Below are 71,558 nucleotides of genomic sequence, written 5' to 3' on the forward strand. Positions count from 1 at the left end.
AATTCTTCAAACCTAATTTCTAAAAGTCACACGTATCCCTTGAAGATATGAGAAGAACATGTTATTTTTACTAATCCTATTAAAAAATAACGTGAGAAGAGTAATGATTACATGTCACTTTTAGAAAACTAGTTGGAGAAAAATTCCTCCAACCCAGATTCTAAAAAATTTCCATCCTTTTCTCGATCGTGTGCTCGACAACTTTGCATATTAATAAAAGAAAAATGAATAAATAAATAAAAATCATCCTCGAGGATCGAGCTGCACTGCACTAGTTTGTAAAAGAATTGAAAAAGCTTAAGATCCAAATTCTTTGTTTTATGTACTCAAAAATATTTCTAGGAAGCCTAGCATTGAAGTATTTTAATCCCTATTAATTAAGACAGTAGTGCCAACAGCATATGTTGTCCTCTTTGTAGCAAACCCACAAATTAGTATCAAAACCTTTTTCTAATCCTCATTGATTCTTCTTTAGTAGGCTGTGGGGTAAGGGAAGGAGTTGACAAACAAAAAGCTACCCGACCCCTGGCCTCCAATCTCTTCTCTAAAGAGGGAAGTGCCATAATTTTGACCTAGGAAGGAAATCCGATGCCGCCATTTATTGCCATGCCATAACCAATCGTTATATGCCATGCACGTAAGTAGAATTTTCCAAGTCTTTTTAGTCAACCAGTTAAATATAGTAGAGTTTGCTTTTGCTGCATTGACGTTTGTCGTCTGATTTGTATATAAAACCTAAAATATATTAGTAACGTACAAAGTTTATTACAACATGTTAGTGAATCACTGATGCAGGATTAAAATGTTATAATATTAAAGTTATAACGACCATAGGAAAAGCGGTAGCCACATCTGTACTACCCTCCCAAAAGAACTAATCAATTTGGAACTTTCTTAGAATTTTTTATAAAGCCCAGTTTTACTTAGTAACTAAGCAATATGAGACTTAACGCCTATGAATATCTTTATAAATCATTCACTATATGTAAGCTATTCATCTCTTCCTAATATGGGACTGAGGTACGGTATTACAAAAGTAATAAATACTCTGTTATTAAAAGTTCTCATATAGTGATGAAGGTCGGTCTAGCACTTGAAAAGGAAGGATAGTTTGTTTTTAAACAAAATCATAAAAAGCGTAACGTTTGGAAGTGCGTTTTAAAAAAATGTTAGTTTGAAAACACGAAAAAATCAAAGTTTTCGACACAGATCGAGGTGGGTTTTAAAAAACGCACCAGTTTAACTATGAAACCAAACGAACATTATGTACTGTAAAAGCATATCCTCTTTCTTTCTTCACACTTAAAATAAAATAAAAAATAACAAATTTTTTTTAAAAAAAAAAATGGAATAATTAGTAGACGTCTCTTCTCACAAATTCCAAGTGCATGAGAGCTCCATATAATAGGTGTGAACAAAATATGGTATGCATCTCAAAAATTGTATTGTTGAGGACAGCAGAATATATGCCGATGGCACTTTTAGCTAATTTAAATGTTTAGTGATGAGAGTATCTCAATTTCAAATGCAGACAAGGCTACAAGCCATAGGCAATTGATGTTATGTTCCACTGGAAAGTTTAAATATATAATTCGAGAATTTGGAAATCAGGTCACCAACTTTCTATGCTTTTCATCATTATAACTTTTAACACTTTAGTTTTCAATTTGATAGATTTAAGACATGAGTTTAAATCTATTTTAAATTTGCGACCATTAATTGTCAACATTTTTGTCAAAAACGGATGTAAAAATACAATTATGTTCCTCAAATAAAAAGTCTAAAATAGCTATTCTTTACATTCATTTGATATTTATCACACATATGTCACACCGACTGGCAATTGACGTGACATATTTTAAGTAACCTTTTTTTTGAATATTTTTTTTATTATTATTTTTTTAAGTGGTTGACATGGGAAGTCACTTGAAATCGTTATATCAACCTTTGTGAAATGAGTGTAAAATAAAAATAAGAAGGTAATTGGACTGATCAGTGACCCAACCCAACCATGGTGATGGTCGTGGGGTGCAACTCAACCATGATTGTGTTGTGCTCTAACCTGCCAGAGTGGCTCGCGGCCACCCCTTCTATTAGGGGTGACTTTTGACCATCTAGTTTAGAAGGGGTGAGCCACCTCCTAAGGGAGGGGCTCTTAGGGGCAAAACTCGAGCTTTAGGTTAGAGGACAAAAACTATGCAGAAAAAAAAAAATCAAAAAAAAAAAAAAACTCTTTTTTTGGGGGTTAAAAACTAATTTTGGATGGTCTATATATATCAAATTTTAGAGGAAAAAAGAAATTAAAAAGGTTATATGTGGTTTCGTTCCTAAGGCCTATCCCTTATGAACAGAAACGGAGGGAGGGGCCTCCCCCCATTTCCTTAAAAAAAAAAAATCTAAGATTAAAAAAAAAAAAAAAATCTCAAAAAAAAAAAATATAAGTTAAAAAACTAAAAATTTAGTCTATTAGCCCTTACCAATAATTTTTTTTTGCTACTGGCTCTGCCCATAAAAATTTCTAGCTCCGTCCCTACTTATGAACGGAGTCATGAGCCACCCCTCAAATAGAGGTAGTTGCGAGCCATGCACCTCTATAGGTGATAGTTCGCAACTAGCCCAATCTAAAGGGTGGCTCTACTCCTAGTATCGGAGTAGCTTCAAGCCACTATAGGTAGCTAGGAGCACAATCCCTTTTTTCTTTTTCTTTTTTCCTTTTTTTTTTTTAATCGGAGAGTATAATTTGTGTACTTACAGAGTTATTGACAAACGTCTCAAACTTAGAATCGGAGTAAATGAAGTCTTAACTCTCTCGCAATGAAAACTGACATATTAATTTGGATACCATCATCATATTAGTCTAATTAAGGGATATCATTCCAAATTTAAAACATTCTGCTTTACTTTTGAGTAACAGAATACAGAGCACTCCTTGTAGATAGCAAGAGATTTCGAAAATAAATTGTGTGGCATAGTAAAGAAATCAACTTTAATCAACAATTACGTTGAAAAAATAATGCTTCTTCAAGATTTCTCTGCTGGGGATTTCGGCTGATTTCACAATTAGTATGAAGAACCACAGAAGACTATAAGCAGAATTTTGGTGTTACCAATATCTTCAAGAAAATCTCATGTCATGGACTTACTACTATGTGCTTGTGGTGTCCCGTTAGAGCATTTACAATGAATTCTCTATTTTTATTTATTTTTTATAAAATTTTAACAAAATTCATAAAATATAACATTTAACAAACTCTCTACTCAATTTTAAATTTAATTTTTACAGGTCTCTAAAAATAAAGAGTCCAAAAGTAAAAGTAAAAGAGTTTTTTTTTTTTTTTTTTTAATTTTGTTTCTCTTTTATACTGCTTCCTCTTTCCCCTTAACTAAAGTAAACTTTTAATGCAAAGAGTTTAAAAGTTACTTAAATCAATACAAAAAAATATTTAGTTAAAATAAAAAAAATATTTAAAGAGTTGAATGTTTAATAATTTTGAAAAGTGATTAGTTAAATCAGTTAAAGTAAATTTTTAAAATTAAATTTAGAGAAATTTTAAAGAGCTTATTGCTTGTACTCTTAGTATAAACAAACAAAAACTACTATTGTGGGGCTTCACTCTTTGAACAACCAAGGAAAATAGTGGCGACCAAGAAAAGCAGGAATGCAACAATAGAGGGAAGGAGAGAAAAAGCTCACATTCTTTTTCTTGCGTCTATTCCACAAGGTTGGTGTACTTAATTTATAATATAAATTAACTATTTATAGTATATAAAAAATTAAATATAGAAAAAGTTTTGGAAAATGGAAATATACCCAAACCCCAATTTTCATTTTCTCCTTGAATTATTATTCAGATTTTTTTTTTTTTTGAGGGATTTTGTCTCATAGATAAATAGGGCACTGGAAACTTTGCTTTCAGCTTAATGGGTATCCATCAATCATAAAAAATGAATAAACAAATGATTGTAAAGAGATATTTTCTTTTACAAACCTGGATTATTCTCTCTTGTTTTCAGTAATATTCTTTCAGTTGTTGTTGGGATTTGCTTTATTTTCTGGCCGCTGCCCACAAGCATAGATTCTCTCTATGTTGCAAACCAGAGCCCTCTCTCCTAGCTGGGTGGCTTAGGGATGGATGAATGTGCTCTGCCTCTGCTTGGATTCTCTCTGTTCGCAAAAGATTTGCTGCTTTTGTCCTGCCTTTTTACCTTTCCTTTTCATGGATGCCTCGAGTTTCTAGGCGGTTTTAGGGGCAAGGTGCAGCTGGTGTATACAATACGCATACACAGTGATGCATACGTGCACGTTTTATTCCATCCATATGGGTATAAATACACATTACCATTCTGTGTTTATTTCCATAGCAGTACCTATTCTTAGTCACTGCAATAGATTGCGGAACTGTGAAGATGAGCTATAATACACATCACAATATTGGTTCTGGTTTGTTTCTTTTCAACCTTTCATTGCCTTTTCATCTCAAATTGCATTTAGTGTGGAGTACTGCTATTACCTGGAGAAATTCTTTCTATATATTCTTTTCAGTTTTCTTTGGTTTGATGCATGGTACTATTATAAATGAATGCTGAATTCTTCATGCACTTGAGAGAATATTTTTCTTCTTCTTTATTTGATGTGAACTTGAATGGCTTTTCGAGTTATGACATTTTGATGACATAAATTCAGGTAGTCGAACAGCTAGAACACTTGAGTTCGGACGGACACATGTAGTGAGGCCTAAAGGAAAACACCAGGCCACTATAGTTTGGCTTCATGGCCTCGGTGATAATGGCCCAAGGTGATGTATTGTTGCCATTTTTCCCTGCTGTTGTCTTCCTTTCTTACCTCAATATTCTTGCTTTATGCATTGTTGTGATTGTCTCTCACAACAACCATTGTCACAGATTTTAAAACTCCTCAAGGATGGAAGCAAAGTCTATTCTTTTAAAACTCTCCTCACTATATGAGGAGAGCTGATAATTGTGGGGGAGAGGGAGGTTTAATACTGAGATGTTGGTAATTATAGCTTTAACAGCAAGTTCAACATGGAATGTTAAGCATTTAAGCTTGCACATGAATGATACAACCTAGCTTTGGATCATTGTTTCCATTGACTCATTTAATTAATAGTGTGAGGCAGCTAGGTTAAACTCAAAAAATGTAATAATAGTCTTCTTCTTCTTTTTTTAATGCCCTGTCTTTTCCATCAAGGGTTGGTGCTATTCTTTCCTTTTGTATTTAAGTACATAGCCGGTATTGGAAAGATGGACTTTTTGGTTCCAAAAGGCGCCAAAAAAGAAGAGTTCAAGGATGTCAACATCCTGACATGGTCTATAATGTCAAATTATTTGATGTGGAGTTCCCATGGTTTTTGGGGGGAGAGATTCTCATGAATAAATTTGATGGGAGAGAGCAGTGCAACCGTGAATGAGTATAATTAGTTTATTTGTCCTTTTCATCTCTTATTTGATTTTGCAAGCTTAAGTTGAGAAGCCTTAATTTGGAAAAGAATATATGCCAAGTTCATGAATGGGACCAGTAGTTCACCCTAAACAACTAGAGATGACCTTTAACAAAGGATATTCATATGTATATAAAGAAGTATTCACAGAGATTTTTCTAGGGCACTAGGTAAATTCAAAAGGGTGGTGTGATCAAGGGAAAATCCAAATTCAAGGTAGAACTCTTTCAATTTTGAGTACTTTGTGGACAATATACATATATAACTACTTAGTGTGTGAAATATCTCCTTATTACCCTAATGAAATAAAAATAATTATAAGTTGAAGAATGATATGGTTTCTCATTCCATTCTCTATTTGGTTGCAGCTCTTCCCAGCTCTTAGAATCCCTTCCTCTTCCAAATGTAAGGATATATGTCTTTCATTATTTATGAACTTATTCAGCTTGTACATGCTATTTTCCGTGCACATACTACTGCCTCCTTTATCCTAATTAATTATTCTTCTCCACAAGTATCTTAGGCTTCTGCTAAAATTCTGTGATGCAGATTAAATGGATCTGCCCAACTGCACCAACACGCCCTGTTACATTACTTGGTGGTTTTCCTTGCACTGCATGTAAGGATCGATCACCTTTTGGTCTCTCTTCTAAAATGATAAAATTAGTATCATATGTATAATATCACACATCTCAGGTATAAATAGCACCATTTATCTTTTCATGCTTTGATCATCAGGGTTTGATGTGGGAGAGCTTTCAGAAGATGGTTCAAATGATTGGGAGGCTTTAGATGCTTCAGCAGCACATATTGCAAACTTGTTGTCAACAGAGCCAGCTGATGGTACTTTGAAGGCTAAATATTTGCAAAATAACTACCTCCCCATAATAATTGTTTTATTATTATTATTTATTTATCATGGTTATAAACCATATACTCTTTGAAATTATTCAACAACCAAGAAGACCAATTTTCCAGCTCAGAATTGAAGTTCAAAACCCTGTACACCCTTTTAGTTCACCTCCTAACGTACTTCAGTTTAACCTGATGTCAAAAGTGATAACATCTTTTTTCTTTTTCTGGTTTTTCTCTCTTTTTTCTTATTGTTTTCAGACTGTATAAATTGATGTCTTGCAAATTCAATTGTTGGAAATTTCATTATCATACTATTTGTTTGACAGTAAAACTTGGTATTGGAGGCTTCAGTATGGGTGCTGCAATGGCGCTTTACTCTGCAACTTGTTATGCTCTGGGAAGATATGGAAATGGTAACCCATACCCTGTCAACCTAAAGGCAATTGTTGGACTAAGTGGATGGCTTCCAGGGGCAAGGTATGACCAATTCAGACCATATTCCTTTGCAAACAAACCCAGATATGCACCCTCTCTTCTTTCGGGATTGTTCTATGTGAGAAATTATAACGATCCGAAAGCATCTGGTATTCAAGTCCTTCCAGCAGTTTCTATATGATTCCCACCTGAATCACAAGCTTTTTTTTTTCTTTTCTTTTTTTTCTCTCTTTAATGAATGAGTAACAATGCTCTCTAGCTGTTTTTAGCTAGAAACGCCAGGAAACAAGAAGTCTCCTAAACTCTAAACTAAGAAATATCCAAACTATACACCACCTATAAAAGCCACTTCTCAACAAAACCAGAAGCCATAGAATCTGTACAAAAACTCCACCCTGCTGAAACAAAACAGTTACTAACAGCCTCTATACCTACAGCCAACATTTGGTACCCAATACACAAAAAGAACAATAAACCTGAATTACAAGCTTATTGGATCTCATCTAATGATCCTAATTTTTCATTCAAAATATTCCCATGTTTGACAGTTAAATGGTGTTTTATCATGCAGGAGCTTAAAAAGCAAAGTACAAAGTTCACATGAGGCCGGAAGGCGTGCTGCTTCGTTACCCATTTTGCTTTGTCATGGAATTAGTACGTATCTGTATTTCTATATGCTATCAAATAAGCTTTGGATGGCATTTCCTGATATCACTGTTAGAAATTCTATTTGATATCTGTTCTGCACACAAAAATTAGCAAGTGAAGTGGAGTATTCTGATTGTCTTATCTTGTTGTAGGCGATGACGTTGTCCTTTATAAATATGGTGAAAAATCAGCCCACTCCTTAACTTCAGCAGGATTTCGCTACCTTACATTCAAATCCTATGATGGGTAACTATCCTTTTTCTTCCTTTTTTCTTTTTTGTGCATTAGCTAGAAATAAGTCAGAGTTACTTGATGGAAACTGAAAAGAAAAGGCTCTTTGTGTTTGGTTTGACTTTGCAGGATTGGTCACTACACAGTACCTGCAGAGATGGACGAAATCTGCCATTGGCTGACCCCAAAACTGGGGCTTGAGGGATATCGCTCATAAGAAGTATCTAGTTGGAGGAACTATTCACAACAATAATTTTGAGAGAGGCGAGCAGGTTTTGAATGCATATGTATAAGTAGGTAGTATATAGAATGGAGCATGGGGTATATGGTATAGCTATAGCCTATAATAACCTTCCTAATTCCTTATGTCTTCTTCTGCCCTAAATAAAAGACTTTAGATATACTTGTCTTTGTGTTAAACTTTCTTGTGCTTTCCATATCAAGCAACTTTATTTTTTATACCCGTATGAAGAATTTTTTTTTTTTTTTTTTTTTTTCTTTTTGTTGTAATAAAAAGAAGATAAAATGAATCATTCATGCCATGGAGAACAAGAAGTCAAGAAGATAATAGTAATATCCCACTTTAGTGGCACAGAAAACAGCACTCCCTTATTCTCATCAATTTGATTGAAGCAACCTCCCAATAAGGCAATAATCTTTTTCCTTTTTAAATTCCATGTTGGTGGAGTAACAGCTAGCGTGATGCCGACTTCGAAGTGCCAAGAATAACAAGGTTATTTGATGGTTTTAATTCACCAAAAGTACTATCCTAAGTAGTTAGCCGATGCTAATTGACCAAACATAATACCATATTCTTATGCCGCACATCTCTATAATAAGTAATTAACAACTCTTTCTACTTCTTAGAGTGGAAATCTAATAAAATAAAGGGTTAAATTCTTCTAACCCCATGCCATAAGGCCTAATATCTGACAATCACCTCGGTTTCAAAAAATATTATAGATAGCATCTGTCTTGAGCCTAAATGCCGGGATGGCTCAACCACTCTCATTTGCCTTTAGGGTGCTTTCGACTACCCTTTATGGTCAATCTGGGAGTGGCCAAACAACCCACATGGCCATTGCGACATTGCCACACCCATATGACCAAATGGGTGTGGCCAAAGGCAATTTGAAGATGGTTCGTGTTGGGGATCATGCATGTACAGAGTAATTGTAGCAAAAATCGATACCAGGAATTTTTTGCTTCAAGATAAACAAGGCTGGATAAATCAAATACACAAGTTCGGGGTACATACAATCGAATTCGGCCTCTCCTAGGCATGTAGGGCTATTTAAATTTGGCTGAGATTCTCCTTGCATGTTGAATGATCAAGAACAAGTTCTTGATGTTCTTCGTGTTCTCGATTAAACCTTCAGATCTTCTCTTTTGATGACTAAATATGACCGTAAGTGTGAATTACCAAACTATTGATATAGTGAATTGGTTAATTATGCTCCACTATGGTCTTCTATTTATAAACTTGTATTTACAATCATGATAGAGTTAGGACATAAACTGAAGTTGTAGTAGAGGTAAGATTAGAGTCATAGTAGAATTAGAACTCCAAGTCGTTCTTTAAAGGGTGCAGGCCAAGGGGAATGAAACTCTCTCATTGGCCTTGCACCACACAGGCATGGGGAGTTTTCTCCCCATGCCTTTAAAGCTAGGGTTTTAACCCTACCCCACTACTACTAACTCTTAAGCATGGGCTTGGGTTTTATCCTTTAGGGCCAATGCTCATTTAACTCCACTTAAGCCTCTTGGAATTAATTACAAGAATCCAAAGTTTTTTAATTGCTTAAGCCCTTAGGAAATAGATTCATAAACCCAACCATCTCTAAGTAATGAGCCACTTAAGAATCATATTCTTTTAGCCTATGTTTTATCAAATAAAACAATTCAAGCAAATAAATGCGTAACAAGGCCCAAATCAAATAGTCAATTTACATCAGCTCAAAGAGTGACTTAAAGGGAAAAAATTCAATTAGCTTCAATAGGTCTATGACAATATCACACGCCACTATTAATCACAATTAATTCTACTAAACAAATGTGACTGCACTCTAATATGTATTTTCAAATTAATAAATTAATCTCAATAAAGCACTTATTTTTATTACATATTACTCCTACATGGAATCATTTCGTAGTTAAACCAAAGTCAATACACTATAACTTTGTTCACTATCTATTTTCTTTGATAACCTAATTTAATTACATGATATATCATTTTTGTACACTGTGAGATTTTATCTCACCTTGCACAAAACAAAGATTTAGTAAATACCATTGAAACATTCTGGCCCAAGTTTTAGGATAATCATTCCCATTAAATCTACATTAAGGGAAATATTCCTTGTCGTTTTGTTCCATGACAAAGGATTTTGATTCCTTCTTGAAGAAAATCTTCCCACAATGCTACATATGATCACCCAACGTACAGATATATTGGCGGCATTGGCCATAGATTTGATCTCACTCTTATACATCAAAGTGACCTATACTTTACATTTCAGTTCACAATTTTCTCAAGATTTAGAGTAACTGTTATAAGTCATCGTGCACGTACATCATTCTTGTGTTGAAAGAATGATGACTCACATAACTCGTTCGGTGCATGGCACTACCTTGCTCTTATACCAACATATCAGTTCGAAGCCCTTTCTGCTTCTCTTCATCAAGATAGATCATTAAAGTTGACATGTTATAGTCTAGATAGATCTCTCTGTTCCATTTACGACCATGAAAAATTGTTTATAAGTTACAAGGACCTATGACTATGATCTTTTGAGTGATAATTTTATTACTCACACTATAGTCAAATAAAATATAACTCAGGGACTATACACATATATAATATGAAAATATTCAAACATATTTATACATGTAAAACAATAATGTATATGTCAAATGTTCAGTATTATACAATTATAGAAAAGCATCATCAATGCAATTGGAGTTTTGGACATTAGTGTCAACAGCTTGACCACCCCAATTTAGCAATGGGGTGTGTATGACCACCCCTATTTGCCGAAACCACCCCTATAGCCGGTCTAGGGGTGGCTGAACCACCCCTATGGCCATAAAGATGGTTTGGCCGCCACCAAATGGCCAAGTGGGGTGGCCGAAACATTTGTGTGTGGCTCGGCCACCCCCATTTGGCCATTTAGGGGTGACCGAACCACCCAAGCTGGTTTGGCCATCCTTTGGCTAGCCATAGGGTGTGGTTCATGTTGGGGATTATGCCCAAAATCCCAATGTTTTATGAATAACATTCTAGTTTGTAATGAATAAAGTTATTATTCACCAATCTATTTAATTAAGCATATAACATATGATCATTTTACATTTTTATTATGTTATTTATATTGTGCATGTGAATAGTTCTTAGATTACATTGAATATGGTTTATGGTGTGAGTAACGAGGTTATCACACAAGGTCTTAGGTCATAAACTTTGTAATCTTAAATTTTTTTATTTTTCACAGTTGGTAATTAAATTGAGCATTCTATTTGCGAAGACTGTTACACGTCAATCATGTGTATGTGTAATGCACTGAACATACCATGTGAGTTATTTTTCCTTAAAAATACTGTCAATACGAGTGATTGTAACTCCCAAGACATCTTATGATATTGATTCTAAATCCTGATTGGAAACTCATATGTTAAATGGATGTGACTTTGATGCATTTAGGAGTGAGACATTTACAGCAATCGAATTTTTCAGTGTGTTGGGTGATCACATGTAGAATTGTAAGAACACATTTTCTCAAGAAGGAATCAAAGATTTTTATTCAAATGATAAGAAATTTCCCTTTGAGATAGGTTTTAACGATTGAATTATTCTCAATCATTGGCCAGTGCATTTTGGTAAGGGATACCAAAATATTGGTGTACATAGTGAAAAGGTTTTCACAAGTACGAGAATAATAAATAAAATCAGTTACTCAAGGATAAAGAGGTAGAGAATTAAAGTAATAGTGTCATGGGCTTTAATTCTGTTACAACAGATTTCATGGAGGAATCAAATGTCAATATTAAGAAAAGTATAAGGGATTAATTGATTTAATGAAAAATACAAACTAGAGTGCAATTGTAATTGTTTAGTGAAATTAATTGTAAGTACATAGCGACTTGTGAGCATCAAGCCTATTTGGAGCTAGTTTTTATTTTTTTTCTTTGGGTCCTTCACCAACTTATTTAAACTAACCAGGTCAGGCTTTTTATTTATTGGAATGCTTATTTTTATTTATTAAAACATGAGATAGAGAGAAATAATACATGAGGTACGTGTATGAGAGACTGGGCTTGGGATAAAACCCAAGCCCATGGCCACTGCAGGAGGCGTGGGCTAGGGATCCAATCCCCACCTTTGGCCGTGTCTTTTATGTTTAGTGGAGGCTAGGGTTTTCTCAACCTAGCCGTCCATTATGTAGTGGAACTGCAATCCCACATTACTAAAATTTGTCTCCTCTTTATCTTTTTTAAGCCTATAAATAGAGAAGCTTGAATCTCTCAAAAAAAAAAAATACTATCGCTACAGTTCTTTAGTATTTATTGAGAAGTGTATATTCTTGAGTATTCTCAAGAACAAGTCAAAAGATTTGAAGAGTAAGATAATAACCCACTCTTGGTTATTCTGAGTCATTGGTGAGAAGACATGAAGGTTTTTGAAATCCCTGAGACTACACGTGTTTTCCATTGGAGGAGCAAGAAGAAAAGTTTTGTCAATAGCCAAGGAGTGGCCGTACAATCAAGTAGGTATTCTTACCTTTGTAGTTTAAATTAAAATAGCATTGTTCTTCACATTTTCTTCATAAAGTTTGATCTTGGCTTGGAATTTTTTTTTTTTCACTGAGCAAATTTGTTTTTGCATTCCTATTCTCAACAAGTGGTATAAGAGTGGGCTTTATAGAAAACATAGCGAAGATAGTAGCATCGTAGAAATTCTGTTTTACTATTTTTCTATTGCTGAAATTCAAAATTTTCCCGAGCACCTTCAAAGACGGATCGAAAAATTGGATTAAGACCAAGAACATGTTAGGATCTTAACTGAAAAATTTCAAGTCATTTGGATGCCATTTGCTATTTTAATTGAATTTTGCTTTCCAAAATAGTGTTGCATTAATTTTACAGCAAGAGCCGCTTGGAATCTGGTTTCTTGTGACGCTTTAAACAAGTCTTGAAATTATTTGGACACTTGTTTTTACATGTAAAAATCGTGGTTGAGGCAATGGTCAGCTTGGAACAGTTTTTCATGGCATTTCTCGTAATAAATTTGGTAGTGTTTCCGGGCTTATAGGATATGGATAAATGAATCTTATATAGAAACATTTTTCTATGGAGACATTGTGGAGCTTATGTCTTCAGATGCTGTTTATCTGGAATTAAATAATAATAATAATAAAAATAGATGCATTTATAACAAAACCTCTTCTATTTACAGCAATACTAAAACGCGCGCGCGAAAATCTCGTTACATATGGTAATTATTTACGCTGCCTTCTTACTACAGAAGGCCTAAGAAAAGAGTAGCCAAAAAATGGCCAAGAGTCAGCCCCGCCATTAGCAACTGCTCTTACTAGATTTCTTAGCAATATAAAGGCTGTCTTAAGCTGCCATAAAAAAATTAAATAAATATTAAAACTTGGAAGCTGTTTACTGATTGATGCCTGCAAAAAAAGGGTAGGCAGCTCTCGTATTAGAATGTGTTGTTGCCCATATTTCATTATTTTGTAATCAATTGCATTACCAATTCAACAAATCATTGGACAGACTTACCCAAATCCAGGCATTCATTCAAATCAATGATTGCCAATATTGTCTGTCTGATCATTTCTAAAAAGACTGACGCCGTCTTTAGAATTACTGAATGGGGTAAGAGAAGGGAAAGAAGGCACAGCCTGCAAACTGAGTTTCCTGCCACATCTCAAGCCCGGCGGAGAGCTTGACCTTTGTCTCTCTGATCGAAATCGTGGGGGAAACACCTGTTTCTGGTTTGGGGAAATAGCTTTCACTGCCATGAGAGTGGTAGAAGTGGTGTCCTTCAGCATAGCAGGTATATCATCGTCCTCCACTATGTCATGAAGTGAACTGTTGCGCTCAGCAAGTCCTTCCCATGTTGGTGAGAATTGCTCCATACTCCTATTATCCTTTCCACCCTCTGTAACATCCAGCTTCTCATAAGAGGGTTTATCACATCTCTCAGCTCCCCTGTATGCTGTTCTCATAATTCCGATTTATTCAGTTATTAGTAACCGTATAAAAGAGATCGATAAAAAACTCTAATATCCATTTTGATGCAAACTTTTAGTGTTTAGTTTGTGTGTATACTTGCTAATGTGAAGACAGCCAAATGTATCCGACTTGTTTGTCAATGAAAATGTATTCTCACTCTTTTAGTCGCCTATTCTTGAACAGCCCAACATAACATATGATGATTTTTTTCTCCAGTATATAATGAGAGAGAGATATATAGTATACTAGTACTGATAACTCAGATAATGATCACTCTTCCCCAATATGAACTGTACGAAATTTCTGAGTAAGATCTGCACCTATCACAAAAGAGTGTATATATAGGATGTCAAATAGTAAACTAAATCAACCAACTTATTAGCTGCTCACTGATATCAAGAGACTATCGGCAACTTGCTAGCATCATTCAGACCTTAGAATGCTCAAATACATTTGTTCCTTTTGTCAAAGCTTACTAAAAAAAAAAAAAAAACAACTATCCCATTTGTTAAAATCACCAATCACCCTCAACTGTTACTGTCAGCACAAAAGCATCCATCTTTTTGTCCAATGTGACAGTTTTTTTTTTAGTTCAATACCACCGCATTTCTGATGGCAAAACATGCTAAATATACAAAAGAAACTAAAGACTAGAGATATGAAAAAATAATCTGACCTGTCTTCTTTCCAAAAGAATTTTGGCAACCCTCGCATCGACATCCATCGGAGCATCCAACTTTAGCCTTAAATAGAGCAAAAGCTGTATCCGATTAGAAAAAAGTCAAAGAGCGAAAAATGCATACATACTTCCAATCCCAACTCCCTTATCTTGTTTGAACTCGATGCTTTTAAATTTCATTTCAAACAAAAAAGCAGTGACAATCAGTATGACATGAACTTGGAGAATGTCATGCCACATTTGTTGGGAAGGAGAGTCAGGATAATGCAGTTGGAAGGAACAGCATTTCCTGATATTTTTTGCTAAAACAAACTTCAAGCCATCACTGTTGAATGAACCTGATAACATTCACAATATCTTTTAAGACACTTTGACTTCTTGCAATTGCATCCTCTTTTGTGCCTGGATGAAGATGGAGTATTCCAGTTCCCTTCTTCCTGCAGAGTTCTTTTGCTTATACATTTAATTCAATCACAATAAAGAGCAACATAGATACTCTGAGAAGTGATTACCATAACATTTTCAAGAGAGTCAGTGGCATGTGTAATGATCTTTGGAGTAAATGCAAGAGGATCACGAGATTCAATTTGCTGCCGTGTATCAAGAACTAAGTCATCATATTCAGGTTTGTTAAAACAGTTTTCACATGCACAAGAATCCACGCAATAAACTCCAGCTGCAAAGCACTCGCAATAACTGTCAATGACAGAGAAAAATTGAATCAAACTACAACAGCAAAGGTGGCTTAAATGTTCCATGTTTTCAAAACAAGTTACAGATTTCATTCACAAAATTGCTTCCATTAAAAAGGAGAATTTTACACCAAGAACCATTGCTGAGCGTCCCCCCCCCCCCCCCCCCCCCCCGGGAAAAAAAAAGGTTTAACAAGATGAAGGTTCTTAGACACTAAGGATTCAATAGAAGGGCTGTATGTTTTCTCATTTTCCTTAAAGAATGCTCTCTAGAAAGAGAAAATAAACATTTAAAAAACCAACACCCAGTTGAAAATCCCCAAGCCTTTGTGATTGATTAAATACATTTCAACATTCTGCCAAAAGCCCACTTAAGAAGATACAAGTTTTAAATTGTGCTCAACACATGCCTCCTGTGCACTTACAGTTTCAAGCATTTGGACCTCTTGCAATTACATAGTTTGCAGCCATCACTCTCACTTTTGTTTGCTGTCCTCTTCCTGGATGCATCCCAAAAACTCAAGTTGGCTTACTGTGAAAAACTAAAGGAAGCATGAGTAAAACAATAAAAGCATACTTGCCTTCTCCTCGTGGGGCTCACTTGTTTCAACTCCTCAACACTGTCAGAAATTTGTGAAGTGGACATTCTCCCCTCACCGGAAGCCACCTGTTGCTCAATTTGTGTCAAAGAAAAAGAATCACAAGGGAGATTCAGACTATTAATGGCAGAAGTGGCTGCCACACCAGCTTGACCTTCCTGCTGATCTACATCTGCATGAGAAAACATTGTCCTAGCTACAGCTGAAATTGAGATACTATTTGGGTCCTTCGTTACAACATTGCTCCTCTCAGGCACTAGCTTATCTTGTGAACTCAGCTCCCCAGTCGAGTTCTTACTTGCAAACATATCCGAGTCCAAGCACACTGATCTGCCAATGCTATTTACATGCAAACCAATACCAGAAGGAAGGGGAGACAAGATTGCAGAATTTCCACTAGTTTGAGTGGATCTAACCACTTCAAAGGGGCAGAAAGAGGACTGGGAAGTTATGGACTGAGCATAGCTGACTGACTCCCAACTGCTGGAGATTGTTCTTCTCTCACCATGAGACAAAACCACATTCTTCAAGTTTGTAAGGCTATCCCTTGATATGGCCGTATTTCCAGTAGCTACACTCTTGCAGGCTATATCAGCTTCAAAATGAAGATGTCTACGTGTACCATGTTGGTGATAATTGGCCTCCTACATATTAATACTCAAATTACTCTACTGCACGAAATCTTAAAAGAAATGACTAGGATAGATTACCACTTGCTGTAGTAAACTTTTCTCATGATACGTATGAAAGATCCTTATCAGTCAATTCAAGTCCAATTTCATGGTTGTTAAGGATGATCATCCCAAAAGAGATAAAAAGTGAAACAAATATGATGCAAATTGTGTTCCAAAACATTTCTCCAAAATTAATTTCTATCATTCCATATGGTGAACTTTAGACATAGTAGATATAACTTAGTACAACTAAGAGCACTATGTAGCGCACACAAAAGTTTCCTATCAATGCAGGGTTCCAACATTCAAATCTATTTTCCATACAGTGATCACCGAGATTTTAAGTCATGCTCTCCAAATGAAAGGATATACATGTATAGTGGGGCCAAAAGGAGATAACAATTTTGTACTAAATTCCAACAAGTGTAACAAACAAAGGAAACTGTAATTGTGCAAAAAATTATCAATACACAGATGCTAAAGCAAAATAGTTATTTACAACATATTCTGTCAAAGGAAGACATCCTGCCAAGTATTCTTTACTGTTCAGAATTTTAAAACTTATTCGTATTTAGAAGTAAGTGACATATAAAAAATAGATACCATCCCTACCACAATTATGGATTAAATTAGTATTCTCATCATAAATATTTTTAAGGGCAAATTTAAAAAAAAGTCATACTCGTTTCCATTTTTTTAAGATTACAGAAACTGTGTGCCAACATTTACCTGAGCTGCATATCTTTCATAATGTTGCACTCCTGAAACAGGGTCTGGATTCATATCAGAAGCAACAATGTCATTGATTTTTTCAGAGGAAAACTTTAAGAACTCATCAAACCTTTCATCATTCTTCAGATTGACTGCAGCTTCAACCATTTTAAGTGAATTTAAAGGCAGATCGTTTTCGTCTTGATCCAATGATGTAAGACCTCCAGCCTCTCTTGTGCTATCAAAAGCATCATCAACCTTTTTGATGGTGTCTTTGGAGCCAGTATAACCACTCTGTAACAACTGACACACTTCCTTAGTCGACTGCAAGCATGGATTAGCTGAATTTATACCGTCCACCTCCACAGGTTTTGCCAGACATTCACCATCCCACCCTGAAGAATGGCAAGACTGGACTTCCCTCTCAAGGCTAGAAATTTGCACAGCATTCAATTGGGTATTACACTGTTCATGAAAATTTGAATCTGCTGCAACTATATTGTCTCTATAAGCATGAAAAAAAGAAGAAGAAAGAAATACTTCAATTGATGGAAAGTGGTCAGAGTATTGAACAAGGAATGAAGTTTGAGAATGTGCCTATAACCCACAAATACTTGTCAAAAAGCATTGTATGTATTGTAGAGTTAGAAAATCTCACACCTTTCCAGAAAACTGGTCTCTCGCTGCAGATCTATACGAGGTGATGTAAATACAAGCGGTGGGATCGGCAGATTGGTTTCCAAAAGTCTTTGTGTATAATGTATTGACTTGAGTGAATTTATAGGGGATAGATTGCTAATGAAATTGGAGAAAGGCGACTCCTACAGTTGAATAAGCAAAGATGAACAAGTGAACACACAATGCAATATGCCAGAGTCTATGAAACAAGAGATTACACAGGTACAGTTGAGAGCTCCAAAATCAATTCCAAAAAATATTTTAGGAATAAGATACATTACCCTAACAATTGATTTGAATCTGAGAAAAATGAGTACAAAGGAGAAAAAATAAATAAATAAATAAAATAAAATTCTGGATATCACATTTGAAGTCATGCTCATTTCCAATAAACGGAAGCCCTGTTGTGTAAACTTCGGACCCATGCAAAGCGCCCCCTCCACTCCGACCCATACTAAAGTTGACTAAGCCAAACAGATGCATTGAATAAAGTTGGCGGACTCTTTGTTTCCTAGGTCCCAAATGATGAAACATACAAGATAATAATCTTTTAGTTACTTTTCCTTTACTAGATTTTCTCAATAACCACAAAACCTTGACTCATTTTTGGCTTAATTAAGTCAAGACAATGCATAAACTAAACTAGCATAGAAAAAATAAAATAAAAAATTGATTACTTAATTAAAGAAATGTTGTAGTGCTAAAATGAATTGAAACCCTTGACCAATTACCATAATCAAATTCCCCCAAAAAACCAAAATTCTTTCTTTGATTGTTTAGAAAATGTTAAAGGAAAGAATTATAAAAAAAAACTAACTGTCCACAAAACCTATCATCATTCATCCTTCATAAATTCGCCTACCCATAAATAATAATAATAATAATAATAAATTGAAAAATAGAGAGAAATCAAACCTATTATTTATTATTTTTTTTAAAAAAAAAGACCTATTTCTTTTTCTGATGTGAAAACAACCAAGCATGACCAGAGCTTACTTGCGCTACCGGAGGCCTCGCTGAACTCGGAGATGACGTGGGAGAATCCATGTCACCAAAATCCATATCCTTCTCTTCGAATCGCATTTCGTTTCACGAACAAAAAAGTCTAAAAATGGAAAAAATTTCTCTCTAGTTTTCTCGTCAAAGTGACAGGAAATAGCTTCCATCGATTTTTTTGAACCTTAATGGAGCGGGAAAGCGACCAACTAAATTGTAACATTCTAATCCGCACCGTGGGCCGCAATAGTGTCCGCTTTTATTTCGGGTGGTTCCCAAGTCCATATTAGACTTTGCCCTCCTACTTTTCCTTCTACGTATGTGAAGGAAAGAGACAAAAAGAGGTAGGAATTGGATCGATGAGAAAGTGATTGCTCTGTCGCCGAAAAGATTGAAAGCGCTATGTATGGAGGACTGAGGAGGGGTTTAACCTAAAAATCCCCCTACTCTGTGTTTGGGCTAAAGTATATATAGATATATTATTCCCCTAACAAAGAAACACAGCCCAAGTTTTGGGCCTGGCCCGTATGTGGAACCGGGTCGGGTTTTATTTCGGATAAATCATCCGGTTCCTGACCAGCCCACCGGACAAACCCTAGATAAACCCTAGCTTTTCAAGTTTCAAGAAAAAGAGCTTCATGGTTATTGCTAATCGTCTGTTTGATTGCTTGAGAAAATTGAAGGTTTAGTGTACAATTTAAAACAGCTTTGCCTTTGAGTCCTTCATTTTCTCGGCAACCAAACGGGAACCTTTTGATTCAAGCGATGAACTACCGGTTCCAAAACCTGCTGGGAGCCCCGTACCGAGGAGGCAACGTGGTCATCACCAAAAACTCCCTGCTAATCTCACCGGTGGGTAACCGCGTGACCGTCACCGACCTCGTCAAGTCCCAAACGCTAACCCTCCCGGTGCAGTCCTCCTCTGACATCTGCCGCTTGGCGGCCTCCCCGGACGGCGTGTTCCTCCTAATCGTCGACGCCAATAGGCGGTGCCTCCTCGTGAACCTCCACCGGCACGTGGTCCTCCACAGGATCACCTTCAAGAATGCCGTGAAAGCCGTGGCCTTCAGCCCTTGCGGGTCCCGCATCGCCGTCGCCACCGGCAAGCTCCTCCAGATATGGCGCTCGCCGGGCTTCAAGAAAGAGTTCTTCCCCTTCGAGCTCATCCGGACGTTCGCCGACTTCGACGACAAGGTCACGGCGCTCAAGTGGAGCCCCGACTCCAAATACATACTCGCTGGGTCGAAGGACTTGACGGCGAGGCTGTTTTCGGTGAACAAAACTGGCGTTGTCAAAACGAAGCCGTTTTTGTTTCTAGGCCATAGGGATACAGTAGTGGGTGTGTTTCTGGGAGTCGACAAGAAGACGAATAGAGTTTGTAGGGCTTACACAGTCACGCGGGATTGCTATATGTTTAGCTGGGAGTTGAGTGGCAGTGACGGTAAACTCGATGAAACGGAAGGGGTGAATTCGGAGCCAGACTCGCCGGGGACGCCGGAGAGGGAAGTCGAGACCGAGAGTGGGAATGGAGTGAGTGTGAAGAATGAGAAGAAGAGGAAGGGTTTGGATGGAAATTTGGAGGAGAACGGAGGGAAATGGAGGTTAATGAGGAAGGATGGTTTTAGCCAGGCCCCAGCGAAGCTGACGGCGTGCGACTATCACGCGGGGCTCGATATGCTGGTGGTGGGGTTCTCGAATGGGGTTTTTGGGTTGTACCAGTTGCCGGATTTTGTTTGTATTCACCGCTTGTCAATAGCGAGGGAGAAGATCACCACGGCCGTGTTTAATGAGGCCGGAAATTGGTTGACTTTCGGGTGTGCGAAACTTGGGCAGTTGCTGGTGTGGGAGTGGCGCTCGGAGAGTTATGTGTTGAAGCAGCAGGGGCATTACTTTGATGTCAATTGTGTGGCTTATTCACCAGATTCGCAGCTCTTGGCTACTGGAGCAGATGATAACAAAGTCAAGGTAAATTTAATGTGTGAAACATTGGTTCTGTCATTTTTCCAAGCCAATGGTTATGTTGTTTATATCAAAATTCTAGCTCAAATGCACTAGCCATATGTTTTATGATCAAAATAATAGCAGTTAGTAATCTATGCTTTTTCAGTTTGTCTGTAAAAATTCGGAGAGAAAATTTATAATACATGTAAACTAATAACAAGATAATTAATGTTGTGCATCTGTTTGTCCATGTTGCAGAGCAAGTTTTTGCTTGAAGATTTGAGCCATTTGATTTTATTGGTGCAATGTTGTATGCACTGAAGTGATGTGGCAGATTTAAATTTACGAATTAGTAAGCTACTCAAAGATTTTTCTAGAAACGCTTATGTGTTCCACAGTTGAAAGAAGTCCTCATATGTCACCCTTTGAATCTCCATTACCTCAATCATAGTCTTGTTTACCCTGAACAATTTAGAACCAAAATTCATGTTCCCTCTGCAAAATATGCAAGTTAGCATTCTCTTGTGATGCAATTATGCATAATTTATTGTGGGTGATGGGTAACAAGCCTGTATATGAGGTGTATAAGCTTATTCTTGGCATGTGTGTTTTGCCCTCAGCAGTGATTGGGTCATTCGCAATTGTTATGTAGTCATTTTATCAAACTCATTTATTTCTTCTTTTACAAAAACTAATTTCCTTAAAGTTATTTTTCTGATTGTTATGATATGGTTATGTTCTGAATGTTCGGCCTTTTGTCTCCTTCTATTGTATGAAGTTTGTACTTGAACTCATGTGTAACTTTTAGTGTTTGCTTCATACAGGTGTGGACTGTTTCATCAGGCTTTTGCTTCGTAACATTCTCAGAGCACACTAATGCAGTCACTGCTCTCCATTTCCTTGCTATTAGCCATTGTCTCTTAAGCGCATCTCTGGATGGGACTGTTCGTGCGTGGGATTTGCTCCGTTATCGAAATTTTAGGACGTTTACAACCCCTTCATCTAGGCAATTTGTTTCCTTGGCAGCTGATCAAAGTGGTGAAGTGATTTGTGCGGGAACTCTAGATTCATTTGAGGTATTTTTGTGTCAATTTCTGATGGATGTTAACAATCAACACTTACCTCATTTTCCCTGACATTTTCTTTTCAATTTTATGCTTAGATATTTGTTTGGTCAATGAAGACGGGTCGTTTGTTGGATGTTCTTAGTGGTCATGAAGGACCTGTTCATGGGCTGATGTTTTCTCCTACAAACGTGAGTTAACCTATCTGATGATGTCTGCACTGATGATGTGTGCCTTATGTTCATTTTGGAGAATGTATCTAACCACAGCGTATTAGAACTATTTGAGATCTTTAGTCTCCCCTGAACTCAACAGGGTGCTTTATGAGGTTTCCTGTTTTCACATGTAGGCAATCTTAGCTTCTTCATCATGGGACAGAACTGTTCGATTGTGGGATGTTTTTGATGGGAAAGGTGCTGTCGAGACATTTCCTCACACACATGACGTTCTTACGTTGGTTTATCGTCCAGATGGAAGGCAATTGGCTTGCAGCACATTAGATGGGCAGATTCATTTCTGGGACCCAATTGATGGCTTGTTAATGTACACCATTGAGGGCCGTAGGGATATTGCTAGTGGTCGTCTCATGACTGATCGTAGATCTGCTGCCAACTCAACTTCAGGGAAGTTCTTCACAACCTTGTGCTATTCTGCTGATGGGAGTTACATATTAGCTGCAGGGAATAGCAAATTCATCTGTATGTATGATGTTGCTGATCAGGTTAGTTTGCACACAGATAACTTATCGTCTTTGTGGGGAAACTCTGTTTTTTTTTTTTTTTACAGTTTTCAATGCATTTTGTCTGGTCATCATTTCTGGACTGTTTTCATGATTCCAGTGCTTATTTTCATCTGAAGATTGCCTTTGTTCTGCATATGAAAAAGGAGCTCCCACAATCTATAATCACTTGTTTGGGTGGGTAATTGTTTTTCTAGCTAGATGTTTTCTCTTGAATACTTGTGTCCTTGGGGCGCCTTACGGTTTTAATGATATCTCGATTACTTATAAAAATAAATAAATAAATAAAAAATCGGGTGGGTAATTGCAAAAACTAGAAATTCACTTTTAATTATATTTCGATTACTAATAAAAAAATAAATATGAAAATTAGACAGAGGCATGGGAAAGAATTTTCTTTTTCTTTAAAAACGTCAAAAATGGGTGTGGAAGAAATGATACTATTAAGTGCTAAATTCAATTTTTCAAAAAATTAAATTATTTTGTAAGCATACCATTTTCCCCCTTTCAAAAGCTTTTGAAGACGATGAAATCATATGAACTTTGTTCTGAACATTTTAATTTATGCAATATATGTAAGATGAAGTACATGTTCTGGCTCATTGCTTAAATTATAGAATTGATTTGAAGTAGTTTTTTGTCAAACTCTCAACATGTATAACCTAATTTTTTGATAAATAACATTTATAACATAATTTCTAAGCATATTGTGCATTATTCGCAATAATTTATTCCTGTGCCACTTTATCAAGTTCCTAAAATTTTTGGTTAAAGTGAACCTCACTGTCACCTAAAATTTCAACAAGATTAGCAAATATTAGTTGTTATATGCTCAGTAATATATTTATGTTAATGCTACCTTTCAATAGAAATCTTCTTTTATCTTTACATTTTCTTACTGAATTGGTGGTTGGCGAAATAATTTTTGTGTTTTGTTAGTTTTGGAATATGGAATTGAATGCGGGTATATATTTGCATCTACACTGCACAGGTGTTGCTGCGTCGATTTCAAGTAACCCATAATCTCTCTCTAGATGGAGTTCTTGACATCTTAAACTCAAAGAATATGACGAGAGATGGCCCTCTGGATCTAATTGATGACGACAACAGTGACACAGAAGAAGGTGTTGACAAACAAATCCGAGCAAACTTAGGTTCTGGTTTACCAGGATCTGTACAAAACGCCGGAAGGCCTTCTATTCGTACAAAATGTCTGAGAATTGCACCCACCGGGCGGAGCTTTACAGCTGCAACAACAGAGGGGGTGTTAGTTTATTCAATTGACGAATCCTATATCTTTGATCCCACAGACCTTGACATAGATGTTACACCAGAGGTATTTCCATTTTTTATTTTTATTTTTTCTATTTTTCAAATGTAGTTTGGAAAAGAATTTGAATCACATTAAGGTAGTCAAACAATTGACATGTACGATATTATTATTATTATTATTATTATTGTTTGGATAGCAGCATTTCCCTTTTCTCTTTAGTAGCAGCTTTTCTTTTCTGTTCAACAGCACAATTTTTTCCATTTCTGTTAGTAGCAGTATTTTTCCTTTTGGCTGATTTTTATTTCTTTTTAATTTTTTCTATTTTTCTGGTTATGCTGTTATACAGGCAGTTGATGCAGCACTAAATGAAGATCAACCAAACAAAGCTTTAATTCTTAGCCTTCGATTGAATGAGGATACTCTAATTAAAAAAAGCATTTTTGCCGTCAGTTCGGTGGATATACCAGCTGTCGCCTCATCAATCCCTTACAGGTATTTGCAGAGGTTAATAGAAGCATTTGCAGATCTTCTAGAAAGCTGCCCGCACTTGGAGTTCATACTTAGATGGAGTCAGGTATATTTTCCTCATAACTTCAACTTTTCTAACTAATTCTATTCATATTAGATGCAGATAACATCTGCACTGTGCTGCTTTCTCGATCTCACTCATGAAATGTGATTTGGTTTGCATGGCAGGAACTCTGCAAGGCCCATGGCAACTCTATTCAACAGAATTCCAGAAATCTGCTTCCTGCTTTAAGATCCTTGATGAAAGAAATTACCAGAATACATCAGGATTTGGCAGATACATGCTCTTCTAATGAATATATGCTTCAATATTTATGCTCCCCCAGAACCACGAAATGAATGGGTGTAGAATAACTTGTAGGCGCTTGGGCAAGATTTTTTTGAAACATTATCCACATCTGGTTGTTCTATTGCAAGGTGGACCAGATTAACTTTCTTCAGCAGAAACATTCCTACTATGCATGGAATCCATGCTGCAGCCCTCGAGAAGCTGGAGAATACTCGATTATGCGTGCCTTCCGCAAGTGGTTCGGTGTGTTCATTACAAAATCATCCATGTATCAAATTCTGCTGTTCATTACAGAAGTATACTATTCATGGCATCAATTCATGCTGTTTCTGATTATTTATATCAATTTTGCCATTAGAACATTGGACTGTTAAGATATACATTGCAATACAGTGTAGTATCAGAGCTGATATATTGTAGTTTTGTTGTATGCTCAACAGGAGAGATTTGATGGAATCGAAAGGTACTTATTGTGTGCACTTCTCTTGAGTTTCTTATAGCGTTCAATTTATTGATAACTGTTGATACTCGAAAAAAAAAAAAAAAAAAAGAAGAAGAAGAAGACGAAAAAAGAAAGGCAGGGAAAAGTGCCAAAAGAACAAGGGAAGCAAACACAAAAGAAAACATCAAAATGCCAAAAGAAAAGCACAAGACTAGCGGGAAAAGTGCCAAAAGAAAATATAAACTGTTGAAAATTGGTTGAACCAGGTCCAATAAATCTTGACTCAAATACCCCAACAAGTAGTTACCATCAAAACCGGTTTTCGAAAGCACAAAAATCCCAAAAGCCAAGTTTTAAAAAATATGGTATATTATTCCTTTCATGCTCATATATCCATTTTAATATATTAGAAATCATATAAATACATTCACAAGGGCGAAAACAAGCATATCCCGACTCTGATACCAATTTTAAACAAGAATTATTTGATATGCCTCACTCCAAGCAAATCTTTCACAAGTTGGATTCGTTGCTTGTCTTACATCTCACATCTAACGCACGATCTCACGAACTAGAGCTCTTTTTCGTCACCTAGGAGGCTACTAGAGTCCCTTAGAATTTTCATCAAATTTTAGAGCTAGTGATGATTACTCTAGAGATTATGGATATAAAAAGATGATCTATATATACATTTTTTAATTTTCTAAGTACTCTTTTGAAACATATGTTCAATCTTTTTTTTTAAAACCATAGAATTCCTCTACTAGTGTACTTTTTTTTTTTTTTGAAACATTTCGAATCTTATTGATAAGAGACCAAAAGGTCAACATTGATGGACAATACATTCTCTATGAACAATGTCATAGATAATGGGTAGAGTTTCCTCCAATTATATTGAGTCTAGGACATGAGTTACAGCCGCTCGAGATAGATAATGAGCTAGTGAATTTGCCTCTCTCTGCACATAAATAACATGAGAGAACCGCAAAGAACATAACGTCGATCGTATGCCGGCCCTCGATAAAATGCCCAAATCTATTTAGAGGTGGGTTTTTCGGAATTGATCTCGTTGACAACTTGCATAGCATCACCTTCAAGAATAATAAAACATCCCGATTTCTTTAATAAATATAACCACATGAAGAGCTGCCCACACTTAGGCCATTGTGGGATCAATGCAAGTAGAATTGTAGAAATAGTAGTACCGCGAGCAGCCAAAACATGCCCCTCACTATCCCAAGCAACAGTCCTAAAACCCACACGACCCAATTGTCTACTAGTGTACTAAGAATGGAGAAGTTTTATTAGTGAGAAATTTAGCAACTCAAAATAGTGGAGTCATATTATAATCCAAATTAATGGACGGTTATCAAATAACCACCTTACCCACTATTTGATATTTCTTTTTTTTTTAAGAAAAAAAAAAATGATCTGGCTTTGAATTATAACATCACTAACCCAAATGGACGCTCCATAGGTCAATCTAATTTCCAAAACAACAAAACCCAAAGGAACCAAAATCGAGTACATGCACCTATAATCAAGAAACCTTAAAATGTGGAAAATAAAACCATCGGAGACACTACAAAAATCGCATCAAATAGCCACGTGCAATTTGACACGTGTACAGTGTCGTACACGTGTCAAACATTTAGACACGTGTAGTTTGACACGCGTATTACGCGTGTCAAATGTGCATGTTACAAACTGCACAATTTGACACGTGTATCGGAATACACGTGTCAAATTTGACACGTGTATTCCAATACGCGTGTCAAATTTTTTTTGACACGTGTATTCCGATACACGTGTCAAACTGTTTTTAATTGAAAAAAAAACCAAATTCAGTTTTTTATTTAATTAAAATTTTTATTTAATTTTTTAATTGTATTTTTAATTAAATAAAAAACTGAATTTGGGTTTTTTTTTTTAAAAAAATAATTTTTTTATTGTTTTTTAAAATTTATTTGGGTTAATTAAAATTTTTTTTGAATTTTTCAAATTTTGTAATTTTCGACCACAAATAACGCAACATTTATTTTACCCAAAACCAACACGAAATCATACTACACAAACAAATAATTAATAACATATTCGTTAACAAGCAAATATTTACGAACAAAAAATAATTACACAAAATATCTACAAATCTGAAAGGCGTCTCTGCGAATCACGAGGTACCGTCGCGATTGCTGAGCAATGAATGGTGTAGCGGGCGAAGGTGTAGCGACAGTGGAGTGCTGGCTCAGCTGTCGTCCAACAGGCGACAACGTACCAACCGTTGTCGAATTACCTGCAAATAATATAGACAATTAAAGTATATAATATTACTTGCAAAATTAAAGGGGTAATGAAAACAAATTGAAATTAATTGTCCTATACACAATATAAATCATACCTGCAGATGCACTACCAACGGACGACGTACTACCTACGTGTGCAGGAGAAGACTGATTACCAACACATGGTGCTGGTACTCCCATGGAGGACATGAAGACCTCCATCTCTCGCAAGCGCTGCTCTATGCCGTCGAACTGTTGCACGCGCTGCTCCAACCGGTCATTCCTCGCTCGCTCAGCATGTAGCTCCGCTTGCATCTCTTCCATCTTCCGAGACTGTTCGGCCCAATCCCGGCACAAAGTGATACAGACGTCACCCTGCAGTCGGTCCATATCTTCTTGTGATAGCTTTGTTGAGCATATGCCTCTAAAAAATGCCGAAATCTCCACAAGAGGTCTAACAACTTTATCAGGCAATGACTTACGCAGTGCAATTGGAAGAAGCTGTTGCATCAGTATGTGGCTATCGTGGCTCTTCAACCCGAAAATTGTACGGTCCTTCAGCCGAACACATCGTGAAATGTTCGAGGCGTATCCGTCCGTGGCTCTTTTGAAAGTGTAGGATTATTTTATGTAGGGTTTTAGTTTTTTTTTAGACTGTGTAAGTGTTTTTATTTTTTTTATTCTTTTAAAGGGTTTAGGGTTAGGGTTTGTTAGGGTTTAGGGTTAGGTTTTATTTGTTTCTTTAAAAGTGTAGGATTTTGTTTTTTTATTTTTAAGGGTTTAGTGTTAGGGTTTAAGGTTTAGGGTTAGGGTTTTTTTCCTAGAAAGTGTAGGAATTTTTTTTTTTTCGGTTTAGGGTTAGGGTATTTTTTTAGAAAGTGTAGGTTATTTTTTTTTTTAAGGTTTAGGGTTTAGGAGTTAGGGTTTAAGGTTTAGGGTTAGGGTTTTTTTCCTAGAAAGTGTAGGATTTTTTTTTAGGGTTTAGGGTTAGGGTATTTTTTTTAGAAAGTGTAGGTTTTTTTTTTTTTAGGGTTTAGGGTTTAGGGTTTAGGGTTTACGGTTAGGGTTTGTTAGGGTCTAGGGTCTAGGGTTAGGGTTTAGGGTTTTAGGTTTTTTTTTTTTTAAGCGATTAGGGTTTAGGGTTTTAGGTAAAAATTTTTTTTTCAAGGGTTTAGGGTTTTTTTTTTTTTAAGCGATTAGGGTTTAGGGTTTAGGGTTTTAGGTTTTATGGTTTAGGGTTTAGGGTTTGTTAGGGTCTAGGGTTTAGGGTTTTAGGTTTTTTTTTTTTTTAGGGTTTAGGGTTTGTTAGGGTCTAGGGTTTAGGGTTTTAGGGTTTATGGTTTAGGGTTTAGGGTTTGTTAGGGTCTAGGGTTTAGGGTTTTAGGTAATTTTTTTTTTTTTAAGGGTTTAGGGTTTAGGATTTAGGGTTTTTTTTTTTTTAAGCGATTAGGGTTTAGGGTTTAGGGTTTTAGGGTTTATGGTTTAGGGTTTAGAGTTTACGGTTAGGGTTTGTTAGGGTCTAGGGTCTAGGGTTAGGGTTTAGGGTTTTAGGTTTTTATTTTTTAAGGGTTTAGGGTTTAGGGTTTTAGGTAAATTTTTTTTTTTTTAAGTGTTTAGGGTTTACGATTTAGGGTTTTATTTTGTTTTAAAGCGATTAGGGTTTAGGGTTTAGGGTTTAGGGTTTGTTACGGTTTAGGGTTTAGGGTTAAGAGTTTTTTTTAAGAAAGTGTAGGAATCTTTTTTTGTAAGGATTTAGGATTAGGGTTTAGGGTTTTCGTTTTTTTTTCCGAAAGTGTAGTAAGTTTTTTTTTTTTTTTTTAAGGGGTTAGGGTTTTATTTTATTCTTTTTATAAGAGTTTAGGGTTTGTTAGGGTTTAGGGTTTAGCAGTTTAGGTTTTTTTTAGAAAGTGTAGGATTTTTTTTTAGGGCTTAGGGTTTAGGGTTTAAGGTAAGGGTTTTTTTTTAGAACGTATAGGATTCAAAGTTTATTTAAGGGTTTATTATTGTGTTGGTTTTATGGTTATGATTTTAGGATATAAAGTTTATATATGCATATGAGAGAAATTTTAGTTTTTTTTTTTTGAGTTTTTTTATCCGAAGATACCAAATTCTTCTTATAAATTTGTAGTCTCTTCACATGAATAGTTAACGTTAAAAATGGAAGATAAAAAACAAATTCGTCGCAATTGATGATTTATGACGTTTGTTTTAAGGTTTTTTTTACGAATATGATTGTAAATGGTGGACAGTGGAATATTTGTTTTTTTGTTTTTTTTTTGCCGAAAATACCACAATTTATATATATTAGTAGCACAATTTATTTTCCCCACAATTTATATATATTCATAGCACAATATGTTGATTATAATTTTGTATTTTAATTTTACTTTGCCATTATTGCTCACGATCATATTTTTATAAAATTAAAATGATAGCGGATATTTTTTCTTTTTGCCACTTCATAAAAATACCAAAATTCACAATAGCACATTAAATTCATAGTAGCACACTAAAATATATCTCAAATATCCTCACATCAAGAGTTTTTTAAAAAAAAAATTAAATATAATCACCAATAAATTCCATATTTCCATATTCCATATTTTCCATATTTCCACCAACTAGACAATGATTCAGTAGTAAAAAATCAGTAATAAAAAATCTACAAGTATATATTCCATATTTCCACAAACTAGACAATGAAAAAAATTAGACAAATATCACAAAAAAAATTAATAAAATATACAAACTTATAGCAAAAAATTCAAAACAAAAATAAAAATAACTCACAGTGATTTTTGTAGTGCAAGCTTGTACGTGTACCTGGAATTTTTGACAGAAAAAAATAAAAAATAAAAAAATAAAGCTGAAAATGTTAGAACATATATGCACTGTAAACCGAGAGAGAGAGAGAGAGAGAGATTGAGAAGATGAGTGAGAGTGAGAGGAAGTGGAGGGAATACCGGTCCGGACGCGAGGGCTGTGGTGGGCGGGGGACAGTGGCGAGAGCTGAGAGAGAGAGAGAGCTAGAGAGAGAGAGAGAGAGAGAGAGAGAGCCAGTACCGGACAGTACTGGCCGGAACGGGAGGTGAGAGAGCTAGGGAGAGCGAGAGAGAGGGAGGGTCGCCGGCAGAGAGGCACCGGAATGGGCTGTCGCCGGCCAGAGCTCGACGGAGAGAGAGAGAGAGAGAGAGAGAGAGAGAGAGAGAGAGAGAGAGAGATTTACGTAAGAAATGGGTAGCTTCCTCTGGAAGCTACCCATTTCTTTTATATAAATTAAATATAAAATATAAAATATAAAATATAAAATATAAAATATATTTAAAAAAGTATATAATTTGAATAATATATAATTTAAATATAATATATAATATTAAATTATATCCTCCGATTGGCCAGGTGGCGCGCGGGAGAATTCCCGCGCAGTACCTGGCCAATCAATTGGACACGTGTACGTAGTACACGTGCCCAATTGGGGACGTGTATGTAAATACACGTCTCCAAATGTCATTTTTTTTTTATTTTTTTTTATATATTATATATATATATATTTAATATATTATATATATTTTATATAAACCCATGCAACCCAGAACGTGTATGCACTGCATGTACTGCATGTACACATTGCTAAACCCTAAGACCTAAAACTAAAACATAAACTATAAATTAAAACTAAATATAAACCCTAAATTTAAATCATGACACTAAGTATAAGTATATATACTATACTACCCTAACCCTAAGTATATGTACTATATATTATTTTGAATTTTAAAATGGCGGCGCGCGGGAGACGTGTAATTAAAATACACGTCCCCCATTGTAGAAATTGTATGTAATTAAAAAAAATAATAATTATATATATATATATATATATATATATATATATATATATATAATTTAACAACGTAAAAAATTGTTAGGGTTTAGGGTTTTAGTTTCTTAGGGTTTAGGGTTTAAGGTTAGGATTTTTGTTTTTAGTGTTAGGAATTTTTTTTTTAGAAAGTCTAGGATATTTTTGTTTAAGGGTTTATGGTTTAGGGTTTAAGGTTAGGATTTTAGTTTTTAGTGTTAGGGTTTCTTTTTTTAGAAAGTGTAGGTTTTTTTTTTCTTAGGGTTTAGGGTTTAGGGTTCGTTATGGTTTAAGGTTAGGGTTTGGTTTTAGAAATTGTAGGATTTTTTTTATTTATTTATTTTTTTTTTTAAGGATCTAGGATTAGGGTTTAGGGTTTAGGGTTTAGGGTTTTACTTTCTTAGGGTTTAGGGTTTAAGTTTATGATTTTTGTTTTTAGTGTTAGGAAAAAAATTTTAACAAAGTGTAGGATATTTTTGTTTAAGGGTTTAGGGTTTAAGGTTAGGAATTTTGTTTCAGTGTTAGGGTTTCTTAATTTAGAAAGTGTAGGGTAATTATTTTTTTAGGGTATAGGGTTTAAGGTTTAAGGTTAGGAATTTTGTTTTTAGTGTTAGAGTTTATTTTTTTAGAAAGTGTAGGATATTTTTGTTTAAGGGTTTAGGGTTTAGGGTTTAAGGTTAGGAATTTTGTTTTCGTGTTAGGGTTTCTTTTTTTAGAAAGTGTAGGATATTTTGTTTTTTTAGGGTATAGGGTTTAAGGTTTAAAGTTAGGAATTTTGTTTTTAGTGTTAGGGTTTCTTTTTTTAGAAAGTGTACGATATTTTTGGGGTTTAGGGTTTAGGGTTTAGGGTTTAAGGTTAGGACTTTTGTTTTTAGGGTTTAGGGTTTTTAGGGTTTGAAAGTGTAGAAATTTTTAATTTTTTAGGGTTTAGGATTTAAGGTTTGGGGTTTAGGGTAAGGGTTTTTTTTTAAGAACGTGTAGGATTCAGAGTTTATTTAAGGGTTTATTATTGTGTTGGTTTTATGGTTATGATTTTAGGATATAAAGTTTTGGGATACAGTTTTTGTTTTGTTTTAAGAGTTGAATGTTCTTTATTTAAAAAACAAAAACAAATACGGGTTTAGGGTGTTTCTTCTTTTTATAAAAAGGGTTTATTGTTCCGTGTTTAGGGTTAGGGTGTTAGGAGATTTTTTTAAAAAAAATGGTTTAGGGTTAGGGTTAGGGTTTTTGTTTTGTTATAGGGTTTGGGCACGTGTACTGAGTACACGTGTCCAATCCGGGACGTGTATTTAAATACACGTCCCGAAATGTATTTGCATGCATAAATATATATATATATATATATATATATATATATATATATATATATATGTATTTATATAATTTAACCACATAAAAAAAAAAATACAAACCCATGCAGCCTGAAATGTATATACCGTACATATAGCTAAATAAAAAATAAAAACTAAAACCTAACCATAAAATTAAACTCTAACCCTAAGTGCATAGACTATATATAGCTATAAACTACAATCCTAATTAATGGTACGTATTGTATATAGTCATAAACCCTAAACCTAATCCTCGTGATTTAATATATATATTTAAAAGTATACAATAATAACACATGAAAAATATATTGACATTATTATTCATAAAATGTAAAATCAATTAAATCATAACCCATAGCTTTAAGTGTATATATTATATATACCTATACAACATAAAACCCTAACCCTAAGTGTATATACTATATATAGCGATAAACCTTAACCCTAAGTATATACTATATATAGCTATAAACCATAACCCTAAGTGTATATACTATATATAGCGATAAACCCTAACCCTAAGTATGTATACTATATATAACTATAAATCATAAGTTTAAGTGTATATACTATATATATCGGTTTTATTTAATTTTGAACTGCTCATGATTTAATATATATATATATATATATATTTAAAAGTGTACAATAATGAAACGTGAAAAATATATTGACATTATTATTCATTAAACGTAAAATCAATTAAATTATAATTCATAGCCCTAAGTGTATATATTATATATACCTATAAACCCTAAAACCCAAACCGTAAGTGTATATACTATATATATCGATAAACCATAATCCTAAGTATATATACTATATATAGGTATAAACCCTAGCCCTAAGTGTATATACTATATATAGCTATAAACCCTAACCCTAAGGGTATGTACTATATATAGCCATAAACCCTAAATGTATGTACTATATGAGGGACTAAACTATAAGTATTTAATTCATTATGTAGCGCAGAATTCTAAAAATAATTGCATTTACTATATATAGCCATAAATAAAAAGGTTACTTTATATAATTTCTAAACCGTTTACATGCATGCATATCTATATATATAGTATTAATTATAGGTTTTTTAACTTTGTTATGTTTAAATTTTTTTTTTTTTGTTTCTAAACGTAGATGGTGTACAAAACTGAACCCTAATTTGAACTATTTGGTTTAATTAGATATATAGCACCAAATTTGGTTAATTATGTATATAGTACAATATAGTATACTATATATATATAAATAAAGAACCTAAAAAGTATAAATTTCAAATATAAAATTTACATATAGCATATAGTTTTCAAACTTAATTTTATGTGTATAAGTTATGTACACCGTATTTTCAAAGATTTGTATGATTAATAAGATAATGAGTTTAATTTTTTTTTTTTTATTTTAAAAAATTAATACAACACTGATTTTTTTTTTTAAATGTTTATTTTGGCAAAAAATACCAATTTGCCACGTGTAAAAATACACGTGTCCAAGTGGACACGCGTATGAAATACACGTGTCCAAATGGACACGTGTATTTAATACGCGTGTCCATTTGGACACGAGTATAAAATACTCGTGTCGAACTGGACACGTGTCTTATTACACGTGTCCATTTGGACACGAGTATAAAATACTCGTGTCCACTTGGACACGTGTATTTTTACACGTGTCCAGTTAGACACGAGTATTTTATACTCGTGTCCAAATGGACACGTGTCCAGTTCGACACGAGTATTTTATACTCGTGTCCAAATGGACACGCGTATTAAATACACGTGTCCATTTGGACACGTGTATTTCATACGCGTGTCCATTTTTGACGCTTGCACAATTTGACACGTGTCATTTGTGACACGTGTCAAATTTGACGCGTGTCTACAGTAACGGGTACTGTAGACACGTGTCAAACTGCAGCGATTTTTGTAGTGAGACAACACTATATTCTCCTCCTAGATAGAAAGGCCTTGCATAAAAATAACAAAATATGTGTAAGCCAAAATATTTCGGAATTTAAAATTAAGCAACCACATAAACATTCACAAAATATAATGAAAACAATAAATCAATCAACACAAGTAATTTTGTGACGAAGTTGAAACTCTTTGAGCACCTCAAAGAGAAAAATCACTCCAGGATAGCCAAACCCATAAAATCAATCAACTATAAAAGAATGAGAGATTATAGAATATTCATACTTACAAAAAAAAATTACAATTGACATACCCTTGTACTAGACAAGCGACCCACTTGCCTTCTACCACAATAGCTCTCTCAAATACTCTCGACAAGCCTTCTACTTGATCTCCTTTATCAAAACTCTAATAAGCTTCAGTTGTTGATAAAAGGTTGTGGTTTACGACAAAGACTCTAAAAGAGAAGCAATTGAAAGCATAAAAACATAAGTTTTCTCTCTTAGCACATGAAGAAAAATGCTATTTGTGTCTCTGGAAATATTACCTCCAATCCCATAAAAAATCGTGCTCCAAAAGCCCTTAAATAGACTAGCTAGAGAAAGTAGCCCTTAAATCTTAAAGTCGGTTATCCAAAAATTGCAAATTTTTTATGCTCAATCGTACAAAATTGCAGACGAGCTATTCTGCCAAAAAATCGCCTACAGCTCAACTGAACGAGATTGCAGACAAGTCATACTGCCAAAAACTGATATGCAAACTCATTCTGACAAGTTTGCACACAAGCCAGTCTATCCAGATTTTCAATCATATATTCACAACCCGTTTTGACACAATAAACATTGAAATTGGAAAATTTTCATGAAACACAAAGTTGTATCACTTTGAGTCATATTTTCAACGCCACCAAGTTTCCTTCAATCGGAGCTCGGAATCAAAATTTATGATTATTTTAATCCAACTAAGTCAATGTTGACAACATAAACAAATTTAAGTACTCTTGTCTAGGATAAAATTTTGTAGCGACTTAACCTTGGAGTTAAAACTTACAACCAAACATGTTTTGAAACTAAATTTACTAACACAAAATTTAGTGTCGTAGCTTTGTCCCTAATATGTACATTCTAGGTCTTTTAGGTTCTTGTGGTACGTATCTAATCATATTTTCTATGTCAAAGAGTTGCTTAATGGAATGAAAACGGATCAAAATTTCCTGAAATTTTTTAAATTAGAAAATAAAAAAAAAAAGAAAGAAAGAAGAAAGAAAGAGCAAGGAAATCCAACATTCCGAGGTGTTCGAACAGATTCTCAAATGGAAAATAAGAAATAGAGATCTCCACGCAATTTTTTTGTCCGAACTACTAGCAATTTAAGCAACAAATATAAGAGAGTCCTTATGAAACCCAAATGTCTAAGGTCTCAAGCATCTCGACCGCTTATTGGTACAAATGGGCTCAATAAAAGACTATTTGTTGTATAAATTATTAGCAATTCGGACAGCAAATTATTGAAAATCCAAATCCCAAACTGAGATAGGTTCTTGGAACTCGAATAAAAAAAATAATAAATGAGAGACTCCAAGTCTCAAAATGCCTAGACATGCAACTGGTGTAGGATTCATCTATTTGAGTTGAGACTTAAGCCCTCTCTCGAAGAATTTGAGAAGCGTATGCCAAAATCAAAAAAGAACAAAGCTTGGCAAAGTTTACAATCAGGTTTTTTTTTTTTTTTTTTTTTTTTTTTTTTTTTTTTTTTTTTTTTTTTTCATTTCAATTCCTAAAGAGTAATGTTATATGTAAGACTATTATCTCTTTTATCTCCCCAAATGTGATATACCTTTTAAAATCACTATTAAATTTAGAATTGATCACTATTTGATTTTGATCCAATAGTGATTTTAAAAGTCATGCCACATTTGAATAGATAAAAATAAGATATTAATCTTGCATATAGCATTATTATATTCAATTTTCATAGTAAGAGATAGAGGAGTTACTCAATAAACAAATAAAAAATAGAAAACTTCAATTAACCCCTAAACTTCTATCACATTTGCAACTACTCTATAAACTTAAAAAATTCTCAATTTAGTATATCTATTTTTCAATTTTTTTCTATTTCACCCATCTGTTAAGATCTTTCGTTAAATCCTAAGATATGGGTGTCAAAACTCCCAAAAACCCTCATTTTTTTAAGAAAAAAATTGCAAGATTTAGATGTTGGTTAGGATTTAACAAAATTTACAAAAATACCTATGTTTGAATATTTGAAAATATATATAAAACAACAAAAATATTTTGAAAATTTTGATAAGATTTAACAAAAATTATAACGAATAGGTAAAATTTAAAGATAGATACACTAAATAAAGATTTTTTTAAGTTTAAGAGAATTATTGCAAAAGCAACAACTCAAAGAGATTAAGTGAAAGAGCCCTTCTACACATCCTCCCCTCATCCCCCCCTCATCACCCTTTTACAATAAAAAAATGAGTAATGCTACACATCATCCTCTTGTCCTCTTTTTATCCTCTCAAAATTGATGTGGCTCTTAAAATCACTATTGGATCAAAATTCAATGGTAATCTATCATAAATCCAATGGTAATTTTAAGAGCCACATCAATTTTGGGGTGACAAAAGGAGGACAAGGGGATGATGTGTAGCATTACTCTAAAAAAATTGGTTTTTATTAAAAAGTTGTCTCTGATGTGACATCAGAGACAACTTTTTAATGAAATTCAATTTTTTTAAGGAAAAGAGAGTGATTAAGGGGGGATGAGTGGAGGATGTTTAGCATTTCCCAATTCTAATTGAAGTTAGTTAGGTGTTTGATATATTTTTTTTAATAGTAGTAAGAAGTGATTAATGTGATATAAAATATAAAGAAGTTTTGATTTTTTTTTTTTTAAAGAACAGTAAAAAATGTTATTAAAAAATATTTGATATGATATAAAAAGTTTTAAAAAAAAGTTAATAAAAAGTAATTTATGTGATATAAAAAAAATAAAAAAAATGAAATGTTTTAAATATTTTTTATTTTTTATTTTTTATTTTTTTAAAGAAAAAAAATGAGAGGATTGCCAAACAAGTCCCATATTTTAACATCCTAAGCGTCACCCATCACAAATATTTCTTAAAAAATAAAAATAAAAATAAATACAATTGAGCACGAATTTAGTCCCATGCAGTTACACAATTAAGAATGGAAACCCAAGTGAGAGAAATACCCATTGCATTTCTTTTGAAGCTGAAATTACATTAATTAAAAAGAACCAAATACAACAATCCCTTTCAGTACTAGTACTTAATGGGAGTAGTAAAGGTCTTTGATAAAAACTGCATGCATGCCCTAATACAACTAAATAAACAGTACTTCATGATCAGATCGATAAGAAAACACAGCAAAAACAAGCTGGCCATTAAAAGACTCCCAAACTAGTCCTTATTGTACCCCTGCTGCTTATAAGAAGGGGCATCATCCCCAACATCCTCATTATCTTTGCCCATGCCAAAGGTATGCTTCACTGCATCAGCTGCACCTTGCGCCATCTGCTTCACCTGCTCTCCAGTCTTTTGGAGAGCCCCACCGGTCTTCTCCTTCCCGGCCTCGGCCTTCTCCCGCGCTGCTTGGGCCGCTTCCGCCGCCTTTTCCTTGGCCGATTGGGCTGTGCTTGAGGTCTTCTCTTTCACACCTTGGGCTGTCTCATAGGTCTTGTCCTTTCCTTCTTGGGTTTTCTCATGGGTCTTGTCCTTTGCCGCTTCCGCCTTCTCCCTCACTGATCCCATCGTCTGGCCGGTTTTCTCCTGCAGAGTAACAATGAACCAAACAAATTTACAGTGAAAAAAATTCAATTAAAAAAAAAAAAAAAGAAAAAGAAAAAGAAAAGACTTCCATACCTCAGCTCGGCCCTTGGTTTCACCGGTTCTGTAGCTCTGATCACGGGAGGCCATTTTCGATCTTCTGTAAAAGGGATTGCTAATATAACTTGGAGATTTATCTCTTTGTGAAATCTGAGAAAACTTAAGCGTATCAGAAATTGTTGCTTGCGAGTATGGATACGAGGGTCTCTTGCATGGTTGCATGCATATTTGTAGTCGTTTCATGTGCCCTACGTGACGAACACGTGCCCCGCTTTTTGACACGTGTTGTGGCACGTGCCGTGATGAGATTAAGGATGGTAGTTTTGCATTTGCTGCATCGATTTGTAGCTTTTAAATGGATTGGATTGGTGACTCAGCCTATAGAATATCGCCACCTCCTGCCTCAGTTGTTGTAGGGTTACGTGCCTAGCTTACACGTGTCTTTTCTTTAGAATGCCTGCCCTCGGATTTCGAGAGTACAATTTTGTACAAATACACTGCATTATTTATTTTGAGAATCGTGCGAAAACGACACCGTCACCGACGCATGCTCCAAGCCGACCAAGCCCAAAAAATTATTATATTAAAAAGAAAATCAAAAACGAAAAATTTCCGGTGCTATGCTAGAGCTACTTGGATAAGAGATTTTGCAACATTTTCAATTGGCTATTATTAATATGAATGTAAAATGTGCAGAATTAAATTGTTTTCTAATTTATTGGTGGACAAAGTACTCAAAATTATTTTATATTTATGTCACGTCAACATACTTTTTGAAATAAAAATAAAATAAAATAAAAGAAGAAAGCTATCATTTAGCAAAGATAGCTTTTAAAATTCATAGCTTTTAACTATCATAACTTTGTACAATATATATATATATATATATATATATATATATATATATATATATATATTCGTTAAGATAAATTCCTTTTTGATTTGATGTAATTTTTTTTATATTTTTAAATATAAAAATAAAAAATAAAGATCCTCATTATATACAAGATTTAGGGAAAAAAAAAAATGATACACAGGAGAATAATGCTCCGTTTGTTTCGGCGTAAAATGATTTCCGGAAAATGATTTCGGTATTTTACGGTGTTTGGTAGGGGCGAAAATAATGGTCAACGAAAATCATTTTCGGTTTGACCGTAAAACCTTCTTTAATTTTTGGAAAACGATTTACGGTTTTTAAAACCGTAAATCGTTTTCCAAAATTATATTCTTCGTCCTTACACGCACGTTTGATATCTGACTGTCCAAATCTTACAATAATCGGTCGTTCGAAAATAGACAGTACCGGAATCCGGCATCATCAAGTTACTGGAATAATGCCGGCGTCGGAATCCGACCACCGGAATCCTGCCGGCTGCCGGAATCCGGTTGCCGGAACACCGCCGGCCGCCGGAATCCGGCCATGGACAGAAACCTGCCGGAACCCGGCCTGATCTGACCGGATCCGGCCACTGATCCGGCCGGATCTGGCCGAAATGGCCGGGATCCGGCCGGATCTGACCGGATCCGGCCACTGACCCCGCCGGATCCGGCCGGATCTGGCCAAAATGGCCGGAATCCGGCCGGATCTGACCGGATCCGGCCACTGATCCTGCCGAGATCCGGCCAAAATGACCGGATCAGGCCGGATCTGACCGGGCCAGGAGGTGTTCTGCCGGAATCCGGCAATTTTGGCCGGATCCGGCCAAACATGTTCGCCGGATTCCGGCGACAGCGACCGGTCGTCGCCGGATTCCGGCGACAGTTGCATTTTCATTTTTCGTAATTTTTTCGTGCGAACCAAACGCCGAAAAATATTTTCGAGAAAATAATTTCTTTTGAAATTGATTTCGTCGAAAATATTTTACGACGGAAACCATTTTACGTCGAAACAAACGGAGCATAAGATGAAGAAAATGTATGTAACACTGGATTCCATTTTAGTTTATGACATAGAAATTTAAGTTAAGTTCAAATTTAAGAAATTTAAAAATTGAAAATTGCCAAAAAGTTTACCTAAAATTGATTAGTGAAATTGGATAAATAAAAATTTAAGAAATTAAATGGAAATTTTAAAGTTCAACCATAATCAAATAAATATTTTGATGAGGTATAACTAAATGCGGTATAAAATAAAGGCTGGTAATTAAGGTGATCAATTTTGTCCTTGCATTATTATATTACACAAAGATTTTCTTTCTATCCAAATTTTGCTTGCAAAGTGCACAAGATTTGCTAGAGAATTAAGACTTAAGAGCACTTCCCGGATTCTAAGCCAAAGGAATTTCTTTCTTGATTGAGCAACTATATATATATATATGTGAAACATTCTTGTATATATGTGTCCCAATCCCTTACACAAGGGACTAACCATTGCATGTTATGTGCTAGTAGATGCACGGGTGAGGGGTACTTGCAAATGAATTTGGTTTTTGCTGTTCAAAGCGTGCGGTTTGAAAAAAGATCACAATTTCAAAACTTAGTTAATGAAAAAATATTTATAAAAACGTAATTAAGCGTACACTACAAAAAACCTTATAATTGGCCGCGTGTCTACAGTACCTGTTACTGTAGACACGCGTCCAATTAGCCACGTGTATACAGTACACGTGGCTAGAAGGGGGTGCATCACAGTTGGCCGCGTGTATTAAAATACACGCGTCCGATTGGCCGCGTGTATTTTTACACGCGGCCAGTTGGCCGCGTGTATTTTTTACACGCGGCCAATTGGCCGCGTGTATTTATTACACGCGTCAAAGTAGCCACATGTATTAAATACACGTGGCTAATTGTTTTTATTATATATATATATATATATATATATATATATGTATGTATATGTATATATATACGTATAATATAATTGGCCGCGTGGCCTAAGGCAGTGGCGCGCGGGAATTGTCCCGCGCGCCACTGAACAAGAGTTTCAAAACGGAAAAAAAAAAACCACTACAAATATACACGTTCTTTCTCTCTCTCTATCGCTCTCTCTCTCCTCGATCTGTATCGCTCTCTCTCTCACGGTGTGTTCTCTCTCTCTCTCTCTCTCTCTCCGCTCTCTCTCTCTCTCTCGCTCTCCCTCTCTGTCTCTCGCTCTCTCCTCTGTATCGCTCTCTCTCTCTCTCTCTCTCTCTCTCTCTCTCTCTCTCTCGCTCTCCCTCTCTCTCTCTGTATCTCTCTCTCGCTCTCTGTCTCTCGCTCTCTCTCTCTGTATCTCTCTCTCTCTCTCTCTCTCTCTCCTCTCTCTCTCTCTCTCGCTCTCTATATCTCGCTCTCTCTCTCTCGCTCTCTCTCTCTGTATCTCTCTCTCTCTCTCGCTCTCTGGCTCTCTCTCTCTGTATCTCTCTCTCGCTCTCTGGCTCTCGCTCTCTCTTTCTCTCTCTCCCTGTCTCTCTCTCTCTGTGTATCTCTCTCGCTCTCTGTCTCTCGCTCTCTCTTTCTCTCTCTGTCTCTCTCTCTCGCTCTCTGTCTCTCTCTGTATCTCTCTCTCGCTCTCTCTCTCTCTCTGTCTCTCTCTCTCTCTGTATCTAGTTCCATTTCTCTCTCTCGGTATCTCTCTGTCTCTCGCTCTCTCTCTCTCTCTACTGAACTTGTTCGTACATGTGTTTTCCTCTTCTTTCTTTCTTTCTTTTTTTTTTTTTTTTTTTTTTTTTTTTTTTTTTTCCAGTTATTATATTTTTTTTCCTCTAAAAATAAAGAACTAAATTAAAAATACAATCAATTATTTAAAAAATAATTAAATACAGATTTAAATTAAATAAAAAATTATTTTTTAATTTTTTTTTAAAAAAAACATATTGCCACGTGTATAATAATACACGCGGCCAACAATTGGCCGCGCGTATTTTAATACGCGCGGCCAACAATTGGCCGCGCGTATTTTAATACGCGCGGCCAACTGTTGGCCGCGTGTATTATTATACATGCGGCCAATTGGCCGCGCGTATTTTAATACACGCGGCCAATTGGCCGCGCGTATTAAAATACACGCTGCTAATTGCGCAGTTAGTTTCATCCGGGTCCACCGCGTGTATTTACGTGGCCACTTGCACGCGGCCAACAGTTCGCCACGTGTACAGTGACCATACACGTGGCGACCTGCAAGTGGCGAAAAACAATTTTTTTTGTAGTGGTATGATAAAATTGTAATTTAGCCTTTAAAATTATACGGCTGATGTTTGACATTTGACATTCGAACTCACACATTTGACTTGCGACAAGGCCAAATAGGCTCTTACAATTAATGTAATGTATGAGTTTGAAAAATGCTAAAAATTACACACCCCCATCCAGGGACGAAACTAGATGGGGCCACTAAGGGCCATGGCTCCCCCTCCCCCTCCATAGTTACAAATTTATATATAATTAAAACATTTTTATATAAAATATATAGTTATAATATTTATGTATTTATTGTTAAATCACTACTAAAAATATGTTGTTTAATGTCATTTTATTTTCGTCGTTTACCTAGAACAATTATAAAATTTAAAATACTTGTCGCTTATTAAATGATAGATGTGAATTTATCGTCAGATTTGCTGAACGACGAAGTCATTAAAATATTTCGTCCTTTGTTTACAAACGATGAGATAAGCATCTCTAGCAGAGTAGCTAAAAGGCTCATAATATATAACTACATTTAGTTATTATAAGATCTTTTTCTTCTTTTACAGATTAGCTCTAGAGTAGGTAAATTAAATACATTTTTTGCTAAGTGAATAGCAATAAGTTGCTACTCACTGTAGCACAATGTCCAAGTTTTTTAATATATTTTTCTCTCTCACTCTCTCTCTCTGAAATTAATATTTAAATAAAATAGAGAATTAAATAAAGAATCTGTTGGAGATTGTATGAAAAAATGAATAGGTAAAATAGAAAAATGTACTATTTGACTAGGTAAAATACTTCCAACTGATGAAAAAATGTACTATTTGCAAAGGTGAAATAGCCCTGATGAGGACATTAAGAATTTGAGTAGAGAAGATTGCAACCTCTCATGAAGGTAGTCCAACATTGAGTGGATGGATTGTTAGGGTGTTGCATGGTGCTAAGTCTAACACTGGTTCTTGAGTACATGAAACTGTGCTTAATTTACAAGTGATTTTGAAAACCTTCAATTGTAACTTTGATTAGCCCTAATAATGAAAATGTGACTAACGCTTTCTTTGGATCGTGACTGAGGTAATGAGGTGGTCAGGTGGTGATGAGTGGTCTTCAGGGTTGTAAGGAACGAGCAATTAATCTTCATGGTGGTGGATTTTGGGTCCAATGTGAGTTATGGATTGGCTCAATGATATGTAAGGAAATGGAGGGAACCGCTCGACCAAAGCTGTTGTTTTGATGAGTCAATATTGTCAAAGGGGCAAGGCAATTGAGTGTGACCCAGCCTCACATTTGTAATAGAAATCTGAGAGATTTGCTCACATTTGAGCTGCACCCAAGTGGGTGTTTTTGCTGGATCTGGGAAGCGAGAACCCAGATTTTAGAGGACAGGGGGGGCATCCATTTCAACCTTCATGCAGAGGAATTTGGTACAAGAAATATATCCATCATTTGCAAAGTTTTTCAACAAGGGTGCCTAGCATAGCTACACTCTATGTACTTGCACTCACATGTGGGTGTTAGTGAAATCAAATCATTCAGGAATGAGAAATATTTGGTTTCTATCTCTTGCCCATTTCTTGACTATCTCCGTACAAGAGATGGTCAAATCCGCCATTAAATCTATAGAACCCACCAATAGGTCCCACAGCTTTAATGAAAAATTTGCAAAAGAGATGAATGATAACAGCTCTCTTCAAAAATAGTCTTTTCCTTTACCTGAGGCCCAAACTCAGGTTTGGGAAGAGAATCTGGGAGATCCCAACCTAGTTTCCAAACTAACTTTGGGTTCTTTGCAGAATTAAAATGTCTAAAACGAAAAAGAAATTTGATGTGCTATGATTTTTACAGATTTATTTCAGTTCTATTTATTAAGAATAATTTCCAGAGCTAGTGTGTTCGTTGAGATTACGACATATGTACGTAGATCCCAGAGTATTGCAAGGCAAAAGCAAAGCCATATCATCTTCAACTAAAAATGGCACTCCAAGGCATATATTTGCCTGCAAATTGTAACTGTAGTGTTGCATGGAATGAGGAAAAAAAATTATACCAAATCATCTACTGAAGCTTCTTTATCCCTGGAAATGACGGAAGGATCGCAATGAGAGCATCATCATATCCAACAGGATCTGTCAAGCAAAGCAGACCCAATGAGAGAACGAACATATACAGTGAAATTCACAAGTCCAACAATGAAAAGGCATCCAAAGATGCCACACCTACCACCATCCCCTCGTAGTATCTTGATGACCTCCCCAGATACATCAGACTAGAGAAATAACAAAAGGAAAAAAAAAAAAAAAAAGGTTAAAAAAGTAGAAACATATAAATTAGCAAGGACTTGCCAAATAAATACTGGACATAAAGTCACAGGGAAGATAAAGAATAGGGGGCTGTGAGTGGAAAAAGAAAAACCCCCTACTCCTCTCATCCAGCACATACAGACACAAGTAAGTACTTTCAAGTCAAGACCCAAACCTCAATTGGGACCTCGCCACCAAGCTGTTCAACATAGCAAAGCACTTGGCCCTCCTTCACCATTTGTTTCTGTGGAGTAAAAATGTGAATGTTTTTAGTAGAGAATGATAAACTCACCATGGCAGAAGTGTTCTAATATTGCATTAAAGAATTCTAGTGGCATAAAAGAAATCAACTTGCATAAGGGGGGAAGGGGGAACCGACTTGACATCATTCAGTGCAATGGGCTGAAGGAAGGTGATTGTGTTTGGGCTGATTATCAATAATGGCTAATAGGATACCTAAAACTACGGGTGGCAATTTGTTTTTCCGTATCGAGTTCAGGTGGCGTCGAGGTCCAACCCATTTAATTAAACGGGTTAGACCATTCAACCCTAGCCCACTAATTTTATGTTGGGTTCTCAAGTTGTATAAAAAATTACCAGCCCTAAATGTTGCATGTCGGATTTGGGTCTTATCGATGCATGTGCATAAGACTATATAGGTCAACCCTAACTAATTCAACTGGTCAAACCCTTCAACCCTAACCCACTAATTTTGTGTTGGGTTTGAGGGTTGTGTCAAAAATTGCTAGCCCTTCATGAAAGCATAACTGAAATCAAATTCAAACAAGGAAAGATGTGCAACAACCTAAACACCCCAGCAAAGAATTTCTGAACCATAGAGTTTACCCTATAGTATCTCTCTTTTATTAACTTCTTGGGATGTGAGTTATGTTTCACAATGCTTTATTCAGAACAAAAGAAACGGAAAGCTTTCATAACCAAAAGAACGGACTCCAAAAAGAAACTTTTGGAGTCCGTTTCATAAGAACAACTGTAAGTTTCAAACACCTCAAGTGTATCTTAGAAATAGTTAAGCACAAGAATACCACCAAAAAAAAGAACAATAAATAAATAAACAACTGATTTCAGAATGATATATGTTTTGGCTAATCAATAGCCAAGCCCTAAGTCCCTATATCCCCCGTCTTGTTTGAGTACCATGACAAGCAAGGTCATTAATGCCTTTAAGAAGTTCTAATCATGGTTAGCAATGCTGTTTCAGTCAAGGTTTTGGTTGTTCTATTAGAAAAGAATGTACCAGTACTAGATCATTTAGTTAAACAACTACAGATTTGACAGCATAAACTAATTTTAATATATATATATATATATATACATGTGTGTGTGTGTGTGTGTGTGTGTGCATATATATATTTGATAAGTAAGAAACCAATCTTATTAAAAAGACAATTACGAAACCTTTTAACTTTTATACTGAATAAATATATATACTTTGTAGGCCATTGCTAGTCTATCTAGTATGAGTTTTGATTCTTTATTTCTAGCTCATTGCATGTATTAATATAATTAAAAATAACAAATAAATTGAAGGTTGCAAACTTCAATCGCAAAGATATCCATTTGAGTCACATCGCGCACAAATTCAACATTTTTGTGTTAACTATGCCTACAAACCTAGCAGACAAAATGAACCGGAAGAGCCTCATACCAGCAAAAATGGACGGGTGCAATGGCCATAGCCTAAGTATCTAGAACAAAACAGAATTTGTGTGGTGAAAGCATCTGACATAGCGGAAATGATAAAAAAAAGGATAAGAACACGTCTCTTTTTTAACCTCTGAACACACAAAAAAATAAAAAAGAAATATTTTCTTCTATTAAAAAACACTAAATTATCTCAATCAATGAAAAAAGGTTTGATACAAGCTATTTTGTTTTGAAGAATAATAATTTTATTGAAAGAAAAGGGCAAAGCCCTCGTACACGAAAAGTCTACAAGAGAGACGATCACCCTATAAACTTCTACAATCTAAAAAATTAAACAGATCTACAAGCTCCAATGAGGGGAAGTTAGGAACATAAACTATAGCCCAATCCAAGAGATATCTCAAAAAGGAGAATTTTAAAGAAAGCACGCTGGACTCGTAATCCTCAAATAGAGGTCAATTTATTTCTCTCTAAATGCTTCATAGTAAGAAAGCAGTAATAACTTTTTAGATTTCCTATTTGGGATATCCCTGCCCCTTGGGATGTCCTCCTTAGGTTCGATACAAGCTTTTATATAGGCAACAAATCCTAATCTTAAGATTACTAGAAGTCCTTAAACAAAAAAGAAATAAACAAAATCATAGAGTTTCTAAGAAAACTGAAAACTATATAAGTTACTAGAAAACCCAAAAAAAATAAAATCCTAATGTTATAAAAAAAACCTGAAAAATAAAACAAAGCAAAAGAAAAGAAAAGAAAACCTTAACCTCCATTGAGATTAAGGGGTAACTTGTCCCATGTTAGTATCAGATTTGGAAACCAGCACAACACGTTACAGAAGATTATTGACAACAGTTAAATCTCCTAAAATCTATAAATATGTCTAACAGCACCTGGGCAATACTATTTGTCCGTCCTATGGTACGCTTACTACAAGAGTACAAAGTAACTCAATTCTGTTCTCGAGAGAATCAGAATGCTACATAAGTTTTAAAAAAAAAAATTGTGAATTAGCGCATTGTTTCAAATCCCATGGAGTGTGTAAGTCGCTTACCTATCAAAAATGAATAGTTGAAGCTGATAACTAAATATTAAATCCTAGCACAGATATACGTTATAAACATTAGGTTGAAAGGAAAAGACTCATTCCAAAAGCTATAATTAATCAAGGAAATTTTTTTTTTTAATTTCCCTTTTCTTTCAGTGAGTCCCCATCAATGATTTAATGAATTATTTACCTTGAAATTAAAGAAGAATCGTTAAAAACCAGTACCTCTTTACATGAAGGTGGAGCACGCTTTCCCTTTATGGTTCTGGATCTCCTAAAAAATCCCACCTGCACCATTCATGCTTTTAGTGCCCAAGATTTACAGAATATAAGCATTACAATTTTTTATTGTTACCCTTGGAGATTTAAGTATGACCAAGCCTTCATCTGCAGCTTTTCCTAGAAATGTCTGAATCCCCCTTGAAGGAGGTACTGGCTTGGAGATAGCTAAAGATAGTGTAGAAACAGATCCATTTGCAGGAGCAGGAGCTTCAGCAGTTGCAATTACACCGACAGAAGTAGGACTCGGGGGAGGTGCAGGTTTAACTTTCCCAGTCAAGTCCCTCATGACATGTAAGTGAAATTCACCAAGCTAACAATATGAAGAAAATAATAGGAGGAAATATTAGAAAGCAACAGATTTAGAATTAAGAGAAGATCCCTCATTGCTAGAATAAGAAAAAATTAAAATCAAAGTTATGCTTGTGTTTAAGAAGAATTTACACTTCAAAATTACCTTTAATTCAAACTCCACGACTGAAGTTGTATCACATAGTGTTGTGAGCAGAGATTCCACCTGAAAAAAAGATATATGGGACTAAGTGCTATGAACTTTTCAAAAGGAATACATGTGCAAGCATGTATAAAGACATATCTGTGCGAGTGCATTTCTGCCTTAGCAAAGAAATGTTATGACAAAATTCTTTCTTTTTTTTTTTTGATAAGTAGTTATGACAAAATTCTTTCTAATTCTGGCAATGTAAACAAATGTGAGGTAACCTGTATAGCATAAATTAAAAATGGAAATCATTACTGCAGGCAGAAGAGAATTTATGGACTTCAGATTTACTTGGTGCTTTGATAATCTCAAATTACAATAGAAAGAGAAAATGTTTCTGAAAATCAACAATACGTGGATGACAACAAATTATTTCTTTTTTCTTTTTAATAAATAATATAATGTCATTAGAAAAACGTAGAACTTTCAGTTGTTCTTTTTCCAATCGTGCTGGGAGGTTTTGAAGTGGTATCGGGGTTGAAGATTAATTTGGCAAAATATAGTTCTTGTTGGCAATATGGGAGATGTAGATGGTTTGGCCTGTATTCTCGACTGTAGAGTTTCTTCTTTGCCAATGAAGTACTTGGGTTTACCTTTGGGTGCTTCTACAAGGCTATATCTATTTGGAATGCATAATTGAAAACATGGAATGTCAGTTGACTGGATGGAAAAGGCTTTCTTTATTTAAGGGAGGTAAATTGACTTTGATAAAAACACTCTTTCCAATTTGCCTACTTACTATTTTTCCATTTTCCCTATTCCAGTGGGTGTGGCTAATAGGCTTGAAAAACTTCACAATCTCTTTCCAATTTGCCTACTTACTATTTGTCTCTTTTCCTATTTCAGTGGATGTGGCTAATAGGCGTGAAAACTTCACAAACTTTTTATGGGGGGAAATTGTTGACGAGTTTAAGTTTCATTTAGTGAACTGGTCGAAAATTTGTACTCCTTTAAATCAGGTGGTGTGGGGGTTAGAAACATTATTCAGTTTAATCGAGCTCTATTGGGTAAATGGGGTTATGGCGTTATCCATGTTTTCAATTTTTGCGGTTTTTTTCCAATAGTTCCTCTTTCAAAACCTCCCAGCACTATTGGAAAAAAACCACAAAAATTTCCTCTTTCATGACCTCCTAGAAGATATAGACCCGTTGATAACTAAAGAATCCACTGAGTTATTTCTTTAATCAGAATTGGCCACCCGACGGAAAAATTTATTATTTTTATCCCCCTCTCTTAACCATTAGGGCCCTTGACTTTTTCCTCCAACTTACTTCTTCAAAAAGGATAAATCTCTAATTCCTTAGAAATATATTCCTTCCTCATTTAAAGATCCTCCCACTACAATAAAATCCAGCTCCCAGATACCATCCATAAGATCTTTCTTTTTCTTCCCTACATTACCAAACACCTCCCCATTCCATTTCTTCAAGCACAACTTCAAGTCTTTCAACTTGTATGCCAGTACATTAGTAGGAGATCCTTGAAAACTATAAGACAACCACCATGTTTTCACCTGCTCCACAAAGTCCTCTACTTTTAAACACATTTTCAAATTTAAAATACCTACTCCCACCACCCGATACACTACAATCCAACATCAACGGAAAATGATCCAACAAGATTCTAGGGAGTCTCCTTTGAGAAACATCAGGAAAACATTCATTCCCATTCCAGACATAAGAGAAACCCATCAATTCTAGACCATAACTGCAACTTACGATTATTAGACCAAGTAAAATTCCCACCATCAAGTAGGATGTCCATGAGTCCCTGATCAAATATAAATTCTGAAATGTCCAACATGGCTGCTGATTATCTTGACTCACCTAATTTTTCACATGGAAAACAAACATTAAAATCACCTCCGATACACCATGACAACTCCCACCAACTCATCACGCCAACCAATTCTTCCCAAAAATACCTCCTTTCAACATAATCATTTGGAACATACGCCCTCCTTTCCTATCTCTAAGAAGATTCCCAATCCTCAACCTTTTCTCCTTATTTAGCCCTCTTAGATTCCATGACACTATTTTGAGTTTCATAAAGAACTATTTGAACCCCTCCCCTTTCCTTTCCCTCTATTAAAGTGTCCTCCCTTTATGTCGTCATTAACATGACAAACCAACCTCTTTAGCTCACGGTTTTCACTGTTCACTGTCCTATAACAAAAATCTAGATCACTAACGAGCTGTTTTGATGTCTATTTGCTTCAATAGCATAAAATAGAGCCATCATTTGCTCCTCAAAGCCCTTGCATGACAGCCCCACTACATGGAAAAAATTCTTCAACCTTTCAAACACCCAATCTGAAGATCAGTGAGGGACTTCCTGTTTTTGAATCACAGCAATTGGATGTACTATTAACGGCTCATTTCCTTTAAATTCCTTGTCAAGAACAATCACCTCTGACAAAGAAATCATCTCACCTCCACACAAACCAATTACCTGCACCTCCTTTGAATTCAAACCCTCTAATCGCCCTTCCCCCAATTTGTTTTCCACAGTAAACATAGACCCATCCCCATTATAATTTCCAGACCCATCCTCATATTCAACACCTGATGAAGACCCATGTATCAAAAATCCACTACAGTGAACAGATCCATAAACAACTCACCCACCAATATACACACAGATCTGTTAAAAATGGTAATTGCTGAGTTATATACAGCAATTATATCATATGATGTCAAGTTCTATATAATTCAAGACTACATTTTTAACATGAAGAATTAAAAGAGTACATGGGTTCTGGCATACAACATACGAGCACCAAATGTTCTCTCATGCAGCGACAAAGAAGGTATTCCACTTGCTGAATATAAAAACCTACAATGTAAGCGTTGGGGAGTTCTACTAAATCTCGGAGAAATTGTTTTTTATATTTTAAAGGGAGACCCAGCTCTCCCCATTGCCCATCATTAAAACATACATATGATGGGTAATGAATGATGTGGAGACCCAGCTCTCCCCTACTTCAAACATACATATACAGCAGAAGATGCTTGTTTCATTGAAAGAATTTGTTTGGAACATAGAAAAGCGAAATGTTCACCATGCACAATGATGTATTGGCACTTCAAAACCCTTCATTAAAAAAAAAAAAGAAAAAAGAATTGACCAAAACCTTAGCAATATCTGAAGATTACATAAGAATTTACTCATGAATTTGGAAACCCTAAGCTTCAGAGATCTGGCTCTACCAGCGGGAGCAATATTTTTTTATTTTTGGGATAAATAGTGCCAGCAAGACTATGAAGAAATGAAGTAATAATAATCACATACATATAAATTAACAATTAAGACCAAACTACTTACTTCATATGAATTAGGAATGAGCTGGCTTCTCAAACCAGAAAATTTAGCCTCTTCAGAACCATTCTCAACAGTTCCAGCAGCTGTTGCATCAACAATAAATGCTTGTTAACATAAGCTAGACTACGCATACAGTTATGGAAACACATTTTTATTCTTATTTTAATATACAATATGGAGATAAACTACAATATGTTATTTATAATGAAATAGAAAGAAAAAGAACTAAAACAAGTTCACTGGCCATTTATTTTAAGTAATTAACAAGAGGGGTTTTTGGAGTGTCACACCATAATCTATGGAGTGACAGAGAGAGAATGTGCACAATATGAATTTTTTTTTTCTTCTGGGTGTGCATTATGATTATTTAAGTCATAAGAAGTGTCCATGAAAAACAACGTAATATCACCACATTAATTCTACAGCAATCTGTGGCAATGAACTAGACTTTGAATTGCCATGTTCCAAAGATTCTTGAATGACTCATAAAATCAATTCAAACTTCTTATATATCCCAGAAATGAGCTAAAACACCAGAGTAGCATATTAGCATTTATGCTGAATTCTTTTTGAAAACAAGGTTTGAACTTTTGGAAGAGTAAAAAAAGATTAGATCAGCAAGGCTGCAGGAAAGCAACATGTACTATCAGACCCAGTGTGCTACTACTAACAAGTGGCAAGCTACAGGCAGGATCGAAAAATGCAAGTTCAATGATGACTTAAATACCTACCTTAAAAAGTATTGTATATAGGGAACCCTAAGGATAGCACACTCAACTAGAAAACACGCCTCATGAAACGCAAGTCACTTGTATGACTGTCCTCTTTCCCCTCCCCTTGGGGCTACGTCAAAAAAAAAAATAAAGAAAGAAAAGTAAAGGAAAATTTTTTTATCTATCGCAATAAAAATAATGGTTGCAAATTTTAGTTAGCTAGACTTCTCACACAAGTCTAAGTAATTAACTTATGTACCAAACAAGGTGACAAAAAATTAATTGCAGTTAACCAAACTGCAAGAATTCTGATATGGTAATGTATATATATAGATGGATAGTAGCGTTTAATAGCTTGTCTACTTCTAATTTCTCTAAGTTTTTGGAGTTTTGTTCTTCTTTTTCTATACTTTGGAATTTTTTCTTGTATACTTCCTATGTACTAGGTTTGTACAATTGCGCCCCTCTACGCTTTTAATGAATTTGAATTACTTATAAAAAAAAATTGTATATATATAGAGTTTGTGCAAAGACATTTATGGATGGGAAATGATCGAAAAGCATTGTATCTGTTATGGATGTCAAACTCTGGATTGTACCAAGAATGTAATGGCTATAGATAAGCATGCGTTTATGCGTGGATATACTTGCATATACAATATGGTGCAAACTGGAGGATTAACTGAGAAAGACAAACAAATTAATTAAGAAAGAACTATTACACTTGGTTTCTAAAGATGGACAACCATGTACAGTTTGTGCTTTCTCTGACTGTCGTGAGACTCGTAATGACTCTGTTAACCTTGCAAATTGTGGTGCTCTCTGTCCTGCCCAAGTTCTTATACCAAACTGTTTTAGTACACCAATTCTTGCTCTGCCAAAGTCCAAATTTGAAATTCTAATATTTGATGTTCCCAAGCTACCTGAAATAAGAACCACATCACAACTAAATAGAGTACAATATCTAAAAAGAATTTCTTTATATTTTGTAAGCATTGTTCATACATTTATTCATGCATACTTGAGAATGATATAGCTCGCAAGTGATATACACATTATATCCAAATTCTAGCAAGAATAAGTATCATGCAAAAGTTAAAAAACAAAGCCACAACACATGGGAATGGTCCAGAGGTTTCCATGCAAGGACTACAAGGATTAATTAAATGCAAATGTTTAAGTCCACAAAATGGACGTTTAACTAAGTAAAACAAAGGTCATGAGATGGTCCCATACTCTATAAATTTAATAGATGGCTTTATTGTGAAGTTGGCAAATTCCGCCCTAACGCAAATTGGAGGGAAGTTTTTCACTCCATACCAGTAAGTTGCATTGATCATAACTGAAGTGTATAAAACAATATATAGACTAGGATATTGAGGGCTGTTACCGCTTCCACTAAAGAACAAGTCAAGCTGTCGCTACAAACTAGTGGCAGAAGTAAATGGCTGCTAAATCTAGCGCTGTGAGTCCAAAGCAGAAGAAGTAGCATTTTTGGTCAGGCAGAAAGTGTCTATGGTAGCTTTCGTAGTATGTTAGAGTCAATTATTAATAGCACTTATATTCAAAGGAGGGAATGTTCAAGCTACGGAAGAAAAATATCAAGGCAAGTAACTTGAATGATTACTAGTCACACTACTGTATCAAGTTACAACTAACACTAGTTTTATGCCACTATTCCATTTAAAGTATTTTGATTTGAGGGCTACAATTCATTGTCATTAGGGTTCTAATAATGTTCTATGGTCTGTCATTCTTCTCTCCTCTCTAAACATTTCCTGGCAATTTTAAATGCTAAAACCATGTTTTGAACAAATCTTATAAAACCCCAGTTCTTTTTCAATAGCCTCCTCTATCAATTCCTACCCATTCCATAATTCATTAGCATTCCACGATTGAAGTTATTCAACATTCTCAACAGTAACTCCATTTGAAATCCTGTATTAAAGATTATTACTCATCCTTAAAACCATTCACTGCCTATGATAACACTTCATTTTAGAGTTGAACTTAAAATAATCCCACATCATATCAAGCTAACAGAAAAAATTAGACAATGTTTTGTACTCTGTATCTGCACAAGTGCAAGACAATCTGCACTTCGAAATGAAGTGATTGATATGGATGAAGATCCCATACTGGACAATATGGATGAAGCAAACATTGTTTGATGACATGCTGCAGCAATGAAGCAATTGATAAGCATTATATCATAAAGGAAAAGAAGGGTTAGTATTGTAGGATGAGCAGATCTGTTGGTTATAGATGTTGGAGTTGTACAATAGCAATGCCAGAAGAATGGATCCATAAAATGATCTCAAAAAGCTTTAAGGAAATTGAGATTGAAGGTTAAGCCACACCAGGAACTGCACCATACAGCATGCATCACCAACATGAATTGGCCAACATTGAGTGGACAGACTAGGAAGAAGGAAAAACAAAAACAAAAGACTTGTGAAATTCAATGTTTCCAAGTCATGCAACATGTAGAATGTGACAATTTACTCATCCGTCAATGGCAACAAGAAGTAAACTGATATACCAATGTAGATGCAAACTTTGAAGTTGAAGATAAGTTAATCCTTTATACATTACACTCCTCAACGTAATGGTATTAGTGGACATGCACCTCACTCTCACTTGAGTTGAGCTTTTCAGTAGAGATAACACTGTTTTCGTATTAGATAAATGAACTTATTAAGAAAGAGAAGAAGAGGCAACATTAGTACCTGGTGGGTGTTCAAGAGAAACACTTGGAATATAAAAGGAAAAGTAAAATTAACTCCTAAAGTTAAACAAGTCCAAAAGTTGCAGATTAGAATAAAAGAGAAACAACTAGACGCCACCAACGAATTGAAAAGTGATCATAGGAACTCGAGCTCCAACATAGTCGCAGAAAAATCAACCTTATCTAAAAATTTCAACCATTTCTTTCTCTTCAGATGCACCACAGAAGGAATAAGGAAATCGCATTCCAAATCACACTACTACAGCATCCTTTGCAACATGCCAGCATCTCCACAAAGATCTTAAGCATAAATCGCAGTCCAAACAATGACAAAAAAGGGGGCAAATTCCCTACCTATCAAGCAATGCAGAAATAGATGGTCCCTTGTCTGCCCCATTAACTTCACAGATGTAGCACCCATCTCTGTTTTTTTTTTTTTTTTTCTGATATGTAAAGGAAAATTTTATTATAAAGCCTAAGATCACTACTGTTCTTCTGTCTGTGTTTGTTTGTTTTCTCCCCAGTACCTATCTCAATTTCAACAACTAAAGAAGACTTGTTAATCCACACTTAGATATCAAAGAAACCTATAACAACATTTCTCTTTCATTGTACAGAATTCTATTTATCCTTGATTAATCTAACCCTTTGCTACTCTACCTCTTCATTATAGTTTCCAAACGTGGAAAAGATTGTACACCAAATTTGGAGCTCAAACCAAGAAAACAGATTCTCACTTACACTACAGCTCCACGAAGTAAAATCACATTGGCATCATTCACTAAATCATGCGTTAGACTTTTACGCGTTCTGTTTATACAAATCGCCCACCCCAACCACAAAAATAAATAAATTCAATCCCTTCATTCTACATTTCTTAACAAAAACTAAAAGAAAAAGAATAGAAATTTACGAGGATGATGACCATAATCAACCAAAGTTCAGGATAAACAATTCAAACCGAAGGACCTACAAGCATTTAATTTAAGAATCTGGGTTCACAGCGAGAGTACAACAACATTTGATACACGCTTACTTGTCCATGGCCATCCCACCTTGAGTTCCACTGCCCACAATCAATAAATTAACAAAACCCAGAAACCCAACGACCCAATCTCTCAAATATAACAAAAAGTTGGTTTATCAAATACCCACGTTCCCGAATGCAAAGACGATGAAATAAATAGTCAGATATACCAAGTGAAAACAATTATACAAGTAAAACTATTGTCATTTGGGATTTGAGAGAGAGACTCACAGGAAGCCATGGAAATCTTTGAGGCTTTGGAGACTACAAAATCGAAGAAACGGTTCAAAGTGTCCAGAAATTAGAAGCAAACTTGAACTCTCTCAAACGCCATTATATAAAGCTGAGTGAAAAGCTCAGCAGAGGGACACCCGGCCGTTAACCCCCAAGCTGCCAATTGAATTTGCCACACACGAACGCTCCAGCTGGACTCTTTGATGGCTTGGGCCCGGTAGTGCCCATAGTTCTTTGTTTTCTGTGGGGTTTTTTTTTTTTTTTTTTTTTTTTTTTTTTTTTTTTTTTTGTGTTTATTTGGTAATTCCCATAGAAAAATATTTTCATGGCCTATTTTTTTTTTATCATAAAATAAATTTTGTTTAATTCTCTCGGTAAATAAGATTTATGAATCTCGATAAAACCAATTTCGTAAAAAAATTGATATGGAACCAAATTTGTTTAATTACTTTTTTAATATTTGTGGTAAGGCCTTTTATCAAATGGAGCCCTCGGTTTTAAAAAGTGGCAATGGCAATGTCAGGATTTTGGTTTAAAGTGGTTAAGATTAAAAAAATAAGGTTGAAAAAAAATTGATAAAAAAATATTAAAAAAATACAAATGTAACAAAATAAATAAACAAAATGGTTAAATAGGGTATTGCCCCATGTGATTTGACTATTTTATTTTTTGTCCCCTGTGCTTCAATTCGTACCATAGATGGTACCTAAACTTTGGCTAGAGACAGAGATGGTACCTCCATCCAAATTTTCGTTCAAAAATTAACGGTTGTCCACGCCAGTGTTATTAAACACTCTTAAAAACGCGACACATGTCTCAGATGCCACGTAATACATCGTACGTGTTAAATCAATTCCACATAATTTGTTGAAAATCCACGTATGTTTCCTCGCCCCATTTCTCCCAAATTCTCGAAATCGTTGAACCCTAACCAGATTTGGTACGACCGTTTCTCCCAAAACCAAATGCAGAAACTGAAGCAGATCAAGCAGAATTAGCTTCGCGTGGACGATACCAACTGTACTTCCGTCGACATTCCCCCAAACCACCTCTGGTACAACCATTTCTCCCCAAACCAAACGCAGAAGCTAAGTCACAATCGGACGAATGGCATCAAGTCACCTACGATAAAACCCTGGAAGACGATTTTGGGGATGCGCCACCTACAATTCAAGAGTGGATAGTTTTATGATTGAAGTACTTCCACTAAATAATTTGAATGAGTTCTTATTGACTGGAATGCTATACTCCAACATACAAACAAAAGCTGCATGTTGATTTTTCAAATGGCTGGACAAACCAACTTGTGCAAGGGGTGTGGAGATCTTAGCTGAGATGACGAAGAAGGTTAATGATCTGGAGGCTAAAAATGACAGATGCATGGCAATGATTAAAGACTTGGAGAATGAAAATGACAGTTGCATGGAAATGGTTAAGCACTTGCAAAAGGGGAATGATAAACACATGAAAATTATCAAGTGTCTAGAGAAGAAAAATGGCATCTATAGGGCAAGAGATAAAAAAAATTTATGTATGCTTTGTTGTTGTCATGGTTTACAATGTTATTGGTTGCTTGTGTTGCACTTATTAAATGACTTTGTTTAATGAAGTAGTTTGACATATGTATGTCAATTATGTAAGTTTGAACCCCCTATGGTTTTATTCCTTTCATGTTTTGCCCCCTGTGGTTTCATTAATTATCACAAATGGTACATTGATTTAATATTTCGTATCACAAATGGTACCTTTGTTATGGTACAAAATCAAACTTTGATATACCTGTTGTATATCAAAATAACATGCTTAACAATTGACAACCCAAAATAATATGTTTAACAATCTATACATCAAAAGTTCCATACAATCGTATCCCTTACATAAACCAAAAATTGTTTAGCTTACATAAACAAAAAATTGCATATTTTAACAATATCTATACATCAAAAGTTTCATACAATTCTATCCCTTGCATAAATCAAAAATTGCATCGCTTACATAAACAAAAAAAAAAAAAAAAAAAAAAAAAGAAGATAAAATGTTAATGTTTTAAACATAAATCTTTTTCCCCTGTGGTTTAATTCCTTTTATATTTTGTCCCATGTGGTTTCATACAGTATCACAAATGGTACATTGGTACACAATCAATATTAAGTATGTTTGGTATGCCTGTTGTGTATCAAAATAATCTACTTAACAATTGACAACCCAAAATAATATGTTTAATAATCTATATATCAAAAGTTTCATACAATTGTATCCCTAACATAAACCAAAAATTGTTTCACTTACATAAACAAAAAATTGCATTGCTTACATAAACATATACTAACCAAATGTTAATGTTTTAAACAGAAAAAATTTTCCCCCTCTGGTTTAATTCCTTTTATGTTTTGCCCCTTGTAGTTTCATCAAGTATCACATATGTAGTTCCTAGCACGTGTTTTGTTTCTCTCCAACTTCTTCACGATCTTAGGGAAAATTACATTCTTTGAATTTTCTACTCCAACCCTTTTCTAATTAAACCTATTCATAAGTTGCTGCCTTATAATCTCCAAGCAATTCAAAATCGGCTTTTCTCTTGCTTCCAACACCCACGCATTGAAACTCTCAGCAATGTTGTTTAGCAAGATGTCACTGCAACTACTGGTTCTGAATGCATGTCTTGACCACATCATTGGGTCTACTTTCTCAATATAATTGTATGCTCTTTGGTTCATACCTCTAATCACAAAGAGGTAGTACTTGAACTGTATCACATTAGGTGCCTGAGTTGCACCCTACAATACATCCTTAAACTCTTTTCCCTTAAATCCTTTACCATTGAAGTTTGCATGCAAATGTTTGACACAATATTTGTGCTCCAGACTAGGCATCAAATCTTCCAAAGCATCAAGCAACTCCTGTTTTAGCAATTCGACCAAGACGCATGGATTTTTGAGCCACAATTTTTCTTACAGAATGCGGATACCCGCTTATTCTCATTGTGCAAATATTTATAGTCGAAGGAATTCTGCACTGCAAATACTTGTAACGCTTCCTTAAATTGAGTGCGGTTGGCAAGCCTCAACCCTACTTTCAATTTAACTTTATCTTTCAAGTCCCACTTGGGCTTCCACTCTGGATACCTCCTCTTCACTTGTCTAGGTGACCATTCATCGTCATCTTCTTCATTGTCCAAACTATGAAAGCTGTCACTATCACACGACTCCGCATCTGAGTCATTTATTTCATCAACTTCATCCTTCGATGTAGATACTTTTTCCCACGACTGAAACCATTTGTTTGTATCCTCCATAGCTTTGCATAAAACATCATCATGTTTACCTATACAAATGTCATCTTCCTCGCCATTTGTTTCTTTGAACTCACTCAACTCAAGGTTCTCCACCTCCCCGTCCTCCTTATTGTGAAATTATCGTGGAGGTTGTTGTGCTGGCTGCTGTAGAGGTTGGTGTGCAAACGGCTATGGAGGCTGTTGTTCTGGCTGCAGTGTTGGCTGCACGCTTGGCTGTTTTGTGGCTGCAACACATCCTCCTCGAAATAGTTTAAATCAACCTCTAAAGGAGACTGAGATAGAAGCAACACTAGCTGGACCACTTCGATCGGAACTGGTTCAACTGGTTCATGGTTTACAAATACATGCAACTTCTTTCTGCCACCATTTTCCAGCCCTTTGATCATATTCAGGAACTCTTGGTTTGTAGTAAGACCATGTATGTCTTCATTGCTTTCTTCATTGTACTTGTAGTATAACGTAGGAATATCATTGTAGTTGTACCCCAAGTAATCTTTTAGTACATTGGTAAGGTCCCAAAAATACATTCGGTCTGCATCCAGACCATCTATTGTCATGACATCTCCTCCAACTTATTCTGTCCTTGGTCCAGAAAGCGACCCATAATGGTAAATGATGAGATCAAATATTGGATTACCCATTTCTAAACTATTTTAATAAACAATGATAATAATCAAACTTACAGACAGAACATGCACAAAATGCACTTAAACTCATAGACAAAACATGCACATGCACCCAAACTCACAGACAGAATAATATATGTAAGTGATAAACTTTTATTATTATGCTGCCATTATTGTTGCATTCAGATTTTGGTTGATTTTCTTATTTATTTTGTTTTAATTTACCCCTCTAGTTCAAGATTTAGTGAAAAGAAATGCCAAAATTATGGTGATTAGTATTCAGTTTTTTCTACGAGTAGCAAAGCTTCATTTTGGAGGTTCATTATGAAACTTTTAAGCTCCCTAAGTTTGTTTCATAATTTTTCAACTTTGAGATTATTCTTGAATATTGGGAGCCATGTTTTTACAAACCTAGGTTTTTAGGTATTCATTATGGTAGAACACTAAAGTATGAAATTGAAATTGATAAAGCAAAACTTGAAAGGAAAACTGAGATAGAAGCAACAAACCCATTGCCTTCACCACCTCCATCCCTTCTTTATTCATACATATACATATACTGATATACATATATATGTCTACCACAAAAACCCTATATGGGTAGTCTAAGATAATTTAGTCAATTAATTCCAGAAAGGTACTTCTAAATTATCTTGCACTTCCCTTCGGTTGGTCCAACTAAAAAACAAAAAAGAAAGAAACACACCTTGATACCCATGACCAAATGAGACACCCTTAGCAACTAACACCAAGTATAAGCCAAATACATCATTTCCAACAACCAACCGACAAGAACAGAACAAAACATAATAGAAATAAACAAAGTCGGGGACTTTATACTTTGCCCAACAACAGACAAAAACACGTGCATTGGAGGTCCTACATAAAGTTCGGGACTTTATACTTTGCCAGCAAAACCAAACATTGTTTATTTTCTAAACCCAATACTTTGCCCAAAATCAAACATCAGACAAAAGCTGTATATAAAACTTCTTGGGTGAAGTTTGTTTCGTATAGCACAAACAAACTTCACCCCAAGTATTTTGTTCTAAAAATAGTGCATCATGAAAAGTGGGTTTGGGCGCTAGAAATACCTCTAATTTAGGTTCGATAGTCTGTTGCGAGCTTGAGAGAATGGGTTCCGGGAAATTAGCTTCTAACCGGCAAATCTGCTTTTAACCGGCGTCCGACATGTGCAGATTCAGCCGAAATGTTGAAACTTAACTATGGGGGAGATCGAATGAACGAGCTTTGGGTGGGATCAGAGAGTTTCGGGGAGATCAACAAGTTGTGAAAAATTAGAGTTCTGACAAGTTGTGAGAAAATAGGGGTAAATCGGACGAAGAAAAAAAAAAAAAAAAACCAGTCTTAATAATTTAAAAAATTTGCAAAATTTAATTTCTCTCTTAAATTGATTTGGGTGATGTGGTAGTCAATTGGCTGTTGTGGCACTGATGTACCTTATTACGTGGCATCTGGGACAGGTGTCACGTTTTTAAAGGGTGTTTAGTAGTGCTGACGTGGACAACAGTTTGTTTTTGAACGAAAATTTGGACGAAGGTACCATCTTCGTCTTTAACCAAAGCCTAGGTACCATCTGTGATATTAATTGAAGCACAGGGGCAAAAATGTGTTTAACCCTAAACAAAAATTGTATATATTAATAAACAATTAATTTGATCGAGCAATCAAAATATAACAGGTTACATAGACATTTTTTGTTATTCGATAATAAATTTACAAATGAATCAATGTAAAAATTTGATTCCATACTTGAAACCTTTCAAGAAAGATAAATTGTTAAAAAAAAAAAAAGACTAACATTTTACTCTATTCTAAGCAACATTTTCATTGTACATCTCTAAAAAAAAAAATAATAATAATAATTAAGCACTTGATTTGAATTGTTGAACCACTTTAAGAAGAGAAATTTAGCTGCTTGAAATTCAGAAATCACAACTTTAAAATAGTCGTGCTTTGTATATTCTTGAGCTTCTTGAGTTGTTTCAAACTTTGTTAAATAGAAATCGCACCACCATGGATCCTAACTGATGTTTTGATAGGGCTCAGTCAGACTATAATTCAATCGGACTTAAGGGGGCACCTTCAGATCCCACCTCTAGGCCCCTAGAAATCAACACATTACACACTTACACGCATAACACAACTCAACTCTCACGCAACAGTTAGCACAATAAAGTTTAAAATCCTAAATGAAACACAGCGTTTGTAAGTTTGTAAGGGTGTGTTTGGCATTGAAAAATTGTAGACAAAAAAAATGCGATTTTAAACAAAATTGCATAAAATGGATCATTTGGGATTGCATTTTAAAAAAATTACGACTTGAAAACATAAAATATATGTGTTCTCAAATCGCAAGAAAGGGAATGCTCTTTCGAAAACACACAATTTTGAAGGATAAACTGCGATTTTTGCTAAACACTTAACTGTGTTTTTAAAAATCAAGTTTTCACATCACACTTTTTGAATTGCAAATCCAAATGGACCCTAATTCTAAATAGACTAAATTGTCCAACCGCCAATCCACACGCAAAGTATGAAACTCACAAGCAACATCAAACTTTTGGTCAAATAAACACACCGTTTGTATTTAAGTTAGGTCTATTTAAACGCAATGTTTTGGTAAAAGACTTAAGTCAATGTCGTCGTCGTCCCCGTCTTCCTTCTTCTTTATCCCAGATCTCTGAATCTATGAAACACAAGAACGGTAAAAATGGGAAACGAAAAAGAAAATACAAAGATGTAATCGAGGTCCTCTTAGAAATTTTTGCTCGTAATGTCGATGCTCCATGATGGGTTGGTGAAGGGGGGGGGGGGGGGACAACAAGGTTATCCGGGGGACTTCTTCTGGGTTTTAAAAAAGTTGGGGGGCTAAGGGGGGCGTTTGTTCCCTCTCGACCTCTCGCCCTTCTCTCCAGGGTTTAAAAACTAAAAAGTATAGACAATACTTGTATTGACCCAAAAGATTCAGATGGTACTTCTGTCTATATTCTGTCCAATATTTCAACGAAGAGACATGTCAATTGCTCTCACAATGTGACACATGTATGCCACATCATATTATTTTTTAAAAAAATTATAAAAAAATCTTGGGGTGGCTCGACTACCCCCAAGAAGTCTTTTTGTTTTTTTTTTTTGTTTTGTTTTTTTTTTTTTTTTATCTTTCATTTAATTTTTAGAAAATATTAATGAGACACGTGGCAATTGCTAATTAATTTGATGTGGCACACCATTAAAATATTGGGCAAAAAATGAACGAAAGTACTAATTGCATTTATCATATACCTATAGGTATCATCTACCATACTTTTTGAAAAAGAAGAGTCCATTTTATTTCTTTTTTTTTTTGAACGAAAATTTCAATATCACATAAATCAATACTCAGAAAAAACAATTGAACCCACAAAGAGGATCTAGGGACAGTGTTGTTCCCTAGTTACAATAGATAAAATACTCAAAGGAAAGTCTTCTAACCAAATTTGCTCGACCTTATTACGGGTTGCCTCCTTTTCTAAAGTGTGCGCCACCATATTACATTCTTTAGGTGTAAAAGAGAATTTTGCCAATCTAATGCTTTGCAACTCATCATGGATATTTTCAATGAATTGGCCGATTTTAGATAAAAAAAAAAAAAAGAAAAAAAAAAAGAAAGAAAAGGGGGAGCCGAATTAATTTATTTTACTATTGTATTGGCATTCCCTTCAAACAAAACATCAAAAAAACTAACCTCTTTGCAAGATTGCACCGCATATAACGCACCCACTACCTCCGCCAAACTGGAATCTGCCACCATCTCCATCGTAATACATTTTGCTCCCAAAATCAAACCATAGCAGTCTCTGACCACTATGCCCAAACCAACCCATCCTTTTGTGACATTAACAGACGCATTCCAATTGTATTTAAAAATATCTTCCGAAGGATGGGTCCACCATGTATGTGGAAATGATCTAACCTTATTAATAATTTGAATATTCCATTCTTCGTACTTAATTACAGAAGTTTTAATAGCTATTAAACGTAGCATTTCTTTAATCTCTATCTTTGTTTGTTTATTTGGTTTTTTTTTTTTAAAAAAAAAAAAGAAGAGCAAATGTAATCCAATTCCAATATGGTATGGTATCAGAATCTAGTTATCAACAACGTAATTGGTTCAAGGCTTGGTGGCCCCTATTTTGGTAATTTACATGTTCCATATTTAAGCTTTTGATTTACCCAAAAAAAAAAAAAAAGAGTTTAATTTTGTTAAAGAGACCTTGCTACTTCTCCGACTCTTATTCAACTTTTTTTTTTTTTCAAATTAATCATTGAATCTGTTTTTCTACATATGGGTCCTACATATTCAATGATTGTAGATGTTGAAAAAATAGCATTTCTCTTTATTAAAGAGACCTGCTACTTCCCCAATTCCTATTCAACTCTCATCCAACCTTTTTTCAAATTAACTATTAGATTTGTTTTTCTATATATGAGTCGATCTTACATATCTAATGATTGATTTTTTTTATTAAAAAAAAAATTGTTGGAGTTGGAAAAATAACATTTTTCTTTGTTAAAGAGACCTGCTATTTCTCCAACTCCTATCAAACTGTCTTCAAACATTTTTTTTTCACCACTTATTCCAAAAGTTTAAGCCTATAGGAGGAATGAATGAATTTAATCATTTAGCTTATATTCTAATACGTCATCTCACATGTGGACTCAAACTCCCTCTTAATTAGGGAGGCCCAACACGTGAGATGTTTAATTAAAATATTAGGTTTATAACAGAGTTAAGGCACAAATTTAAGACGTTTGACTCTGAAACTATCTTAAATTACCATTTAGTTTAAGCTTATAATTTAAATATTTGTTAAGGGTTTTTTTTTGTAAAAACAAAAAAAAATTCCAGCCGTAGGATTAAATATTGATCATTGAGGTTTAAAATGTTTGGAATTTGTTGGTGAATTGTATAGTCTAAGGATTTCAACGGATTAGGCAGTAGTTATCCTAAATCCCATTCCCCAAGTGAAGTTATTTGAAGATAATTGATGGTGCAATTGTAAATATGGTACAGGATATCCTGGCGTAATTGTATTCTTAAAAGATAATTGATGATAAACTTCTTTTAGCAAGTACCGATCGAGTGTTAGAGGATAAAATATATTCAGGTAAAGAATCATCAAATCATGCAGAAAATCATCCTTGTTTTCCTCTCCAATATTTTTCATGATTTCCTCCATGTTTTCCTCATCAATGTTCCTTGATTCTCTCCAAATTTTATGTCATGTTATGTGGGATGTGCTCTCCTTAATTAGCCTATATATTGATGTATTTTGTAACCAAAATTATGTAATGAAATCAGTAAAGATGTAGTCCTTTGGCTTACCTGTGTTCTTCCCTTCTTCTCATTTCCTTCTTTGTGTTTTGCCTTCTCTTTAATCTTCTAATATGGTATCAGAGCCTTCAAAATCGACCAACGTCGTCTTCTTTTTCTTCCTGTAGCTTCTCTGTGTCTTTCTGTCAAACACCTTAGCCACAGCCCCTAAGACCCTGCACGTCCAGCAGCCAAACTACTCTCTTTCTCTTTGTAGAGAAGAAGCCACGCCCAGCAGCCCAACATATCCCGCAGCCAAGTCACCCTCTTCCTCTCTGTTGCAAGTGGAAGACTTCAAAAGCCTTCTTCAACAGTATACTTACACACTTCAAAAGTCACCAGCTGTTGCAGAAGATTGCACCATGTGACAATCTGGTCTTAAGCCACTCTCATCACATCTTCTTTTTGCCCCAGTTTGGTCGCTGTCCGTCTCAGCAAGCTCGTGTTCTCTTCTTCATTCATTATCTTGTCCTCCTTTTTTCTCTTGGTCTCATTTCTACCACGTTTCCATGCCTTCTAGCCCACAATGTCAGTCTCCCTCTTTCTCAATCACGTCACTGCCTTTCTTCTCAACTTTCTGTACTAGCAGCTAAAGAAAAGTCTCCCTCTCCAAAAAAATTCAGTTCTCCCTCCCTCCTGCGCCTAACACGTCTTCCTCTCCTTTCTTTTCCTGTCAACAGCTTAATGCCCCTCTTCTTTTCTATCTTTTCTTCTCCTTTTCGTTAATATCCTTATTCCCAGTATCCCTCTCTCTTTTTATTTCCTTGCTCTCTTTTTTTTTTCTTCTCTTTGTTTTATTTTGGTCGGTATCTACTCAAAGACAAAAGCATCAAAATGCTAGAAGTCTTCCTTTCTTTCTCACTCTCTCTTATTTCTTCTCATTTCCTTCAGTGTGTATCATCAAAGCATCAAACGATGCTAGCAGTTCATGAAATCAACAAAAAATGAGATTTCCCTTATAGTTGGCCCTCTTTCTTTGGCCATTGTTGGCCTAATGTCTTGCTTGTGAGAAATGTCTAAAGGCCCAAGCCCATGTCAGCTCGTTGTTGGCTCTTTCCTTGACCCGTTGATGATCCAATTGCTTGTGGAAAATGTCAAAGTTCCAAGCTTATTTTAAAAGCCATTTGGCTCATTTCTTATCTTGGCTCATAGTTGGCCTTATTTCTGGTTTGCACCTTTTCTCCTGTCTTTTGTTTCTTTTATGTATTTCATTTCTCTTTTGTATCTTTGTTTTTTTAAATGTATTTCCCTTCTTTTTTTGTAAGCTTGCTGTTTTTAGACCTTTTTTGTTGTAATTTCTATGTTTAGTTGCTATTTAAAAAAAGAAAAAAGAAAAAAAAAGAAGGGAAAATCTCTCTTTGGCTCATAGTTGGCCCAATTTCAAACTTGAGACAAATGTTCAAAGGCCCAAGCTCATTTAAGTCCTTTGTTGGCTCTCTTCTCTTTAGCCTACTGTTGGCCCAATTTCTAGCTTGAGGCAAATGTTCAAAGGCCCAAGCCCATTTAAGCCCCTTTGGAGGCTCTTTTCTTGGCCCATTGATGACCCTAATTCTGGCTTTGAGGTACAGTTTAAAAACCCAAGCCCATTTACGCTATTTGTTGGCTCTTTTGGCCCATTGTTGGCTCAATTTCTTGCTTGAGGCAATGTTTAAGACTCAAGCTCACTAAAGCCCTTTGTAGGCTCTTTTATTGGCCCCTAGTTGGCCTTAATTTTGGCTTTTGAGGTACAGTTTGAAGACTCGGGCCATTTCACCCAAAAAAAAAAAAAAAAAAATGATGAGAAGAAGAAGTCAAACTGATGGAAGTTCCTCCCTTCAGTTTGCGGGGGAGTGTTAGAGGATAAAATATATTCAGGTAAAGAATCCTCAAATCATGTAGAAAATCCTCATTGTTTTCCTCTCCAATATTTTCCATGATTTCCTCCATGTTTTCTTCATCAATGTTCCTTGATTTTCTCCAGATTTTATGTCATGTTATGTGGGATGTGCTCTCCTTAATTAGCCTATATATTGATGTATTTTGTAACCAAAATTATGTAATGAAATCAGTAAAGATGTAGTCCTTTGGCTTACCTGTGTTCTTCCCTTCTTTGTGTTTTGCCTTCTCTTTAATCTTCTAATATCGAGGACTAGGAAAAATCTATTTTCTTGGTATTATTGAATTGATAATTGGCAAAAGAAAAAGAAAAAGGAAAAAAAAAAAAAAACTCAGAGATTGTTAGAATTCTAGTAGGATAAAAAAAATATAAGAGAAAAATACAATTTAACCCATCAAACTATTACCCTTTCTTCGGATGGCCTCACAAACTACCAAAACCTTCGAAAAATATCAATTTTCACGAAATATCCCCATAATACCTCTGTCACATGTCATTTTTCAATTAAAAAAAAAAAATACTAAAAAATTAATTAATTTTTTTTAAAAAAAATTTAAAACTAAAAAAATACTAAAATTTTATTTTATTTATTTTTAAAAAATATTGCGATCGACGGAAGGACATATTGCTTATTTTCAGCATCGTCGTTGGGCACGATGTACGCTTGCAGCTAGCCGAACTCGTCCCCATCTCTCCGAACGCGGACATGGCTAATTTCATATTCTTCGATGTTTATGATATTGATCTTTCAAAGGTTATGAATGATTCTAATATGAATTTTGTTTATTAGAAACGACGAACAAGTCTGTCATCGTTGTGAAAGACCTCGATCGGTTTCTGATGGAGAAATCAACGGCCGTGAGCTTGTTCGTTGATGTTCATATCCATTTTCCTCCCTGTGATTTTTTGGCATTCAAAACGTTGGCCAATAGCTACCTGGGGGTCAAGGATCACTAGTTTTTCTCTCAGGTTGAGAATATTTTCCAAAGCAGGGCGAGCTTGATTTCGGTTGAGATCAGCGAGCTGATGATTGCGAATCAGAACTCGTCGAACCGGGCTTATAAAATCAGTCACCACAGTGTTGCAAACGGACGGTGACTGGAGGACTGTCAAGAAGATCGGGTCGCAGTTGGGAAATAACACCACCTCAAACACTCATATTTTTTTTTTAAAAAAAATAAGAAATAAAATTTTAGTTCATTTATTTTTTTTATTTTTAATTGAAAAATGACACATGGCAGGAGTATTATGTGGATATTTTGTCAAAATTGACATTTTTCAAAGGTTTTGGTAGTTTGGGAGGTCAAAGTGCAAGCCTTGATAGTTTGAAGGGCCATCCAGAGAAAGGGTGGTAGTTTGGAGATTAAAATGTATTTTTTCCAAAATATAACTTTTCTTTGGAAGGACTGTATATTCTCCGGGGATTATGAATTAAAATTTTTTTTTTTTTGGGTGGAGTAGTAATCATAGTCATTTTGTTTTTGGATCGATGATGGGCTAGATCATTTTGAAAAAAACCGTACTCTCACTCTAGTGATGAATGGAATTGGCCCATAATTCTTCATAATAACACTCACTAAATTTTATGGTAAAGGATACTAGTATGTTCCATTGACCTTTAGGGCATCAACCGGAGAGAATCAAACAACAGAGAATGTAATGTGGAGTAATTGTAGACGTTATATACCCATGTCTTTCTTGAGTCTCTCCAAAACTAATGTTGCTTTTAAAATTATTATTTGATCAAAATCTAATAGTAATCTATTATAAATCAAATGATGATTGTAAAAGCCACATTATTTTTAAAAAGACTCAAGAAAAACATGAGTTTGACGTATAAAATTACTTGAGAATGTTGTTAGAAATAATCAACATATTATTTAATCTAACATGCGCAGCGGAAAACGAATAAACAGGATTCAGGCTTACCTCTAGCCATGTTTGCTCAAGCGTCTCCACGATCCATCTGAAGAACAAGAAAGATTATTTGAGGGATCTTCTAACCTATGCCTATTGCTTGATGGCTGTACTGATGATGTACACAGGCACTCTATTTATAGGCTAGGTTAGGGACCCTCAAAATGGTAAACACCGTATTTGTTTCCTTCCATCAAGGAAACAATATCGTTAATTGATTTTAAAATCAATTAACCGATTCCATATTTACGGTAATCTAAATTAATAGAAATAACCATAATACCGATTCCATATTTACGGTAATCTAAATTAATGGAAATATCCATAATGCCGTATATGTTTATTGAAAAAATAATAAACATAGTAAATACCGTAAATGTGATATAAAGGCCACAACCAAAAAGGAATAATATATTACATTCTCCCACTTGGACTTTATAACACATGACCATATGGTATTAGGTTCTTTAGTTTTGGCCAATCTTTTATGGAATCCTCCAACTCAGTTAAGAAATGTTTCACACGAATCATGGCGGTAAAACCATTATAAAATGAGGTCGTCCCTTCCATGTATCACGATGTAAAACACTCCTTACATGAGTACCTTATGGATAATCAAGCTTTATGAATGAACTTCCTATAAGTCATTCGGGTCCAACTTTATTTATCCTCATGGATAAAATAACAAATGTGCACAAAAAATCTTTATTACAATAACTTTATGTCTATAGACCAAAAAGAGACAAACCAAGTGAAAATGAATTAATGAGTCTCATATATTCCGCATGACTTTATTCTTTCTTTACCGGTAAACTTTAAGTCATGGGATCCGCAATCATTAATCCAGTACTTATATGCTCAATAGAACCTTTATGTCTCTTAATGTTATCTCTCGTACTGAGATACTTAATGTCGATTTATTTATGCTTCTACTCTTTATTCTTATAAAAGAATATTATAGTAGAATTATCGCAGAGTATCTTTATGGTCTAACTGTAAAATCGACAAGATTGAGACTTTCAACAAATGTCTCAACCATCATGCCTGTGTACCAAATTCATAGCACGCTAGACTTTTAGCTTTCTTGGTAGACGTAGCAACTATAGTCTGCAAACTGCATCTCTAGGATATATCCTTCAATAAAAAGATATATACCTTAGAGTAGACTTTCTACTATCTACACAATCAGCAAACTCAAATCTGAACAACTAACCACCTTCAAATGGAAAGTGTATCCTTAGGTTAAGTTGTTCTTCTTGATTCCTTGCATATACTGCAAGGCTTTATTTGCAGCACTTTATTGACTCAATATACTTATTGTCAGTCATATGGTTATGTATAATGCAGACGCTTAAAACTTTTCATCTGCCCTTATTCCAATACCTTTTGGGACATTAATCTGTATTTAATTAGTCCCTCTTAATTGCTACTGAAGGTACATAATCCTTCATTCTAAATCTTCCCAAAACTTTTTCAATGTAGGCCTTCCGAGACAATGTTAATATTCTTTATGTCTCTGTGAATCTCTATGCCAAAAGACATAAGAGGTTTCACCCAAATCCTTCATTTCAAAGTTTTGTGAAATGAACCTTATGTAGCAAACCTAAATCACCACTTGCAAAAACAATATCTACATATAGGATTAGAAAGATTACTGTACTCCCACTGACCTTAAGGTATACATACTAATTAACAAGGTTTTCAGTAAACAATAAAACAAATACCTTGTAAAAAGTATATCACCGGTGAGAGATCTATCACAGCCCATAAATAGAATTCTTTAATTTGCAAGTATTCTGACTGTTATTTTATAAAACGTTTAGGTTGTGTCATGTAAACCTCATCTTTAAGATCCTCATTCATAAATGTTGTTTTCGCATCAATTTGATGCAGCTCTAGATCAAAATGAGCTACTAATGCTATGATTATCTTGATGAACCATTCTTAGACACTGGAGAGAATGTTTCACGATAATCAATGCCTTCCTTATGAGTAAAACCATTGGCTACGAGTCTAGCTCGACCCTTCAGCCATGGACTTAACTCTCACTTCATGGCACTGAATCTCAATGTGGAGTTTTCTCCACTCATAGCATGTGAAAACAAATTTGGATCATCTTT

The 71,558-nt window shown here is 35.1% G+C and overlaps 5 protein-coding genes across 7 annotated transcripts; 2 read left to right on the forward strand and 3 right to left on the reverse strand.

Annotated features, from left to right (window-relative positions):
- Positions 1-4,044: 4,044 nt before the first annotated feature.
- Positions 4,045-8,031, forward strand: LOC133863824 (uncharacterized). Of its 2 annotated transcripts, none has more exons than XM_062299934.1 (9): positions 4,045-4,441; positions 4,685-4,796; positions 5,828-5,864; positions 6,009-6,078; positions 6,198-6,302; positions 6,641-6,791; positions 7,321-7,403; positions 7,550-7,643; positions 7,758-8,031. In XM_062299934.1, the coding sequence occupies exons 1-9, from the start codon at positions 4,408-4,410 to the stop codon at positions 7,843-7,845; spliced, it is 774 nt and encodes a 257-aa protein (XP_062155918.1). In that variant the 5' UTR covers positions 4,045-4,407; the 3' UTR covers positions 7,846-8,031. The 2 variants fall into 2 exon arrangements, with proteins under 2 accessions (XP_062155918.1, XP_062155919.1); XM_062299935.1 differs by having other exon boundaries at positions 4,045-4,323.
- A 4,995-nt stretch (positions 8,032-13,026) lies between these two features.
- LOC133862621 (protein tesmin/TSO1-like CXC 3) lies at positions 13,027-19,316 on the reverse strand. Of its 2 annotated transcripts, none has more exons than XM_062298464.1 (10): positions 18,901-19,316; positions 17,887-18,047; positions 17,245-17,731; positions 15,824-16,485; positions 15,668-15,742; positions 15,063-15,246; positions 14,889-14,987; positions 14,548-14,614; positions 13,416-13,854; positions 13,027-13,306 (listed from the first exon to the last, which is right to left on the reverse strand). In XM_062298464.1, exons 1-9 carry the CDS (start codon positions 18,985-18,987, stop codon positions 13,439-13,441), a joined length of 2,238 nt encoding a protein of 745 aa, XP_062154448.1. In that variant the 5' UTR covers positions 18,988-19,316; the 3' UTR covers positions 13,027-13,306; positions 13,416-13,438. The 2 variants fall into 2 exon arrangements, with proteins under 2 accessions (XP_062154448.1, XP_062154449.1); XM_062298465.1 differs by lacking the exon at positions 18,901-19,316 and adding an exon at positions 18,270-18,312.
- Positions 19,317-19,418: 102 nt separating this feature from the next.
- On the forward strand, positions 19,419-25,190 carry LOC133863982 (periodic tryptophan protein 2). Its single transcript, XM_062300162.1, has 7 exons — positions 19,419-20,865; positions 21,666-21,917; positions 22,004-22,096; positions 22,255-22,626; positions 23,636-23,980; positions 24,264-24,491; positions 24,614-25,190. The coding sequence occupies exons 1-7, from the start codon at positions 19,666-19,668 to the stop codon at positions 24,782-24,784; spliced, it is 2,661 nt and encodes an 886-aa protein (XP_062156146.1). The 5' UTR covers positions 19,419-19,665; the 3' UTR covers positions 24,785-25,190.
- A 12,587-nt stretch (positions 25,191-37,777) lies between these two features.
- Positions 37,778-38,606, reverse strand: LOC133865056 (late embryogenesis abundant protein 2-like). Its single transcript, XM_062301525.1, has 2 exons — positions 38,460-38,606; positions 37,778-38,366 (listed from the first exon to the last, which is right to left on the reverse strand). Exons 1-2 carry the CDS (start codon positions 38,511-38,513, stop codon positions 37,998-38,000), a joined length of 423 nt encoding a protein of 140 aa, XP_062157509.1. The 5' UTR covers positions 38,514-38,606; the 3' UTR covers positions 37,778-37,997.
- Positions 38,607-44,366: 5,760 nt separating this feature from the next.
- Positions 44,367-56,527, reverse strand: LOC133863938 (uncharacterized). Its single transcript, XM_062300100.1, has 9 exons — positions 56,345-56,527; positions 53,081-53,281; positions 51,649-51,728; positions 48,283-48,342; positions 47,902-48,138; positions 47,772-47,834; positions 45,006-45,074; positions 44,751-44,796; positions 44,367-44,656 (listed from the first exon to the last, which is right to left on the reverse strand). Exons 1-9 carry the CDS (start codon positions 56,352-56,354, stop codon positions 44,586-44,588), a joined length of 837 nt encoding a protein of 278 aa, XP_062156084.1. The 5' UTR covers positions 56,355-56,527; the 3' UTR covers positions 44,367-44,585.
- Between the last annotated feature and the right edge of the window lie 15,031 nt (positions 56,528-71,558).

This window comes from Alnus glutinosa, chromosome 3 (assembly GCF_958979055.1).
Source record: "Alnus glutinosa chromosome 3, dhAlnGlut1.1, whole genome shotgun sequence".
Taxonomy (NCBI): domain Eukaryota; kingdom Viridiplantae; phylum Streptophyta; class Magnoliopsida; order Fagales; family Betulaceae; genus Alnus; species Alnus glutinosa.

What these genes read in the sequence shown, in the direction of transcription:
- LOC133863824 (XM_062299934.1), top strand. Translation starts at nt 4,408, where the DNA reads ATGAGCTATAATACACATCACAATATTGGTTCTG. An exon ending in ACATCACAATATTGGTTCTG is followed by an intron (nt 4,442 to 4,684) that starts GTTTGTTTCTTT and finishes ACATAAATTCAG; the next exon opens with GTAGTCGAACAGCTAGAACA. An exon ending in TTTGCTTTGTCATGGAATTA is followed by an intron (nt 7,404 to 7,549) that starts GTACGTATCTGT and finishes ATCTTGTTGTAG; the next exon opens with GCGATGACGTTGTCCTTTAT.
- LOC133862621 (XM_062298464.1), bottom strand. Translation starts at nt 18,987, where the DNA reads ATGCGATTCGAAGAGAAGGATATGGATTTTGGTGACATGGATTCTCCC. An exon ending in ATGAAAGATATGCAGCTCAG is followed by an intron (nt 16,486 to 17,244) that starts GTAAATGTTGGC and finishes ATTAATATGTAG; the next exon opens with GAGGCCAATTATCACCAACA. An exon ending in TTCTTTTGGAAAGAAGACAG is followed by an intron (nt 13,855 to 14,547) that starts GTCAGATTATTT and finishes TTATGAGAACAG; the next exon opens with CATACAGGGGAGCTGAGAGA.
- LOC133863982 (XM_062300162.1), top strand. Translation starts at nt 19,666, where the DNA reads ATGAACTACCGGTTCCAAAACCTGCTGGGAGCCCCGTACCGAGGAGGC. An exon ending in GAACTCTAGATTCATTTGAG is followed by an intron (nt 21,918 to 22,003) that starts GTATTTTTGTGT and finishes TTTTATGCTTAG; the next exon opens with ATATTTGTTTGGTCAATGAA. An exon ending in TGATGTTTTCTCCTACAAAC is followed by an intron (nt 22,097 to 22,254) that starts GTGAGTTAACCT and finishes TTTCACATGTAG; the next exon opens with GCAATCTTAGCTTCTTCATC.
- LOC133865056 (XM_062301525.1), bottom strand. Translation starts at nt 38,513, where the DNA reads ATGGCCTCCCGTGATCAGAGCTACAGAACCGGTGAAACCAAGGGCCGA. An exon ending in AAACCAAGGGCCGAGCTGAG is followed by an intron (nt 38,367 to 38,459) that starts GTATGGAAGTCT and finishes GTTACTCTGCAG; the next exon opens with GAGAAAACCGGCCAGACGAT.
- LOC133863938 (XM_062300100.1), bottom strand. An exon ending in TCATTCCTAATTCATATGAA is followed by an intron (nt 48,343 to 51,648) that starts GTAAGTAGTTTG and finishes TCTTTTTTTCAG; the next exon opens with GTGGAATCTCTGCTCACAAC. An exon ending in TCGTGGAGTTTGAATTAAAG is followed by an intron (nt 48,139 to 48,282) that starts GTAATTTTGAAG and finishes TCATATTGTTAG; the next exon opens with CTTGGTGAATTTCACTTACA.